This window comes from Elaeis guineensis, chromosome 1, assembly GCF_000442705.2.
Source record: "Elaeis guineensis isolate ETL-2024a chromosome 1, EG11, whole genome shotgun sequence".
NCBI classification, from domain to species: Eukaryota; Viridiplantae; Streptophyta; class Magnoliopsida; order Arecales; family Arecaceae; genus Elaeis; species Elaeis guineensis.
In genome coordinates, this window is record NC_025993.2 from 66536495 (window position 1) to 66608583 (window position 72089).

The following is a 72089-nucleotide window of genomic DNA, read 5'->3' on the forward strand; positions in this document are numbered from 1 at the left end:
CTTAAGAATTTAAATCCACTAAACCGTATTCAATTTGAATACAATATCGCAACCTCCGACTCTAGCTATTCTAAGCTAGAACACTTATTTTTCGGATACAAGCCAACCCAATACAATCTGATTCAAGATTCAGATTAATCTTTCCATATTTTGGAACCCTTCCAAAATAAACTATCAACTCAAAATAGAGTAGTAGTTAATTACATGAAAAAATAGATGTAGCTCCTTTAATGAGCAAATAAAGCTTTAAATACACTTTACACAAAGAGAAGCAAGCTTTTCTGATTTCCCTCAAGGTGGTTGAAGACTTAAATGAGCTCTTGAGGGGTTGGTGAACTTGAAATAAAAGCTTCTTTAACTTCACAAGGGCTCTTGCTTAGGGTTGAAGTGAATGCTTGAAGAACTTTTTCAAAACCTTATTGATTCCCTCCTTTAAGTGCCTTTTATGACTTCAAATGATGGTGGAGAGTAATCTGGGCTGAAATAGAGCTGTTTGAGCACATTAAATGGGCATTAAATACAACCAAAACAAGCTAAAAACTAGCCGTTGTGGAGTTTTTCCGTCATAGGGGTCGACTCATGCATAGGGGTCGATTCATGGGGTCGACTCATGCACAGGAGTTGACTTATGGGGTCAGCTCATATGGCACAGAACAGAAATTGACAGTTCTGTATCTTTGGCTTGAACAGCAATAGAGGTCGACTAATGGGGTCGACTCATGCTCAGAGGTCGACTCATGGGATCGACTCAATTGGGTGTGCCAACTAAAAATAACACACCGTTCAGCCCCTTTTGCCATGAGTCGACTCATGGGGTCGACTCAAATATATAAACATGATTTTCTTTCAAAATACATATCCAAAAATATTAAAATTGTCTCCAATAGATTACAAATCTTCTGCTCTTGCTCTTGAGGCTTCTGAATCAGAATTTGGTAAAATTATGATTTTTCTCCTAAAATACAATAAATCTTTTTTCTAGCCAAAATCATTAGTAACTCTCTCAAATGCTTTGTAATCATCAAAATCAATTCAAGGAGCAATAAGCTCTCTCTTTTTGATGATGATAAAATACTTGAGCAAAAGCACATATAGAGCATTGAACATGAATTTTAAATTTATGAAGACGCATCACTTCAATATCATAGCCAAGTACTTGAATGAAATACATCATAAGTAGTTTGAAGATCAATTTGAAATTTACTTATAAGTTCATTTGCTTTGAAAATTAGATAAAAAAGGAGCTGACAATTTTGATTCTTTGATACATTTGCTTAATAATTTTGCTTATTACTAATTTCTTTATTACTTATTGCTTATTGCTCATTTCTTTATTGCTTATTGTTTTATTGCTTATTGCTCAAATTCGATTTTGATTCTCTACTCTCCCTTTTTGATAGCATCAATTAAGATTCTCTACTCCTCCTTTTTGATAGCATCAATTAAGATCTTAAGGGATTTTAAGGATAGAGAAAAGAAAAGAAAGATGACAAAAAGGATATATTTTCTTTACTCTTCCTTTTTGATACCATATTTTTCTTCTTTAACCCCCTTCTTTGATTGCTTATTTCTCTACTCCCCCTCAACATAGCAAACATCAAGGCTATATCAATTTTTGCATCTAGAAGATATTGCAATTCATAGTATTTCATAGCACTAATATGAGTTATTTTTTATATCTCATAATTAAAACAATTCAATTTGATCACATTCATAGACATTCATTGAAAGTCAAAGCACACACACACACACACACACACACATATATATATATATATATATATATATATTCAAAAGTGACTGAATACAAAAGGTATCCCAATACACGTGAGTCAACTCAAAATACAAAAGTCATGGATAGAAACTATCCAAGAGTTAATTAGCCAACAAATACAAGGCCCATAAAATAGATCCTAGACAAAAAAAAAACTAACTAATCTAGATCTAATAGAGGTCATGGCTAGAGGGATCAGAATCTAAAGAATCAGAGATAGGGTGAGGAGATGTAGGATCAAGTCCACGAGCACAACCTCGACCACGTCTGTCTCGGCCATGGGTAGAGGTACCAGCACGAGTAAAAGGGTGAGAGGATCCTGGAGCCTGAGAAGCTACGGACTGTGCAATAAGAAAAAGTCTGATGGTGTCCAAAAGATCCAAAGCTCTTGAAACAGATTGCATCAGGGTACTGAACTGAGTAGAAGCATTCTCACTGGAGTCCCTGATCTCTCTCCTCAATAAGTCAAAATCACTCTCTAAAACTCTTCGAAGTCTGACCGCCTCTACAGTTAGGTCTGAGACCTCTGTGATATCCTCATGCGGCTGGGAATGAGCCAAAGCTAATACTTGCCCCTGCAAGTCTAATACTCTGCCTGTCAATCTCAAAATACATCCCTCAAGCTGCTCAATACATATCGACTGATCAGTAAGCATTTAGAAAATAGTAGAAATGTGAGGGATTAGAGTCTGGTCTGAGTCACCCTGGGAAGTCGATCTCTGAGCAAGGACTGAAGTGGCAAACTACTGAGATAGAATGGAGGCAATACGCTGGGACATCATCTCAATCTGATCATCTACTAGTCTAAACTCTGAAGGATGTGCCCTGCTCTCTGACTGTGGAACTGAAGCATGCCTCCTCACAGACTCTGAAGGACCAGCCTCGTGATCAGATATGAACAAATATCTGGGGATGCTCTGTGATCATGAAGAGGTGAAGATGGTCCCCCCTCCTCTACTCTATCCTCCGCTCTCTCCTCAACATCCTTTGTCGAACCACCATCAGTCTTAGAAAAACCCATGTGATGTAGTGTGTGGCGATTGATGGTGTCAGAATGGGATAGTCTAGCAACTTCCTCCTCCTCAAAACTGACTCCGAACCTCTTAAAAATTAAGGTGAGTGCCATACTAAAAGGCAAGTAAGCCTTGGATCTGTTCAAGGTCTTTCTCATGGCCTCAAACATCAATGCTAGAAGGTTCAGGGGGGTTTGGGTGATCACATGGAACATAATGCAAATATCCCTACCAGATAGAAGGTCGTGTCTACCACTCCTAGGGACAAACAGTTTGGTTACCAAGTGATGTAACAACCTCATCTCAATAGAAAGAATTTTTGCTTCCAATTTATTTAGACTTCTAGTATAAGTTCTTCCTAAGATAATATTAATTCCTTCTTCTTTAATAGGGAGCTCCATATTGGTATAGCCTTCACAAGGCAAATGCAGTATCTATCCCAAATATACTGGATCAAGAATAACATCAACACCTTTTACTATAGATTTCACTGTTCCGTTGCTATAGCTCAAATTTTAGTAAAATTCTCTGACTAGATCGACATAAGTATTTTCCTTTAAAGAGCAGTAAAATTTCCATCCTTGAGACTTAATCTTCAATCCAATAGTGAATCCTTCTTTTTCAAAAAACTTGAAATTAATATTTATCCTGGGTTCCACTTTTCGGTCAGAGAGAGGTACCTTGCTTGGGCTGATTGGAGATTGAGTGGAACCTGAAGCAGGACCTGGAGCAGGGATTGGAGCAGGAGAGGGCTCAACTGCTAATCTCTTTCTGCGCACACTCTCTTCCAACCTGCGAACAGATTTTTTCCTCTGTGGAAGCTTCATTTTGGGAGCCATTTGCGCAAGAATGACTTGCACGGAGCTTTGGAGACTAAAAGTGAGGAAGAGAGGAAAATATTTTAGTGGAAAGGCAAAGATTTTAGAGAGGTGATATGTCGATTTGGAGAAGACGGGTAGAGTCTAGGGCAAGCTCGAACCGTCCCAAATGAAGAAGGAAAAGGAGAGGAACTTGGTTCCTAAACGGGTGATTTGAAGAGTGAAAAATAGTGGGAGGAGATATTTGAGAGAAATCTTTGATTTGAGGGAGAAGAGATGGAGACCTTTTGGTTCGACGGGAGGAAGAAGACGAAGGGCTGAGTCGGCTCAAGGAGATATTCTCAATAAGAAGAGAGCGTCCGAAGGATTTTGACAAAATTACAAGTTTACCTTAGGGTCAACCCTGGCGGTCGACTCATGGCACAAAGAAATTCTAAAGAATGATGGAACAATTTTGAAAAAAAATAAAATTTTGAGAGAAGGATGTTTACCCAAATATTGATCATGTGAATGATAGTTCTGAGCTTTTGAGCTCTTAAGAAAAATAAGAATTGAGCTCAATAGATTTGATTCAATAAATTTTTTGGCATTAAGAATTTGGAATCAGAGAGATACTTAAGCTGATGGATCAAGGATTCTCAGTTCTCTCCTAATTTTAAAAAATCTATCTTCACTTAAGGCCTTGGTAAAGATGTCAGCCAATTATTTTTCAGTACAAATATAATCAAAAATTATATCTTTATTTTGGATATGTTCTCTTATGAAATGATGCCTAATTTTAATATATTTTGATCTAGAATGCTGAATTAAATTTTTAATTAGATTTATAGCACTAATGTTATCACATCTTATGGGAGTTTCATTGAGTTTAATGCCAAAGTCTTCAAGTTGTTGCTTAATCCACAAGATTTGAGCACAACAACTTCCGGCTGCAATGTATTCTACCTTGGCCGTGACAGTACTATCGAGTTTTGCTTTTTGCTAAACCAAGAGATTAAGTTTACTCTAAGAAATTGGCAAGTTCCACTAGTAGTTTTTCTATCTAATCTACATCCAGCAAAATCGGCATCTGAATATCCTATCAAGTCAATTGATGAGTCCTTAGAGTACCATAATCCTAGAGTTTGTGTACCATTTAGATATCTAAAGATTCTTTTAACTGCGTTCAACTGAGATTCTTTCGGATTTGATTGAAAGCGAGCACGAAGATAAACACTAAACATAATATCTGATCTACTAGCAGTTAAATACAATAGAGAACTAATCATGCCTCTATAAAATTTTAAGTCTACATTTTTACCTCCTTCATCCTTGGCAAGCTTACATGATGGGCTCATGGGCGTACCAATTGCTTTGGAGTTCTCTATTTCAAATCTTTTGAGTAGTTCTCTTGTGTACTTGCTTTGGGTGATGGAGATTTCTTCCTTTATTTGTTTGATTTGAAGTCCAAAGAAGAATGTAAGTTCTCCCATCATGCTCATCTCGAACTCTCCTTGCATGAGCTTAGGAAAATCTTGACAAAGAGTTTCATTAGTAGATCCAAAAATAATATCATCAACATATATTTGTATAACTAATATATCATTTTGATTTTTTTTAATGAAAAGGGTTGTTTCTACATTTTCTCTTGAAAAACTATTATTAAGCAGAAATTTGTTTAGCCTTTCATACCAAGCCCTAGGTGCTTATTTCAAATCATATAATACTTTATTTAATTTAAAAATATGATTAGAAAAAGCATGATTTTCAAAACCTAGAGGTTGTTCTACATAAACTTCTTTAGCAATATATCTGTTGGTGCAAAAATCTGCTTGCGCCGGAGAAGCTGGAGTCGGAAAAGTCGCGGTCGCCGTCGGGACCTGCAAAGGAAGTCTAAACCGGAGGTGGGGTTGCTCCGGCAAGACCCTCCGACGCTCAAGTCAATTCTCTGCCTCAACAAGAATGGAGCGCTCGAACGGAGAATTTAGCAGAGTTTTGAGATAAGAAATGAGCTTAGAGAATAACGTATCTGGGTCCCCCTTTTTATAGGCGGAGGAGGTAACAGATTGATGGCGACGTTTGTAACCGTCTGGTAGTGGGCCGCCCATAGTCAGGGGAAATTTATTGCGAAGGGTAGTGGAGCGGAATCATGGCTATCACCGTAGCTCGCCACGTGGAATCAGTTGCGAGGAGTGGAGCAACGTTCGTTGTCATGACTTGCCAGCGGATGGGAGAATCGCCCGGTATCCGTTGCAGGAGGTGGAGCAGGATCATGGCCGTTATTGTGGCCTGCCAGGGGGTAGTGGAGCTGCACGGAATCCGCCACAGGAAGTGGAGCAGAGCTGCGACGGTTACTGCGGCCTGTCAGGAAGTGATGGAGCTGCACGGAATCCGCCACAGGAAGTGGAGCAAGATTGTGGCCGTTAAAACAACCTGTCAGGGAGTGCAGATCCATCGGCTGAAGCTCGGAAGTGGTCGGAGCTGATGACGGAGTTCGGCTCCCGTAGGAGTCCGGGCGGAGTCCTCTGCAACTAAAGTCAGATGGAAAGTCCGACTCCTGTGGGAGTCCGGACGGATCTTACCGGCAATCGGAGTCAGCGACGGAGCCCAGCTCTTGTGGGAGTCCGGGCGGAGTCCCCCTTGCGGTTGAAGTTGTCGTCGGAGTCCGGCTCCCGTAGGAGTCTGGACGGAGTCTGTCTGCAGCCGTTGGAGTCGAGGATGAAGCCCGGCTCCCATAGGAGTCCGGGCGGAGTCTTCCTGCAATCAAAGTTAAAGGCGAAGTCTGGCTCCCGTAGGAGTTCAGACGGAGCTTACCAGCAGTTGATGTTGAGGACTGAGCCCGGCTCCCGTAGGAGTCCGGACGGAGTCAACTTGAGGTCGGAGTTGTCGGCGGAGTCCGGCTCCCGTAGGAGTCCAGACGAAGTCTGTCTGCAGCCGTTGGAGTCGAGGGCGAAGCCCGGCTCCCGTAGGAGTCCGGGCGGAGTCTTCCTGTAATCAAAGTTAAAGGCGAAGTCCGGCTCCCGTAGGAGTCCGGACGGGGCTTACCAGCAGTTGATGTTGAAGACTGAGCCCAGCTCCCGTAGGAGTCCGGGCGGAGTCAACTTGAGGTCGGAGTTATCGGCGGAGTCTGGCTCCCGTAGGAGTCCGGACGAAGTCTATCTGCAGCCGTTGGAGTCGAAGGCGAAGCCCGGCTCCCGTAGGAGTCCGGGCGGAGTCTTCCTGCAACTAAAGTTAAAGGCAAAGTCCGGCTCCTGTAGAAGTCCGGACGGGGCTTACCAGTAGTCGTTGTTGAGGACGGAGCCCGGCTCCCGTAGGAGTCCGGGCGGAGTCTACTTGCGGTTGAAGTTGTCGGAGGAGTCCGGCTCCCGTAGGAGTCCGGACGCAGTCTGTCTTGTAGCCATTGGAGTCGAGGATGAAGCCCGGCTCCCGTAGGAGTCCGGGCGGAGTCTCCCTGCAATTAAAGTCAAAGGAGAGGTCCGACTCCCGTAGGAGTCTGGACAGGGGCTTACCAGTGGTTGGAGTTGAGGATGGAGCCCGGCTCCCGTAGGAGTCCGGGCGGAGTCTACTTGCGGTTGAAGTTGTCAGAGGAGTCCAGCTCCCGTAGGAGTCCGGACGAAGTCTGTCTTGCAGCCGTTGGAGTTGAGGATGAAGCCCGGCTCCCGTAGGAGTCCGCGCGGAGTCTTCCTGCAATCAAAGTTAAAGGCGAAGTCCGGCTCCCGTAGGAGTCCGGACGGGGCTTACCAGCAGTTGATGTTGAGGACTGAGCCCGGCTCCCGTAGAAGTAGGGCGGAGTCAACTTGAGGTCGGAGTTGTCGGCGGAGTCCGGCTCTCGTAGGAGCCCGGACGAAGTCTGTCTGCAGCCGTTGGAGTCGAGGGGGAAGCCCGGCTCCCGTAGGAGTCCGGGCGGAGTCTTCCTGCAATCAAAGTTAAAGGCGAAGTCCGGCTCCCGTAGGAGTCCGGACGGGACTTACCAGCAGTTGATGTTGAGGACTGAGCCTGGCTCCCGTAGGAGTCCGGGCGGAGTCAACTTGAGGTCGGAGTTGTCGGCGGAGTCCGGCTCCCGTAGGAGTCCGACGAAGTCTGTCTGCAGCCGTTGGAGTCGAGGGTGAAGCCCGGCTCCCGTAGGAGTCCGGGCGGAGTCTTCCTGCAACTAAAGTTAAAGGCGAAGTCCGGCTCCCGTAGAAGTCCGGATGGGGCTTACCAGCAGTCGTTGTTGAGGACGGAGCCCGGCTCCCGTAGGAGTCCGGGCGGAGTCTACTTGCGGTTGAAGTTGTCGTCGGAGTCCGACTCCCGTAGGAGTCCGGACGAAGTCTATCTGCAGCCGTTGGTATCGAGGATGAAGCCCGACTCTCGTAGGAGTCTGGGCGGAGTTGTCATGTAGTCGATTCCGCTGAGGACTTCGGCTGTGGGTATTTTATACCCAACAATATCCATTTAGAAAAGTACTTTTGACATCCATTTGGAATAACTTAAAATTCATAAAGCAAACATATGCAAGTAGAAGTCTAATTGCTTCTAATCTAGCAACAGGTGCAAAGGTCTCATCAAAATCAATTCCTTCTTCTTGATTATAATCTTTTACAACTAATCTCACTTTATTTCTTATCACATTTCCATATTCATCCAATTTATTCCTATATACCCATTTTGTGCCAATTATTGAATAATTTTTAGATCTTGAAACTAAAGTCTATACATTATTTCTTTCAAATTGATTAAGTTCTTCTTGCATTGCATTTATCCAATTATAATCTTTTTTAGCTTCATCTATAGTTTTAGATTCAAGATGAGAGACAAAAGCAAAATGATTGAATGCATCTCTAAGTGAAGAGCGAGTTCTTACACCATATGTAGGATCACCAATGATTAGTTTCTTGGGGTGATTGTGATCATACCTCCATTCTTTAGGTAGATCATTTGTACCTAGAGGTTGTTCTTATTGTTCTTCACCTTCCTCATCCTGTTTGTCTTCATGTTCTTCATCATCTTGAATGGTTGAGTCTTTTAGAGTGATCTCCTTCATCCCTTCTATAAGAAGATCTGGATCATCAATACCTTCATTCTTCCTTGAAGGAAGATCGTAGTTTCATCAAAAATAACATGTATTGACTCCTCTACTATTAAAGTTCTTTTGTTGAAAACTCTAAAAGCTTTGCTAGAAGAGGAGTAACCAAGAAAAATCACTTCATCAAATTTTGCATCAAATTTTCTTAGTCTTTCTTTACCATTGTTCAAAACAAAACATCGACAACCAAAAATATGAAAATATGCAATGTTTGGTTTTCTTTCTTTCCAAAGCTCATAAGGAGTTTTCTTTAAAATTGGTCTAATTAAAGCATGATTTAATATGTAACATGCCGTGTTAATTGCTTCCATCCAAAAATATCTTGGAAGGTTGCTTTCACATAGCATGGTACGGGCCAATTCTTCAAGAGTTCTATTTTTTCTTTCTACTACCCTATTTTGTTGGGATGTCCTAGGTGCTAAAAAGTTGTGGTCAATTCTTTTTTCATCATAAAATTTTTTAAAATCTTGATTTTCAAATTCAGTTCCATGATCACTTCGAATATTTTGAATTGAAAAGCCTTTTTCATTTGTGACTTTTCGATAAAATTTTGAGAAAACATGAAAAGTTTCATCCTTATGTGCCAAAAAGAAGATCCATGTAAAATGAGAGAAATCATCAATAATTACAAAACCATATCATTTTTTATCTAGATTAGTAGTTCTAGTGGGTCCAAATAAATCCATGTGCAATAGTTCTAATGGCCTAGAAGTTGAAACAATATTTTTAGATTTAAATGAGACTCGTGTTTGTTTATCCATTTGGCATGCATTGCAAATTCTATCTTTTTCAAAATTCAATTTGGGTAAGCCAATAACCAATTCTTTTTTAATAAGTTTTGAGAGTGAATGCATGCTAATATGTGCAAGCCTACGATGCCAAAGCCAACTAGTCTCATTAATCTTGGCATTCAAGGCTACTAGATATTGTATGTTTATTTTGGAAAGATCATTCAAATCTATCATATAAACATTACCATATCTATACCCAACAAATTTAATGCCTTCATTAATAGGACTAGTTACAATACAAACTGAAGATTCAAAAATAACTTTGTATCCTTTATCACAAAATTGACTAATGCTTAATAAGTTATGCTTTAAACCATCTACTAATAAAATATTTTTAATATACTTGGAGGGAGTGATACCAATATTACCTATATCGATGATCTTTCCTTTGCCATTGTCTCCAAAGGTGACCATCCCTCCATTTTTAACATCAAGTATGATGAATTGAGATTCATCACCAGGTATGTGTCTTGAGCACCCGCTATCAAGATACCATCTCCGATTTGCTCCTTGGGATGCAAGACACACCTATACAGAAGAATCAAGTATTGACTTTAGGTACCCAAGTTTTCTTGGGTCCTTTTAGGTTAGTCATGATGGTTCTTTTTGGAACCCATATTTTCTTTACATTGAAATTTTTAGATTTATTGAAAAAATAAGAATAGGATTTGTGTCATACTTTATCACATTTAAAGCAAGTTATATTTAAAAACTTGTTATACGATGAGTTTACAAAGATATTTTTCAGAAATTTTTATTTCTTTAAAGGATTATATCCAAGATCGGCTTTATCATAAATGGTCTTTTGATTGTCAAGTATCATATGAAGTTTATTTGAACTTAAAGTGAACTTTTCAACCATTGATTTTAATTTGGCAATCTCATTTTTTAAGTTCAGATTTTTTTGAGATAACATTGATTTTTCATTTGAAATACTCTCATTTTCTTTTAGTAAACATTGATTCTTTGATTTTAATTCTTTATTCTTTACCTCTAGCTTCTTTAGTTCATCAATTAGATCATAAAATGCTTCATACAGTTTTTCAAAGGTAAAGTCAATAGGAGTTTCAGTATTTATCTCATTTTCATGTACCATAAGGCACAAGTTAGCTCGTTCATTTGAGTCTTCTTCTTTGGAGCTTGACCCATCACTTTCACTCCATGTAGCCATCATGGCCTTCTTTTTGTACTTCTTGGGATCCTTCTTCAGTTGTGGGCATTCAGACTTGAAGTGTCCTGATTTCCTACATTCATAACAAATAAGGAGTTGCTCCTTATCCTTTTCTTTGCTATATTCTTCTTTTGTAGGTGGCCTCTTCCTCATTCCTTATCTTCTTTTCTTCAAGAACTTCTTAAACCTTCTAGTAATGAGGGCCATTTCTTCATCCTGCTCTTCATTTTCTGTATCCTTGGATTCTTCATCAGGTTGAGCAGTGGATTTGAGGGCGATTATCCTCTTCTTTTTGACATCTTCTTCTTGGTGTTGTTTCATGCTTAGCTCGTGAGTCATCAGTGATCCTAGAAGCTCCTGCAAGGGTGGGATATTCAGATCTTTGGCTTCTTGGATTGCGATCATTTTGGCCTCCCAAGTCTTTGGTAAAGACCTAAGAATCTTTCTTACAAGATCACTATTAGAATAAGACTTACTAAGACTTTTTAGACCATTAATAATATCAGTAAAATGAGTAAACATTTCAGTTATTGATTCATCATGCTCCATTTTAAAAAGTTCATATTTATGCACAAGCATGTTAATTTTTTATTCCTTTACTTGACTAGTTCCTTCATGAGTTACTTCTAATCTATCCCATATTTTCTTAGCTGACATGCATGTTGAAATATGATTGAATTCATTAGCATCTATAGCATAATACAAAACATTCATGGCTTTAGCATTTAGTTGAGCCATTTTCTTATCAACCTCATCCCATTCTTTTTTGGGTTTGGTTGATTCCACACCATCAATTATTCTAGTAGATGTGTGTGGTCCATTTACTATGATACTCCACATATCATAGTCAAGTGCTTGAATAAAGATTTTCATCCGAGCTTTTCAATAGGTATAGTTTGACCCATTGAAAAGTGGAGGTCAGTTGGTGGACTGCCCCTCGACTAGTGAAGCACCAACTTGAGTTGCCATAGATCTTTAGCTCTTTGATGGTTAAATCAAAGTAGGGCTAGAGCACCAAGCTCTGATACCACTTGTTGCCCAGCTATGCAACCCAAGAGGGGGGGTTGAATTAGATTTTTAAGAATTTAAAAATTAACTTACAACTATGAAGATTATTTAACAATGAGTAGGATAAATGTGGAGTGTGATATTTATGCAAGGTATAGAAGTTGGATGTAAGTATGCATGAAGATAAAGAAATTTAAAAGGAGAGCAAGTAATCACAATACAAATAAAAAAATTTATAATGGTTCGGTGCCAACCTTGCACCTACATCCACTCCCCAAGCTCCTACTTGAGAATTTAAATCTACTAAACCGTATTCAACCCGAATACAACATTGGAACCTCCGACTCTAGCTATTCCAAGCTAAAATACTTGTTTCTCAGATATAAGCCAACCCAATACAATCTGATTCAAGGTTCGGATTAACCTTTCCATGTTTTGGAATCCTTTCAAAATAAACTATCAACTCAAAATAGAGTAGCAGTTAATTACACAGAAAAATAGATGTAGCTCTTTTAATGAGCAAATAAAGTTTTAAATACACTTTACACAAAGAGAAGCAAGCTTTTTTGATTTTTCTCAAGGTGGTTGAAGACTTGAGTGAGCTTTTGAGGGGTTGGTGAACTTGAAATAAAAGCTTCTTTAACTTCATGAGGGCTCTTACTTAGGATTGAAGTGAATGCTTGAAGAATCTTTTCAAAACCTTATTGATTCCCTCCTTTAAGTGCCTTTTATAACTTCAAATGATGGTGGAGAGTAATCTGGGCTGAAATAGAGCCGTTAGAGCGCATTATATGGGCATTAAATGCAGCCAAAATGAGCTAAAAATTAGCCGTTGCAGAGTTTTTTTATCGCAGGGGTTGACTCATAAGGTCGACTCATGCACAGGGGTCGACTCATGGGGTCGACTCATGCACAGAGGTTGACTCATGGGGTCAGCCCATATGACACAGAACAGAAATTGATAGTTTTGTATCTTTGGCTTGCATAGCAACAAAGGTCGACTCATAGGGTCGACTCATGCTCAGGGGTCGACTTATGGGATCGACTCAATTGGGTGTGCCAGCTAAAAGTAACGTATCGTTCAGCCCCTTTTACCATGAGTCGACTCATGGGGTCGACTCAAATATATAAACATAATTTTCTTTCAAAATATACATCCAAAAATATTGAAATTGCCTCCAATGGATTACAAATCTTCTGCTCTTGCTCTTGAGGCTTCCGAATCAGAACTTGATAAAATTATAATTTTGTTCCTGAAATACAATAAATCTTTTTCCAAGGTAAAATTATTAGTAACCCCCTCAAATACTTTGTAATCATCAAAATCAATTTAAGGAGCAACAGAGGGGTTTCCAATTTCTCTCCTATTGCTCTCCTTTCTTTCTTACAACCTATCTTAGTTTTAAGACAAGACTTTAGGATTTAAGATAAAGCCTTATCTGGTCCTAACAAGAGTTGTAAGGATCTTAAAGAAGGAGAATCAAAAGTCCAGAGGAGGTTCTAAGAGGGTGAGGTCAGGTTCTTGAAGAAACTTGATCGGTACGAGGCTAGTCGAGTTCTAGGGGCTAGAACTCTTGAAGCAAGGTGAAGGAGTACTATCTTTGGTTCAATTTTTATGTGGATCACCATTGGAGGGTGGACACTTGGATGCCTTATAAAAATTGGGATTAGTACTACAGGTATTCTTCTTATCTTAATTTATATTTATTATACTTTGATTATTATAGTCAAGAGTTTCTGGGCATTAGGACTTCCGGTGCATTGGGTGTTTTGAATGAAAATTTTAAACACCTAACCTTTCCGCTGTGCCACCGAAACCCAACAGTGGTATCAGAGCCTATCTTAATTTATGTAATCAAATATTAAATTATTATCTTGATTATGATCAAGCATGAGTTTTTGATTTGATTCAAGTCGGGTCAAGAGTTGAACCCGATTGAACATCCAAACCCTATCATGTCTTAGAGATATGTTTTAAATATAAAATACATGATGTATGTGTAGAATTTTCTTAGTAGCTTAGTATTCTAATTGAAGTTCATCACCAGACCATCCAGTTATAAGAGCAAGTAGGATTTAAAAATCTTCTCTTCTCATTCAATAGGGTACTCTTATGGCGTGTAGGGGTGCCACTGTGATGTTCCAAAAAGAAGAACTGTGAAAAGAGTATTTTATATTCATGCATGTTATTAGAACTTCATGCATATATGATATGCTTGAGATGTTTAGTTATAATCATATTGTATGATTCTACTTTCATATCTTAGAGATATGATAAGATGCCATAATTAGTTGTTATGATTATTAAGATACAACTATTATAGTACATTCTTGTGATAGATTGAATTAGGATGTGTTTGAGATCATTAAAGCCCTCATAAAAATCATATTAAGTCATAGTGTTATGAATCGAAGCTGTCCTATTTTCTTGAATCGATTAATTAATTGGTGTCTAAAGAGTGTTTCAAGTGCGGTGGTTATTAATTGGTTCCGTTGCTGATCTGGCCAATTTTATTGGTGTCTAAGAAAAGCAATGGGGAGACCCCTACCAATCTTAACACTTTCTTGGCTAATTAGATTAGTTCGAATCTTGAATGGAGGTAGCTTAGTGTTTTAAACACTACTAAGGGCCTTCCTTCATACTAGGTTAATGTTACATCATGAACTATGGCTAGTTTGTTGTGTTACCATAAGGCTTGTCATAAGGATTGATATAATATAATCCTGGTGCATAAAAGATGCTTACGGTAATTTTGGATATATTACTTTGTTGTGCTAACACAAGGGCAATTATATTCGATTTTGATTGTATTGAAATGAAGGGTCTTAACTAAAATATTATAGCTTGTTATGTTAATACAAGGCTAATAATATTTTAGAGGTCAAGATAAAATATTGAGAATTGCATGAGATGTAATTGAAAAGAGTTTCCTACCTATGAACTCATAAGGATTTGTTGTGTTAATATAAGATCGTTATGAGAAATTAGGATCTCAATTCCACTAAGATAAATATAAAATATATCTCGTTTACCATAGGAGAGGGCTATGGTATCTGATAAAATAGTGGGAGACATAACTAGTTTTAAAAGTCTGCATCTAGTTATTCATGTCAAACATGAGTGGTCTGCTTATACTATTATTTTATGTAGATTTAAGTCTACATTATGGCTTCTTTATTTTCACCCTGTGATATAATAAATAAAACTATATTGATTGAAACAACTATGTGGATTGGTTGAGGAACTTACAAATTAAGTTTTTATCAGAAAAGAACTCTGATATTCTGGATATTTCTGACCCTAGATTGGTCAGTAATAATGAGAAGGTAATGATGTCCGTATGGATATTATTTGTGGCAAATTTAAAAATTGAGAGTATAATTACAAGAATAATCTTATAAGATTGAAGTAGGGTGCAAGTGTAACACCAAAAGATGTGTATATGATATAGACTTATTTTTTAATTGAGTGATTCAGACTCTGATATTTGGGTATTGGATATCACCTGTGGATCATACTCTTGTAGTTTATTACTATAACTATAGAATATCAAAGATCTAAAAAGAGATAACCTCAAGCTTTATGATGTAAGTGGAGAGTCCATTAGCGCAGAGGCTGTGGGAACCTGTATGCTTGATTTACCTTTGGATAAAATTTTAAAATTAAAAGACTGTTATTCATGTCAAAGATCATTAGAAATATTATTTCTATACCTTTGTTATTAAAATAAGGTTATGAAATAAAGCTAATGGAAAATGGATACTCCATTTTTTTTTTCTAATGAATTTTATGGCAGTGGTTATATTGATAACAATCTTTTAATTCTTGTACTCAATAAAATATTTTTCATATTGAAAGAAATATGAAAAGAAAGAGAGAAAATATGAATATCACATATCTCTGGCATTATCGCCTTGGTCATATTAATGAGTCAAGGATAAACAAGTTATACAAAGAAGAATTCTTTGACCCAAATGATTATGAATCATTGGGAACTTATAAATCTTGTCTCATGGGTAAGATGATCAAGACTTCATTTTCTAGATATGGAGAGAGGACAAGTGAGTTGTTAGCTCTAGTACATATAGATGTATATGGATCGATAACAACTCAGGCCAGAAGAAGATACTCCGATCTTTATAAATGATTTATTAAGGTTCGGATATGTGTATCTTATGAAACACAAATTTGAAGCTTTTGATAAGTTCAAGGGTACCAAGGTATGGTCGAGAAATAAATTGAAAAAAAAAGTATCAAGCTTCTTCGATCTGATCGAGGAGGAGAATACTTATCCATTGAATTTTTTGATCATCTTAAAAGTAAAGGTATTCTTTCTGAATGGATCCCTCCTAATACGCCTCAGTTAAATGGTGTAGCAGAAAGGAGAAATCGTACTGTGATGGATATGATACGGTCTATAATATGCTTCATTGATCTCCCAATATCTTTCTAGAGATAATGCTCTAGAGACTACCGCATATATATTAAACAGAATGCCTTCAAAGTCTGTTGCAAGCACTCCATATGAGATATGGAATGGAAGAAAGTCTAATCTTAAACATCTTAAGACTTTGGGCTGTCTCACTTATGTCAAAAATATTTTTGGACATAAGCTTAATGCTAGATCAGACAAGTGTAGGTTTGTAGAGTATCTTAATGAAATTAGTAGATATTATTTCAACCACCCTACTGAACAAAAGGTGTTTATTAGTAGGCATGCCACTTTCTTGAAACATGAATTTATCCAAGAAGGAGGCAGTGGGAGGAATATTGAATTTATGAAAGTTCATGATCTACAACCGATCCAGAAATACCAGTGGTTGGACCACAAGAAGATCCTCAATCAAAAGTATCCAAGGATGAGGTACATCCACTATACACACCTCCTCTTCAAAGGTTAGATAGAGTGCGTCAAGCATCTCTGAGATATAATTTTATCATTGAGAATAACAATTCTATCAACATCATTTAGAATGTTGATCCACTGACCTATTCGAAAGCTGTCATGAATAGAGACTCAAACAGATAACTGAAAGCTATGAAATCTGGATTTTGCTTGCTATAGCAGCATACTACGATTATGAAATCTGGTAGATGGATGTCAAGATCGATTTTCAATAGTAATCTAGATGAAGAGGTCTATATGACTCAGCCAGAGAGATTTATCTCAAGTGGGAGAGCAAATCAAGTATGCAGGCTAATGAGATCCATCTATGGATCGAAGTAGATTTTGAGGAGCTGGAACATCCGATTTGATATGACAGTCAAAGAGTTTGGCTTTATCAAAAATATGGATGAACCATATGTATATAAGAAGACAAGTGGGAGTGTTATTATCTTTTTGATTCTGTATGTCGGTGACATACTGCTCATTGGGAATGATATCCCAATGATGCAATCAGTCAAAACTTGGCTATCAAATAAGTTTTTCATAAATGACTAGGGTGAAGCATCCTATATACTGGGTATAAAGATCTATAGAGATAGATCTAAAAGGATGTTAGGCTTATCCCAGTCACGGTACATAGACCTCATATTAAAGAGATTTAATATGGAGGCAAGTAAGAAAGGTTACTTGTCTGTAAGTTATGGTATACATCATTCTAAGAAAATATGTCTTAAAGACACCAGAAGAGAGGAAAAGAATGAATGAAATCTCTTATGCTTCGGCTGTGGGATCAATTATGTATGCCATGCTATGTACCAAGCCTGATGTAGCTTATGCTTTAGGCATAGCTAGTAGATTTCAGGCTGATCTAAGGAAGGATCATTGGAATGTAGATGATAGCAAGTCAATATCAGGATATGTATCCTAATTAATGGGGCAGTGAGTTGGAAGAGTTCCAAACAGCAGATAGTAGCTGACTCAACTACTGAGCCAGAGTATGTTGCTGCTAGTGAAGCCATCAAGGAAGCTATCTGGATGAGAAACTCATCATAGATTTAAGAGTCATTCCTAAGATTGAAGGATCGGTGTCACTCTATTTTCATAGCACTGGGACCGTTATTCAAAATAAGGAACCTAGGTCTCATTATAGATCCAAGCACATCCTCAGACATTTCCATCTCGTTAAAGATAAAATATTGTCTTTAAATGATTAGATAGAAAGAACAATATAGCAGATCTATTCATTAAGGCCATACCACAGTAGCTATATGATCACCATCTTAATTGTATGAGATACAAAGGTGATTGGCTTTAGTGCAAGTGGGAGATTGAAAGAAGAGTGCCCTATAAGCCAATCGTAAGTGTGTTGTGATGGGACTTTCTTTAAAATTTTCTAACTCATGAAACGACATTTATTATTTAAGGCATTGATTCATCATATTAGCTGCATCTTAATATATCTAAGATTATGATAAACCCCAAAGATTAGGATAATGATTTTAAGAGACATGAATGGGTCATGCTAGTGAGACCTAAAATCCTAAAATCTTAATCTTAAATATTCCTGATCGTAGGAGCATTGAGTCGGAGATCAATGTTCCAGATAGACTGGCACATCCTATGTATGCTCAATGGAAAGGGTGGCAGATCTCGCTAGCCACTTGTGTGAAACACTAATACAAGGATGTGGGTATTCACTTGAGAAATGAGTCTACTGAATTGACTCGATGAAAGAGAACATCTAATGGAAGCCTTATTTGCATGTCAAAGATGGTTCTCTAAGTGGGAGTTGTGCAAGTGATCCTTAGATCTGAAACCACCATGAAATCTTATGCACATGAACCCATATTTTGGTTCATATCCAGACATGGCATTAAGACATGTACGGGGTGTTCTGGATATGGTGAAGTGTGTATAAAGGTTGTGAGTAGGTCAATATGGAATCAATCACTCCTAGTAAGAGGAGATCGCATCCTGTGTATTCTCAATCCTAGATGACTCAGAAAAATCTTTTGGCCAAAAGTAGGAAGAAGATTAGAAAGAGTTTTCTAATACTTCTTCATTGAAGTTATTATTGGTTAATTAAAAATTGATATGAATATATATTTGAGTTTGACATGATTCCATACTCATGAACATATTCAGGGTGCAAGGATGATCGAAAGATTGAATTGCATGGTAATTTATCACTGAAGGATAGATTTGGTATTTCTATCAAATTTTACATCTTCTGGATAGTCATGATACGTTGCTAGATGTCAATCTTGACTTATAAATTTTTAACCGAATTAAAGAGTTTAATTCGATTGCCAATTAGAAATGATTCTAATTATTGAACTCGGATTAGCTCGATTGGACCAAAATCGATTAGATTGAAATCTAATCAAATTTGATCAACTTATACTTGGACCTACTATCAGCTAGATGTAGAATCCAATGGGTCACACACATATGAAAATTAGCCAAGGACCCTTTTGAAAAAGGTTGATTGAAATTTTGGATTCAATCAGGGTTCTGGTAAGCATGCTAGCACATGTGGAAACCCTTGCTCCTTTGGAGACCAATTTGGTCCCATTCCTTGCTAATTAGCTAGCCCAATTTGGTAGACATTTGGGTCAGGTCATATTACCTAGAAATAGTCCAAATTGGGGCACCACATCCCATGTTAACACCAATTATGAAGAGTCCAAGTTGTGGTGGACTCTTGGTGCAAAACAGGTTTTGCGTACAAGTGTTGGCTTGGGCAGAAGAAAAAATATTATTTTTCATATGATTAAAATTATGTGTGGTAGCTTACATTACCCTCCATCCTCTGGTAGATATCTCAAAGTATGAGATATATTTTTTCTAAAATTTTTGAGGATGAGAAAAAATTAGAAAAAGAAGGATGTCTCGCATGTGCGCAGAAGCGTCGCGTCTCTCCATGATTTGGAAAGTCTTTATCCCTATCAAATGCTTTCAGATTGGAATGATTTTTTATAATAACATTTTATATTTGATAAGATACTTTTGATAATTTTTTTAGAACTTTTTTAGACTTATCTAGATGCCAAACGGATGCCATAAGTCAGTCCTAATGCCTGCACATATGGTGATTAGCACTCGTGTGAAGAGGTGCAAGGATAGCATCCTTTCGTGAGAATTTTATCACCATTTTTGATTTTTTGGAATATAGATTGAATCTTCAATCCACATGAGTTTTTAATAATTTTTTATGATTTGAGAAGGAATGTGAAAACATCCCTTCTTTGGTTGCACGCGTGCAGACCAAGGTGCTGATCGACGTATCATGGATAAGAGTCATTCTGCTTGAAGGAACTCTTATCTCTGATAATCAGATCAGGTATGCCTTTTGGATAAGGTATGTTTCTCTCTTTTGGCATCTCTCTGGTGGCTATAAATAGGTCGAAGTGCTGGGTATCCGATGAATCGAAGAGGGGTTTCCAATTTCTCTCCTGTTGCTCTCCTTTCTTTCTTACACCCTATCTTAGTTTTAGGACAAGGCTTTGGGATTTAAGACAAAGTCTTATCTGGTCCTAAAAATGGTTGTAAGGATCCTAAAGAAGGAGAATCAAAAGTTCAGAGGAGGTTCTAAGAGGGTGAGGTCAGGTTCTTGAAGAAATTTGATCGATACAAGGCTAGTCGAGTTCTAGGGGCTAGAACTCTTGAAGCAAGGTGAAGAAAGAGTACTGTCTTTGGTTCAATTTCCAAGTGAATCACCATTAGAGGGAGGACACTTGGATGCCTTATGGAAATTGAGATTAGCGCTATAGGTATTCTTCTTATCCTAATTTATATTTATTATGATTTGATTATTATAGTCAAGAGTTTCTGGGCATTAGGGCTTCACGTGCATTGGGTATTTTGAATGAAAATTTTAAACACCTAACCCTTCCGCTGTGCCACCGGAACCCAACAATTAAAACTTGAGTTTGATTAATTTTTAATTTGATTAAGATTTAATCGAGGTAATTTGTTACCTAATTAGATTAGGTCCAATGGTCAGATTGGGTCTAACCTAACTTAGTTTGGTTGAGAATCTAATTGGATTAATTTCAAGTTTAAATGGATTTAAACCTAAGCCCTTGTGCCACCTTATCTCTGCACCCTTCTCTTCCTCAAGCAAGAAATATTTTTGTGTGAAGGTTTCTCATGCTCAGAAGAGATTTGTCACCCACTCTCTAGTCCTCTTTGGATTAGGATAAGTTTGGTTCATGTTCGAATTCAAATGGTTTGAATTTGACTTAAAACTACCTAGTTCTTATCCTTATCCTATCCTTGTCACCAACTCCATGAGAGGGCTGATCATTTGTGTGACAAATGAGAAAGAAATTCTATGAGAAATGTCTCATGCCTCAGCCCTTCTGATGCTAAGGATCAAGTGGTTTGAGTTTGAATTCAAAGGAAGTTTGAATTCAAACTAAATCAAACCACCTTATCTTATCCTATCTCATCTCCAGGTCAAGCTAAAAACTCTCATTTCTGTGTGACAAATGATGAGACTTTTATCATGAAAAATTATTTTTGAGAGAGAGGGGGCATGAAACATAGAGGGGGTGGGTCACTTTATATGACAAAAGGAGGAAATTTGTTTCCTCCTTGGGTGTGAGTTCTGGGGTGGGGTTCTAGGATTTCTACTATTGATTTTATGAGAAGAAAAATAAGAGTATCTTGTTCTATTCTTCCTATGCCACTACATCCTCCTATTGTTTCATCTTCAGATCCAGAAGAGTCTGAGTGATCCAAAGGAAGGAGCACAAATCAGCCATCCAGTACCTTTCATGCAAGCTAGCACTTTCAGGGAAGGATGGTTGGATCAGTGCTTCATGATTGATGGTTTTTAATTGACAGTCTGCTTACATGGTCATTTTGATGGTGTCTAAGGTAAGCCGAGGTAGACCCTCCCACCAATCTCACTTATCTAGCCAATTTGATAGATTATGTTTTGATTAGGTTACTAATTGATTCGAGCTGACCTATGCCATTAAGGTAAATCAGTGTGACTGATTTAGGTGTCTCTGATTAGGCTTATCTCTAGTCTTTTTCAGGACTTGGTAAAATTAGTGAGAGGATTTATGACTTACTGGTTAATCTCTTCTCTTATTCTCTAATCATTAAATCAGTTCGACTGAGTTAGGTGCCTTGAACCTACTTATCTATAGTCCTCTTCATGACTTGGTGAAGTCAGTGGGAGGATTTAAGACTCAGTGATCAATTGGTTCTCAAACCATTGAAATTAAATTTTTTAAATTATTAGGTCCTTAAAATGAGCTAGTTATGCAGATAACTAGATTATAGCCTCCTGTTAAGGTGGATGATAATGAATCCAATACTCCAGGTAAGCATTGCAGATCTATAGGTCTGGTGTTTATTTGGATATTGGAATTATCATTCATTATATGATGGCTCATTTATGTCTCTCTGATGGATGGTTAAGTTGACCGACCATAGTCGGGCTTGATCATTTATTGCTTAGATGGGCTGAGTATGGTCATGACAATAATTGGACCTAACCAGGACTTTTAGTGAAGGCCCTAGCCTACTGAAAAGAAATTTAGAGCAAAATTAATTACCAAAAGTTGTTTAGAGAAATAATTGATTAATAACCTATCCATAGATGCACATGGATTAGTCGACCATAGTTGAGCTTATGTGTAGTCTGTGTGAATTCTAATACCTGCTAAGAAATTTAAGTAGTTCCTTGAATTGGAGGTAGAGGCTATCAATTTGTATAAAAATAGTGGGAGGATCTTTAGACTAAAGTCTAAGTTTTTAGGATTAAATAATTCATATACTAATAGATCTTTATTTTTCTTTCAGGATGACTAGTTATTTATCTCTCCGCTCACTGTTGGACAGTGACAAGCTTATAGGATTAAATTTTGATAATTGGTATCGAAAGTTGAAAAAGTTCTCGAGCATGAGAGGATTCTATATGTGATTACGGATCTAGCACCTGAAGTACCTGAAGCATGAGAATTCTTTTTGTATATGAATTATTCATTAATAAATAAAAATTATTTTGATATTTTTTATTATAAAGTTACATCTTTCTTATAGAACTCTTGTGATGAAGTTCTTAGAACTATATTAGTAATCGATAAAGAAAGATTTATCATATAGTTCTTAAATATATTCATGACCAAATGACACGTTATTACAGGACGATGACGTTTATCGAGTGGAGATCATTGTGTGCCACATAGGTTGGTTATCCTCTTAATCAAGGAGTGTGGTGACACTGTTATGGTATACAAGTGAGATGTAGGAGTACGTCATCACTGAACAAGTGACTCACCTGCTGAGAGCTCTGCTGTCAAAAGCTGCTAGTGAAGTGATGGGTATAAGTGTCTCTTAGATCTGAGATCACCATTGTGACTTGCAAGCAACTCATTGTGCTTTGATACTGGACTATCTATATTTCTAATATAATGACGGAAGGCTACTGGGTATAGTCAAGTATTTACAAAGTCTGTGCGTAGATCAAGATGAGATTGACCCCTCTAAATTATAGGAGTTAATATATCACTGTATTTCAATTTAGTAAAATCTTGACCAAGATAATCCATTAGATAGATTTGAAAGATTGAAATACAATGTGGATGAAACACTCAGGGTTGACAGTTAACCCTAGATCATCCTTGAGCATTCAGAGTCAAAGGGATGAATTATGCAGTAATCATATTCATAAGTTTTGAAATATTTTTTTAGGATTATTTGACCTATTTGGATGTCAGAAATCATTGCTAGATGGTATCTTTGATTAGTACAAGAAATGATTTTTTTGCTACCGACTTAATATTCGAACCTATGGAGTCACATGCAAAAGTCAGACGACATAGAAAAGTATTAGCCTATGTTTATATGTTTAATTTGGAAGTACTTAACTTGATTAAGAATTAATAGACTAACTTGATTGAGAATTAAGTTATGGGTTAAATAGAATCGAAGAGTTGACTATGTCTAGCTAGCACTACAGATGAGGTTCAGATTCAATCTCAGAGATGAACATTTTATGATCTATGATACAAGGAGCCTATGAGAGATTAGATTTAAGTACTAATTAATTTTAGATTAGATCTAATATTAATTATAATTAATTGGGTTTAAATTTTAAAGTTAGACTTGATCCTAAATTCTAAGCAGTTTAGGATTGACAGCCTTTTCGAAATTATTTTAAATTAGCTTCGAATTAGATTTGAATTGACCTATTATTGGATGAGATCCTTAGAGTCCACTTTCACTGAGACTCTCTCACCTCCATGGCCGACCAATATCTAGTATGGTGTTGGTTGTGGGCCACTCCACATGGGTGTGGGCGTGAGTGCATGTAGGCGCCAAGTAAGAAGCCAATCCTTTCTGAACCAGGAGTCTTTTTTTGATAAGTTATGGATTAATTCAAAGCTTATTTGAATTAGAAATCCTAATCTTATGGGTCATGAAGAATCATCTATAAATAGGATCTCTAGCTATGAGATAGTGAATAATCAATATCAATTAGATTGTGTGAAAGAGAGAAAAGAGAAAAAGAGGCATGAGCGAGCTTGTGGGCATCACCCACCTTTGGTGTGTCCCCATCTTGCCGCCCCTCCTTCTACTTACCGTGGGCCCCCTCTTGGCCATCCTCCTTGCTGGTGTGAGGTGTCTCACCAGTACCTCTCTTACCTCTCTTTCCTCTCTTAGTGGCCTTGCGAAGGTGCTTTAATCCGAGGCTTCATCTTGCTTCTCTGCGATACTTGATATGTGCGTGAAGTAGAGGGCCTGCAGATCCAGGCCTATGTGAGGGTTTGAATTTAGATTTTGGAGATTTGATTCCTATTCTATTATAATCCAGGTAAAAATTTGATCTTTATTTAGTTGAACATATAGAAAATTTTAGATGCACCCTAATAATCCGTCAGAAATAGGTTTTCTTTTCGTTCAACTGGTATCATAGCCAAGCTTTGATACATAGATACATAACTAATTTTTTTTAGATTATTTATATATTGTATGTAATTAAAATTTTATGTTAAATATTAAATTTGATTTAGATCTATTTAAATAAAATTTATGATATGATTTTGATTGGATTCTATGAACCTAATCAATGGTTGATCAAAGTTTGTTATAAGTTTGTTATAACAGAATTTTATTATTGTCGAAGTTTGTTAGAATAATAATCTGATTTAAAATCTATTTTAAATTATTTTTAATAGAATTTTAATATTATTATTTTAGTTTTGAAGTTAGACCTATTTCAGATCTAAATTGAATCTATTTTGATAGATTTTCAGATCTGATTTCTAACAAAATTCTGCACTATATCAAAATAGATTTAACCAGAAAATTAATCCTTATGCATTCATATTTGCATCTAATTAATTTTTTATATGATATCAAATCTAAAATTGATATTTTATAATCAGTATAAGATATGTTTCAGATCTGATATGATGTATATGATGCATCAAATCTAATTAGATTAGATGTAGAACATGATTGATGAGATCAAAGGTATGTTCATGACATAAATTATTTTGTCAAAATTACATGTTGATGTGATTATATATAAAATTAGATTTTAGATCTTAATAGTCTAGTACTCAGATTGATGAGATCAGTAGATCGTCTGGTCATAAGAGATTAAAGAGATTAATCTTCCTTTCTTACCCATTCGATGGGTTCTCTTATGACGTGTAGGGATGTCATTATGATCTGATTTTATGAAGAAGAAAAATGAACAGATCTTATATATTATTTTAATCATAAATATATTTAGATTAGATTTAAAATAATTTATGATTCATTACAATAAGATAAATTCAGATATAAAATTATTTTATAATCTAAAAAAATATGTTATATTAAATGTAATCGATATTAATTTAAAAATTATCATGATACATGTGATGTATGTATGAAGTTTAGATCCTACCTATGCATATTTAATTGTTAAACATATTTTAAAAATTTATTTTTATGATTTGAAATATATGGTATGCTTCACATGAAATCTTGATAGAATAGTTCTACAAACTGAAACACACATTTTGTATACTTAATTTTGAATTAAGTTTAAATGATCTAGATTTAAGAATTGAAGATCATTAAGATATTACATAAATCGATGGGCAATGGGTTAGCATGAATCAAATCCTTCTATTGGGTTAAACCTAGGGTTAGAAACCAATATGTGTTGGGCCTTATGTGGTGCTCTCAAGGCTCAAAAGATCAAGGCTAAGGCCAAAGTCCAAAGTCTATGAGGTGGTCATGGGGTTTCTAGGGCTAGTTTGGGCTCTAGGATGAAAGGCTGTCAGCCTTTCGGGTCTTGAGGTCCAAAGATTTTAGACCTTGAGGGGCTAACTTATATTTGGACTAGAATTGAGTCTAAGATTATAAGATTAGATCAAGTCATGGGTATACATGGGCTGTCCTATGCGATTCATAAGACTGAGTTTAAAAAATCTTTGGCTAGAGTAGTGTGAATACTAGAAAAGAGTTTCCACGAGATTCACAAATGAACTCGAGTTGAGCCAATCTAGCATATGACTGATGATGGGGTTTGATGAGTTCTCCATGACCTCTGTCAAGTCGGGACTCTCGATAGAGAGATTACATCACACGATAACTGCACCTAGAAATTTATTTTTTTGTTCTGCATAGTTGTCACTATATATTGCTAGACGTCACTGGTGGATCATGAGAACTTACTAAGATCATTTTCAGATCAACGATCTTTATTGAGGTAAGTTGGTGTTGCTCCTAGATTGATTTTGATGACTACAAAACAGTTTGAAGGGATACAAATATTTTTTATTTGAAAAAGACCTTATGCTCTACAGGGGCAAAATCATAATTTCATCAAAACTCTGATTTGATAGCATCATCGTGTAGAACAAATGATATGTAATCTATTGGTGAAAGTTTCATGGTTTTTGGACTTATATTTTTGGAGTTATGAAGGTTTGAAGTTCATGAGTCGACTCATGAGTCAACTCATGAAACTATGAGCTGATTGGCACGCAAAGATTAGCCATGGCACGCTGGTTTTCTGGCTTGGCACGACTTGTGAGTCGACTCATGAGTCGACCCACAAGGCATGAGTCGACTCATGAGTCGACTTCTGCTGTTTTGGACCAAGAAAATCCAGAAACCAAATCTCTGGACTTTGCAACAGAGGTCGACTCATGAGTCGACCCCTGAGGCATGAGTCGACTCATGAGTCGACTCATATGACGGGATTTGCCTATAACGGCTAGTTTTTGGCCAGATTTGGTTGCTTTTTAATGCTGCTTTTTGTGCTCTAACGGCTCTTTTTCTGCCTAGTTTGTTTTTCTTTGTCTCTTAAGGCTATAAAAGGTTTCAAAAGGTGGAAAACAAAATGGAGAGAGATCAAAATATCCAAGAGGCATTCAAGTGATTTGAAAAGAGAAAATCAAGAGCATTCAAGAGGGCATTCAAGTGCATTCAAGAGAAGGTTTTTCAAGCCAACTACTCAACATCATACAAGAGCTCATTTAAAAGCCTTCAAGAAGCCATCAATCAAGCTCACCAACTCCTCAAGCATTTACTTCATCTCTCATCCACTTTGAGGAAATCCAAGAGGGGCTTCTTCATTTGAGTAAAGCATATTTATTGTTATATTCGCTCACTTAAGGAGCTATTCTTGTACTTATTTGTGCTCTAAACTGATTTTATCTTGTGAGTAATTGTTTTTATTTTGGAGGGTTTCCAAAATAAGGAAAGGTTGATCCGAACCTGAAATCGGAGTGTATTGGGTCGGCTTGTACCCGGGAAACAAGTGGACTAGCTTGGGATAGCTAGTGTCGAAGTTTCCGACGGTTGTATTCGGGTTGAATACAAAGTATAGTGGATTGGAATTCCCAAGTAGGAGCTTGGGGAGTGGATGTAGGTGCAAGGTTGGCACCGAACCACTATAAATCATTGTGTTTGTGGCATGCTTTATTGTTTCTCTTTAATTCTCCATTATATCCTTGCATTCTTGTTTTAAGTAATTAATCTCAAACTAAAGTCTCTCTCCTCATTCATCAAGCTTTTGATATATAATTTTTACAAGTAATTAGTTAAGCCTAAAATTTTTAAAACCCAATTCACCCCCCCTCTTGGGTTGCATAGCTGGGCAACAAGTGGTATCAGAGCCCGGTGCTCTAGCCCTTCTTTGATCTAACAATCAAAGAGCCAAAGATCTATGGCAACCCACGTCGGTACTTCTCTAGCCGAGGGGCAATCTACCAACCGACCTCCACTTTTCAATGGGTCTAATTACACCTATTGGAAAGCTCGGATGAAGATTTTCATACAAGCACTAGACTATGATATGTGGAGTATCATAGTGAACGGTCCACACACACCCACCAAGATAATAGATGGTGAGGAGTCAACCAAACCCGAAAGAGAATGGGATGAGGTTGATAAGAAATTGGCACAGTTAAATGCTAAAGCTATGAATGTTCTTTATTGTTCACTTGATGCAAATGAATTTAATCGCATTTCTACCTGTGCATCTGCTAAAGAAATATGGGATAGGTTAGAAGTAACCCATGAGGGAACAAATCAAGTAAAGGAGTCTAAAATAAACATGCTTGTACATAAATATGAGTTATTTAAAATGGAGCATGATGAGTCCATAACTGTTATGTTTACTCGCTTTACTGACATAATTAATGGTTTGAAGAGTCTTGGCAAATCTTATACTAACAGTGAGCTTGTAAGGAAGATTCTCAGGTCATTGCCAAGAACCTGGGAAGCCAAGGTGACTGCTATCCAAGAAGCAAAGGACTTGAACACTCTACCTCTAGAAGAGCTTCTTGGATCCTTGATGACTCACGAGCTTAGCATGAAGCAACATCAAGAGGATGAAGTCAAAAAGAAGAGAACCATTGCCCTCAAATCCACAGCCTCTCCTGATGAAGAAACTGACGACACAGAAGATGAAGAACAGGATGAAGAAATGGCACTCATCACCCGAAGATTCAAGAAGTTCCTAAGAAAGAGGAAACAGGGGATGAGAAAGAGACCTTTCACAAAAGGGGAACAAAGCAAAGAGAAAGAAAAAGATCAACCCCTTATATGCTATGAGTGCAAGAAGCCGAGGCATTTCAAATCCGAATGTCCACAATTGAAGAAAGGTCCCAAAAAGTTCAAAAAGAAGGCAATGATGGCCACATGGAGTGCGAGCGACGACTCAAGCTCCGATGAGGAGACCTCAACAGAACAAGCCAACCTGTGCCTTATGGCACACGATAATGAGGTAATTTTTGAAACCCCTAGTGAATTTACTTTTGAAGAATTGCATGAAGCCTTCAATGATTTAATTGATGAATTGAAGAAACTAGGAATGAAAAATAAAGAACTAAAATTAAAAAATCAGTCTTTAGTAAAACAAGCAGAAAATCTTTCAATTGAAAAATCTACTTTGCTTCAAGAGAACCAAAGCCTAAAGAATGATATTAATAAGCTGAAACCTATAGTAGATAAATTCACCTTAAGTTCAAACAAACTAAATATGATTCTTAAAATCAAAAGACCGTATATGATAAGGCCGGACTTGGCTATAACCCCTTAAAGAAATAAAAATTTCTGAAAAATATTTATGTAAATTATTCAAGTAACAAGCCTACCAATACTACTTGTTTTAAATATGGTAGAATAGGACATAAATCTTACACTTGTGCAAACATAACTGTAAAGAAAATATGGGTTCCAAAAGGAACCATCTTGACTAACCAAAAAGGACCCAAGAAAGCTTGGGTACCTAAAACAAAAACTTGATATTTGTTTGCAGGTGTGTCTAGCATCCCATGGAGAAAACAGGAAATGGTATCTGGACAGTGGATGCTCGAGACACATGACTGGTGATGAATCACAATTCATCACGCTTGATGCTAAGGATGGAGGGATGGTCACCTTTGGAGATAATGGCAAAGGAAAGATCATCGGGATAGGTAACATTGGTATCACTCCCTCCAAATATATTGAAAATGTTTTGTTAGTTAAAGGTTTAAAGCATAACTTACTTAGCATTAGTCAATTTTGTGATAAAGGGTATAAAGTAGTTTTTGAATCATCTGTTTGTATTGTGACTAGTCCTATTAATGATGGCATCAAATTTATAGGACATAGACATGGCAATGTTTATATGGTAGATCTAAATGATTTAGCCAAATTAGACATGCAATGCCTAGTATCCTTAAATGCTAAAGTTAATGAGACTAGTTGGCTTTGGCATCGTAGACTTGCTCACATTAGCATGCATTCTCTTTCAAAATTAATTAAGAAAGAATTAGTTCATGGCTTGCCTAAACTGAATTTTGAAAAAGATAGGATTTGTGATGCATGTCAACTAGGTAAGCAAACTAGAGTTTCATTTAAATCCAAAAATATTGTTTCAACTTCTAGACCATTAGAGCTTTTGCATATGGATTTATTTGGACCAACTAGAACCACAAGTCTAGGAGGAAAATGATATGGTTTTGTAATAATAGATGATTATTCACGTTTTACTTGGGTTTTCTTTTTGGCACACAAAAATGAAACTTTTCATATTTTCACTAAATTTCATCGAAAAGTCACTAATGAAAAAGGATTTTCAATTCAAAATATTAGAAGTGACCATGGAACTGAATTTGAAAATCAAGACTTTGAAAAATTTTGTGATGAGAATGGAATCGGCCATAACTTCTCTGCTCCTAGAACACCCCAACAAAATGGGGTAGTTGAAAGGAAAAACAGAACCTTAGAAGAAATGGCCCGTACCATGCTTTGTGAAAGCAACCTTCCAAGATATTTTTGGGCGGAAGCTATTAACACAGCATGTTACATTTTAAATCGTGCTTTGATCAGACAATTTTTAAAGAAAACCCCCTATGAACTTTGGAAAGGAAGAAAACCAAATATTGCATATTTTCATGTTTTTGGCTGCCAATGTTTTGTATTAAATAATAGCAAGGAAAGACTTGGTAAATTTGATGCAAAATCAGATGAAGCAATCTTTCTGGGTTACTCCTCTACTAGTAAAGCTTTTAGAGTTTTTAATAAAAGAACTTTAGTAGTTGAGGAGTCCATTCATGTTGTCTTTGATGAATCTAACGATCTTCCTTCAAGGAAGAATGAGGGTGTTGATGATGCAGATCCATTAATAGAAGGTATGAAGGAGATCACTCTGAAAGATTCAGCCACTCCAGAGGACAAGGAACAAGAAGACAAACAAGATGAGATAGGTGAGAAAATTCAAGAACAACCTCAAGGTACAAATGACCTACCCAAGGAATGGAGGTATGTTCACAACCACCCTAAGGAGTTAATTATTGGTGATCCTATGCATGGTGTAAAAACTCGCTCTTCACTTAGAGATGTGTTTAATCATTGTGCTTTTGTATCTCATTTTGAACCTAAAACTATTGAAGAAGCTGAAAAAGATCATAATTGGATTAATGCAATGCAAGAGGAACTTAATCAATTTGAAAGAAATAATGTTTGGAGTTTGGTTTCAAGACCTAAAAACTGTTCAATAATTGGCACAAAATGGGTCTTTAGAAACAAATTAGATGAGCATGGTAATGTAATTAGAAATAAAGCAAGATTGGTTGCTAAAGGATATAATCAAGAAGAAGGGATTGATTTTGATGAAACCTTTGCACCAGTAGCTAGATTAGAAGCCATTAGACTTCTACTTGCATATGCTTGCTTTATGAAATTCAAATTGTTTCAAATGGATATTAAAAGTGCATTTTTAAATGGATTTATTGCTGAAGAAGTTTATGTAGAACAACCCCCTGGATTTGAAAATCATGCCTTTCCTAATCATGTTTTTAAATTAAATAAGGCTTTATATGGATTAAAACAAGCACCTAGAGCATGGTATGATAGACTAAGCAAATTTTTACTAAATAATGGTTTTTCAAGAGGTAATGTAGATACAACCCTCTTTATCAAAAGAAATCAAAATGATATGTTAGTTATACAAATTTATGTTGATGATATAATTTTTGGGTCTACTAATGAATCCCTTTATCAAGACTTTGCTAAGCTTATGCAGGGGGAGTTCGAGATGAGCATGATGGGAGAACTCACCTTCTTCCTCGGACTCCAGATCAAACAATCAAAAGAGGGAATCTCCATCACCCAAAGCAAGTACACCAAGGAACTACTCAAAAGATTTGGAATGGAGAACTCCAAACCCATTGGCACACCAATGAGTCCCTCATGTAAGCTTGACAAGGACGATGAAGGTAAATGTGTAGACTTAAAATACTATAGAGGTATGATTGGATCATTATTATATTTAACTGCAAGTAGGCCTGATATCATGTTTAGTGTTTGTTTATGTGCTAGATATCAATCTAATCCTAAAGAATCTCATTTGAATGCTGTTAAAAGAATCCTTAGATACTTAAATGGTACTCAAACTTTAGGGTTATGGTACTCTAAGGACTCACAAATAGATTTATTAGGATATTCTGATGCTGACTTTGCTGGATGTAAACTAGATAGAAAAAGCACAAGTGGAACTTGTCAATTTCTTGGAGTTAACCTAATCTCATGGTTTAGCAAGAAACAAAATTCGGTAGCACTGTCTACGGCTGAGGCCGAATACATTGCAGCCGGAAGTTGTTGTGCTCAAATCTTGTGGATTAAGCAACAACTCGAAGACTTTGGAATTAAACTTAATAAAACACCAATAAGATGTGACAACACAAGTGCCATAAATCTATCTAAAAATCCTATTCAACACTCAAGATCCAAACATATTGAAATAAGACATCACTTCATAAGAGAACATGTTCAAAACAAAAAAATAATTCTTGAATATGTTTGCACCGAAAATCAATTAGCTGATATCTTTACAAAGGCCCTTAGTGAGGATAGATTCTGTGGAATTAGGAGAAATCTAGGAATTCTTGATCCATTTGCCTGAATTAATTTTCAAATTCCAATGATTTATGGTCAAAATTTCCTAAGAGCTCAATTTCCAACACCTTTCTTGGTCCCAAAAGCTCAAGTTTTTCATTCTAAAAACTCATCTTAGAGCTAAACTCCTTCTCCCCAAATTTCAAATTTTTCTAGAATTTATTCATATTTTTCTGATTTTCTGAACTTCATGAGTCGACCCCCATGAGTCGACTCAATGGCAAACTTGTAATTCCCAGCAACTTCCAACGGGCTGAAGGGTTTATATTTTGAATTACTGTTCGTGAGCCGACCCTCACGCTCGTCTTCCTCCTTCCGAAATCCATTCTCCCTTCTCCCATTTGCTCCATTTCCAAGGCTTAAGCTTGTGGAACTCCTCCCGCCTCCTCTCCACCGCAAATCGCCACTCGGGGAAAGGTTCTTTTGTGACCTCTTCCCTTGTTCTTCACGGTTGGAGCGTGCCCTAGCACTCCACCGTCCCTCTCAAATCCACTCATTCTCTCCTCCAAAACCTCAAATCACTCTCTTGTGATCCTTCCTCCACTCTCTCACTTGCTCCTCAAGTCTCCTCGCCTGGTATTGAAGAGGTTATGGCACCAAAAATGAAGCTTCCCCAAAGGAGAAAGTCTGTCCGAGAACTTGAAGAAAATGTCAGAAAGAAAAGGCAAGCGGCACAGTCCTCCTCTGCTCCCGCTCCAGCTTCAGTTCAAGGTCCTTCACAGTCTTCTCAAACCCCCAGTAAGAACCCTCTCTCAGATAGAAAAGTAGAAATCGGGAAAAATATTGACTTTCGATTCTTTGAAAGTGAGGGATTTTCTTTAGCAAGTAAGATCAAAAATCAGGGATGGAGCTTTTACTGTTCACTCAAAGAAGTCACCTTTGTTGACCTTGTTAGGGAGTTTTATCAGAATCTTATTTATGGAAATGGGTCAGTAACTTCAACTGTGAAAGGGATTGATATCTGTCTGGATCCTGTCATTTTAGGGGAGATTTTACACTTACCTAGTGAAGGTTATGCATACATGGAACTCCCCGTGAAAGAAGAAGGTATAAGTGTTATACTTGGAGGAACCTACCAAGGGAATTTGAATAAACTAGAGGCCAAGATTTTACCTATAGAAATGAGAATCTTACATCAAATGGTCACAAAACTTTTCTTCCCTAGGAGTGGTAGGCACGATCTTCTGTCAAGCAGGGACATATGCATTATGTTTCACATTATCACAGAAACCCCCCTAAACCTCCCAGCACTTATGATAGAGGCCATGAGAGAGACTCTGAACAGATCTAAGGCACATTTGCCTTATGGTATGGCCCTGACTAGAGTTTTCAGGAGGTTTGGAGTTAGTTGTGAGGGGGAGGCTCCCACCAAACTATCTCATGTTGATACCTTCAACCTACACACCTTGCATCGAATGGGGTTCACAAAATGTGGTGGTGGTTGGATCAGGGGAGCTGAGGAAAGAACAGAAGAAAGAGCAGAAGAGAGAGCAGAAGAAAGAGCTGAGGATACAGCAGGAGTCAGAGCTGAAGAAGAAGAAGGTCCATCATCTCCTGTTCATGACTTCAGGGCAGCTTCACCAGATATACAGTTCTTTCTGGATCCAGAGGCTGGCCCTTCTGAGTTTACCAGGATACCCACACCTGTGCATTAGCCAGAGAGCAGAGCACCTCCGCCAGAGTTCACACTGTCCGATTATCAGATTGAGCGGATTGCACAGCGTATGGTCTCTTTGATGTCGAGTCAGATGAGCAGTACTTCATTTGTACCAGGGGCTACTTCTACTGATCAGACTTTGACTCCCCACATCTCCACAGTATATCAGATGATGGCAGATCAGTCCATGAGGATTCAGCAGCTTGAGGACACTGTACTGAGACTGACTGGCAGAGTTCTCGAGTTACAGGGGCAGGTCTTCGATTTGGCACACCCTCAGCCTCAGGAGTCTATGATTGAGGTCACTGATCTCACTGCAGAGGCCGGCAGACTCAGAGGAGCTCTTGAGGGCGGTTATGAGTTACTGAGGAAGGAGATCAGAGGATCAAGTGAGCAAGCTACTACTCAGTTCACTGCACTTCTCCAGGCTGTCTCCAGGACACTGACTGTACTTGACTCCATCAGACTTACCCTTTCAGTTCAGTCCCTAGCTTCTCAGCGTTCTCAGCCACCCAGTTCCTCCCGTTCGCCTGCTCGTGCCAGTTCTTCCTCTCGTGCCAGAGGCAGACGGGGTCGAGGATGCATCTCAGATCCAGATCCATCTGCTCCTTATCACATTTCTGATGATTCTGATCTTTGATCATTTCTAGATCCTAGGTCTTAGTGTTTAGTCCTCTCTAGGATCTGTATTTTTGGGGCCATGTATTGACATGAGCTAGTTGACTTTGTATGATACTTTTTATGTTACAATCTATGTACTGAAACAATTATGGCTTTACCTTTGGAATGATGATTATCTTACTTTGGTTATATATTCTCTTTTGTGAAATATTGTCTTCTCTTTATGGTATTATCATTTTATGATTGCTGTTAATAGTTGCTTCATTAAGGGGGAGCAAACCCTACAAGAGGAGAAATTAAAGAATGCTTCAGAAAAAGGACTTAACCTTGTTTGATGATGTCAAAAAGGGGGAGAAATTAAACACAAAGAAATCCATCAAAAGCAAACACTACAAATTATGAGAAATTAATACATTGACAATTTTAAGTACAAATGCTAAATATACTGCAAATAAGTACCTTTTAAAATTACTCATACTCTGATTTGCTGTAAACCATTGAATATGCTTTGATAGGCTTTCAAATTCTAAACCAACTCTGATATATTGAATACATTGCTCTAATACTTTGACAATTTTTTTTACTACTCCGATACATTACTCAATTTTACTCTGATACATTGAAAAACTGTTTTTATTACTCTGATACTTTGCAAAATTTTTCTCTGATACTTTGTAAAATTGTTTTCCCTACACTGATACATTGCAGGATTTTCATTTCTCTTGCTCTGATACATCTTAAACTTAAATGATCTAATACTCTTTCCAAATCAACTATTAAATATGCTTTGGCACACATGACTAGTTTTGAGAATTGAGAAAATTTTTTTCTTGCTCTGATAATAAAATCAAATTTTTTGCTCTAACACCAAAACAATAATCCAATGAGCATATCTTCCAATCTTTAAGCAAATGGACAAACCATTTATGCATACAACCATTTGTATCACATGCCAAAAGAATCATACTCTTTTCAAGCATATGCACCTAACATACAATCTGTTGAAATTCATGATTCAGAAAAATACTTTTGTTTAAATATTTTGTCATCATCAAAAAGGGGGAGATTGTTGCTCCTAGATTGATTTTGATGACTACAAAATAGTTTGAAGGGATACAAATATTTTTTATTTGAAAAAGACCTTATGCTCTACAGGGGCAAAATCGTAATTTCATCAAAACTCTGATTTGATAGCATCATCGTGTAGAACAAATGATATGTAATCTATTGGTGAAAGTTTCATGGTTTTTGGACTTATATTTTTGGAGTTATGAAGGTTTGAAGTTCATGAGTCGACTCATGAGTCAACTCATGAAACTATGAGCTGATTGGCACGCAAAGATTAGCCATGGCACGCTGGTTTTCTGGCTTGGCACGACCTGTGAGTCGACTCATGAGTCGACCCACAAGGCATGAGTCGACTCATGAGTCGACTTCTGCTGTTTTGGGTCAAGAAAATCCAGAAACCAAATCTCTGGACTTTGCAACAGAGGTCGACTCATGAGTCGACCCCTGAGGCATGAGTCGACTCATGAGTCGACTCATATGACGGGATTTGCCTATAACGGCTAGTTTTTGGCCAGATTTTGTTGCTTTTTAATGCTGCTTTTTGTGCTCTAACGGCTCTTTTTCTGCCTAGTTTGTTTTTCTTTGTCTCTTAAGGCTATAAAGGGTTTCAAAAGGTGGAAAACAAAATGGAGAGAGATCAAAATATCCAAGAGGCATTCAAGTGATTTGAAAAGAGAAAATCAAGAGCATTCAAGAGGGCATTCAAGTGCATTCAAGAGAAGGTTTTTCAAGCCAACTACTCAACATCATACAAGAGCTCATTTAAAAGCCTTCAAGAAGCCATCAATCAAGCTCACCAACTCCTCAAGCATTTACTTCATCTCTCATCCACTTTGAGGAAATCCAAGAGGGGCTTCTTCATTTGAGTAAAGCGTATTTATTGTTATATTCGCTCACTTAAAGAGCTATTCTTGTACTTATTTGTGCTCTAAACTGATTTTATCTTGTGAGTAATTATTTTTATTTTGGAGGGTTTCCAAAACAAGGAAAGGTTGATCCGAACCTGAAATCGGAGTGTATTGGGTCGGTTTGTACCCGAGAAACAAGTGGACTAGCTTGGGATAGCTAGTGTCGGAGTTTCCGACGGTTGTATTCGGGTTGAATACAAAGTATAGTGGATTGGAATTCCCAAGTAGGAGCTTGGGGAGTGGATGTAGGTGCAAGGTTGGCACCGAACCACTATAAATCATTGTGTTTGTGGCATGCTTTATTGTTTCTCTTTAATTCTCCATTATATCCTTGCATTCTTGTTTTAAGTAATTAATCTCAAACTAAAGTCTCTCTCCTCATTCATCAAGCTTTTGATATATAATTTTTACAAGTAATTAGTTAAGCCTAAAATTTTTAAAACCCAATTCACCCCCCCTCTTGGGTTGCATAGCTGGGCAACAGTTGGAATCATTTCAGCCCATTGAAAAGAGTTTTGATGATACTGTGATGGAGATCACAGTATGTCTCACTATAAGATAGAATAAAATCTGAGGGATCACACACAAAAAGAGTATAATCTGATCAATGGTTTGAATTATGTTCAAATTATCAATTGGATTGATAGTTTAAATTTTAGAAACTGCTAATTTGTAATCGTTATAGTTTTGGCAGCTGCTAATTATTAGCATAGGGACTTAATTATAAATATTATAATTTTTGAAGCTGATTAAATTATGAATTAAGTTTTAATTAATTAAAATTTAATTTAATTTAATTAGATTTAATTTAATTTAATATTAATTAGATTCAATTATCCAAATCAGATTTGGATTTCAAGTCTGATTGGATCAGGCTTGATAGTCTTTTTGAATTCGGCTTGTTTCAAACTCGATTTGAATTTGATTAAGGCCCAACTTGAATCAAATGAACCATAACTTAGAGGACAAAAGTTTTCTAAGATTCTCTCTCCAAAAATTATACCAAAAAGAGAAATGAGGCATTAATTTTCTCAAGCTCCTTTTTTCTTACGCGCGTGAAAGAGAGGCGGCGCCAATAGTTGGCACCCCACCTTATCTAGAACTCTTTTTCATTCAAATTTTTTTTATTTAAATTTAATTCAAAATATAATAGAACTCTCTTTAATTGGGGCATGGAAGATTAATTTTGTGCAATAAAAATATTTGGAGAAGGTGGGACGTGCGCTTATTGTGAGGAGATTTCTTTCTTACAATACATCCTTATCTCAACGCCCTTCTACCCCTTTGATTTGGATTTAACACCTAGGATCAAATGGGATTTGATCTTTTAAGATGTTAAGAAGTGGTTTTGCATGTAAGAAAGAATATGGTGCGATAAAAAGAAGAGAGGGTGTGAGGCTTTTGACATGAGAGATGTGTGGGTCTTCTTTCTTACATCATCTCTTCTTCCCTATGCCTCTTCCTTCTCCACTTCATGTCCATGCCTAGATCTGATAGAGATCAAATCTAAGAAGAGAAAAGAGAGAGAAGAAGAGAAGAAGAAGGGTTCTTTTTATCTTCCTGATGATCTGGTTCAGATCCCATCAAATCTGCGTGAAAAAGTTCGCGTAGCGATCTCCTTCTTTAAGATCTAGAAGAAGAGATCTAGATCCAATGATGAAAAGTGAAATCTGTAAGGTGCTAGCACATTAGTGATCTTGATGCTCTGATCAGGCAGCTCTATATGGATACCAGCAGAGGTCGGGTGCATGTGCGGCTACGATCAGAACCCGAAACATTTATAGGATCCAAGGTATGGAGATCTGATCTCTGTTTGATTTTTCTAATGGTTTGTTTTTTTTTATTCAGATTTTAGATCATGAGTACTTATTCGTATCAAGATTCTTACTATCATTTTTAGATCTGATCTGATACATGAATAAATTAAAATTATATTAATTTATTTATTTTTGCTGCATAGATCTTTAGAAAAAATTTTTAAACTACACATACGAAATCGTAGTAGTTTTCTAACAGTGGTACTAGAGCCAAGTTCTGATACAAACATGAAAACTCCCTCAAATCTAAAATCTAATGTGTAGAAATTAGATCTAAAAGTTAGTAAGTTGATCCATGTCATTCTAAAATAAGGTTGCCCTGGTATAATCTTATTATGCTGAACGATTGTCCTAGAACGATGTAGAACATCGATTAAAGTTAGATCTGATTTTTGTGCATGCTATAATATGATTACAAGATTATTTTAGATCTGAAATTATCACAGATCTGAAATAAATCATGAGTTATTCAGATCTAAAATTGGTTTTAGATCTGAGAATTTTAATTAGAGTGTAATTTGGATCTAGTATGGTTGCTGAAATTTTTCTTACATGCATAGACTCATAGTTATTGTTCATATATTTGACATGTGAAAGATAATTAGATCTAATTTTTAATTGATTACATATATGATATGTTAGATTAAATTCTTAGTAGCTTAGTAATTGAATTGGGATAGTCACCATGGCCGTCTGATCATAAGATGATGAAGGGATTAAAGTCCCTCTCTAGCCTATTCGATGGGTTCTCCCTTATGACATGTAGGGGTGCCGACTATGATGTTTTCCATGAAGATGAACAGCAAATAGAAAATTATAATTGTTACATATTTTAGATTTAAATCAGATTATGTATATATTTTTATTTATTTTATACCACTAAAATATTATATTTGATATATTGTTTGACACCCGATCTAAAACTTAATTTCTGTAAAATCCTAGATCCAAAATTCTAAGCTTTGTTTGCATGAGATTATGAAACTGTGACTGGTATGCCTGTGGAGTTGACTCAATTCTCGATTAGATCGACTTGAGTGCTTGGTGTGTTGACTCATTTTTGTTGGAGTCGACTTAAGACCCTAGTAGGTCAGCTCATTTGCTGATGAGCCGACTCAATTATGCAGACTAGGTCTACATGTTTATGTTTGTCTCAGTATATGCTGACTCATTGTGACAAGTCAATTAATGTATTAGGGTGAATCGACTCGATTCTGCAAACAGCAATATTATATGAGATACAATATAAATTGTTTAGATTAGAAAATATTTTGAGATCTAAACTTAAACCCATTTACATAATGCACTTAATTAAGAATTAAGATTTGATATTATAAGATCTAAAATTATGAATTTAAGATCTAAATTTTAATGCATAAAATATGAGCTTTGGATATAGGTTGAATAAATTAGGTTTAGAAATCAAACTATAACTAGGATCATTGATTAGATCAGGTTAGAACCCTTTTCAATTTTGAGTAGTTGATCGAACCTAATCAAGAGGTTGGGATTAGGTCAAAGGGGCTCAAAATTGAATTTAGTTGTAGTTGGTCAAATTGATTCACATGTGATGTGAATTGATTAAGTCAAGATTGATTTTGGCTCAGTGATTCGAGTCCGAGTCTATAGGTTAACCTAATTAATTCTAATCAACCAATTTGGTGTTTAAGGCAAGTATTAGATGGTGGTTATTTAATTGGTTCCATTGTCTGACCTGGCCAATTCGTTAGTGTTTAAGGAAAGAAATGGGGGGACCCCCACTCATCTTTACTTACCTAACCATCTTGGGAGATTATGTTTTGTATTAAGTCACTTATTGATCCGAGTTCACCCATGCCAACTAGGGTGGACAAACATGCAATGTGCTAATCCAAACCATATTAGTCATTACATTAGATGTATGTAACTAATTAGAAGAGATCTAAACCCAAATCTCCTCACTAAATATTAAGTCTACTAGTCTTTTACCGTTGTAGAGATGCGGGTGCTTTTTCCGACGTTGATCATTCTCGACTAGTTACAGTGGTTCGATTGCATCGGAAAGGCACAACCACTCTATTGGCATCAGATTCTTCAGGGTAAAGATGGGGTTGGACCCAATAACTGTTAGGTGAGGAACCCAATAACAACTTTGCACTCGCTGGTGAATGGTGGGTCAGACTTAACTAAAAAATACGTCAATAACTATTAGGTGAGGTCACAGAACTTAGAGATCAAGTCACTGCAATATGCTTGGAGAAGTATCTGGATAAAGAGTTATCCATATATTGGTATACGTGTCATCAATAACTGTTAGATGAGGTACCGTATATCGATGAGACTGCAGCACCCACTAAAACCTATTATCATGTTGGAGTTTTTGTTTTCTCCATCCGAGGAGTGTGAGAGATTCGAAAAAATTAATGGGAGCTTTTTATTTATTTTTAAAGTTTCTAGAACAGACTATTACAAGTACAATCATCTAATTAAATCTTTACTCTCTGTGATCAAGTTTTCAGCTTCCAACACTCTAGCTTGAATCCTAGATATCTACCACTTAACCGAAATCGACTACATATTCTGGCTCAAAAATTTAAGAATAGTTCTTAGCTTTTCAAAATTAAACCATGTTCTTGACCAGGTTAATCCAATGTCATCAACTTGTTCAATCCATAATCAGTGAGCTATACTTGACAAATGGTTGGACATTAACAATTAAATTAGGTGTTATAAATTGGACTTCATAGTTTGATGAAATCCAATGTATGCATAAGGACATGTAGACTGCCAATGACATACTGATTCATCTATAATAGTTGTGAGATAATCAGAGTCACATAGTGCATGAGATGCGTGATGGACAGTTTGTCCATGATCGATGATCAAGGATATTGAAGAGCTTGAAAAGCTCTACATGACTATGCATAAGAAATTACTAATAAATTTGATCCTGTAATTTTTGATTCATACGGATAGTTTATAAAACTATTATATGAATAAATATTATAGCACCTTAACTGAATTGATCGATATGCTGATAATTAAGGAACCTTGAAAAGTTCAGAGGTACATACCTGGAGAACCTAAAGAAATATTTACATGCCTTTGGAAGGTATGTCAAATTGCTCAAAATTAATCTTATGATTTTTTCTTTTTCATTAGACTCTAGTGTATATTACGCACTTTAATATAAGGGTCTAAGGAAGGAAGAGGACTAAGGAAGATGAAGTGACTCTTTTGACTCGATAATGGTGCAAAAGTTGCACTGAGGCCGTAGGCACCTAATCTTAGTGATTATCATTTGGATTTAATTTTTATCATTTGCATGGTTATGTATTTGTAAAAAGTTATTTGAGCAAATAGTGAATGCCATTGGGACTGAGAGATTCAGATCCAAATAACCTGAATTATATAGATGGTTCTTTTGGCTAGGTCCTGTATGAGAAGAAATGATTTACTGACTGGAGAACATGGGCCTTTGGGTCATTGACTGTTAAGTCACATGTAGTCTATGAATCATCTCTTTAAGGATTAATGACCAAACTGTCCTTTGATGGTCAAAGGGATAGGACCAGTGAGATACTTATCCTAGTACACATACGATGTGCATGGCCCATTTGATGAGCCAGAATAGAAAGTTATCACTACTTCATCATTTTTACCGATAAGCAGTCATAGTATAGGTATACGTATGTAAGATACAAATCTGAAATACTTTGAAAGGTTCAAAAAATTCAGATGTGAAGTAGAAAAGATAAATCAAAAAATTCTTAAAGATACGTCGATCGAGGATACAATACTAAATAAAAAATTTATTGATTATCTAAAGAGAATAGCATAGTTTCATGATGGAATTCTCCTGGTACACCTTAGCTCAATGGTGCATCCGTGAGGAGCAATAGCACTATATGAGATATGGTCCAGTCCATCATGAATATCACTAGTTCAATTATTGTTTCTTTAGGAACAAGATTTAATTTTTGAAATTTAAATTAGGTTTCTTCTAAAGTTAGTTTTATCACACTGTATAAGATATGATATGGTGGACAAATTAGAGGATAGGTCTGTGAGAACTCGTTTATGGGGGTATCCCAAAAGGGTTTGAGATGTCACTTTTTTTTTAGTAGTTCAAAATGTGATTGTGAGCAATCATACTGTTTTCTTTGAAAATAGTGGGAGGATGAACTCAAAGAGAAATTACTAAAAAAAAAATGAGTCCAGGACCTGTATAACCTATTTAAGATGAGCTAGTATATGTGGCACTTTCTCCACTTCATAGATCTAGTAGGAACTCCTATCATTTAGAAAGATACTTGGTATTCTTACAAAGGATTCAGAGAAAGTATTTCTCAAGAGAGATTGATAACATAAGGATGATCCCAAATCTACAACGATGTGACATGAGGAATCATGTAGTTATATGAAGATCAGTGGGAGGGTCCCATGCTGACATCGATTATGATATGGTTACATATAGAATTTTTTTTCAAAGATCTAGGTTAAACATTCTGGAAATAAAAGGTCTATAGAGATAGATCCTAAAAAGATGTTTGTTTTTCATAGATAAGTGCATCGAAGAGGTGCTGAAAGAGTTCCACATTGAAACCTTCAAGAGAAATCTGTTATCCTCTTAGGCATAGGTGTATGCCATGCTATATACTCGACTTGGTATATCTTGCTGTGAAAGTCATGAGCAAATATTAGTCGAATCCAGCTGGGAGCATTGGATGGCTGTGAAAATATCTCTAAGTACTTGAGAAGCACTAAGGAATTATTCTTCATCTTTGAAGAAGGATTAAAGCTAAGAGTGGGAGGATACACTGATGCTGATAGTAGAATATCTACATCAGCATGTATTCATGAGTTATGTTGGTTTGATTTGTGGGAAGAGTTTCCAACAATCGATCAATAGAAGCTGAATATGCTGTAGATGTGCAGGATGTGTTCTTGTTCTTATAATAGTTGTGAAACTAGATGTCATACTATTAGATGCTATGACATTGTACTGTAAAGATAATCGTCTATAGCCTTTGCTAAGGAGCCAAGGTCTTACTAAAAGTCCATGCATATAGAGCAGAGATATACGCGATTACCTCAAATAGAAATACACGGAGGTATAGAGAGTAGACTCCACATAATAATTGTAGGCCCAAGTCACTTAGCCAGCTAAACACTGATGCCTATCTTCAGAAGATGGGGCTTAGGTATATAGCAGATTGGCTTTAGTGCAAGTGGGAGTTTGTTGGATGTATGTCCTAGAAGCCAATCTTGGCTGACACATACTTTTCTCTAGGGCATGTTTTGTACTTGTTGGGCAGTCTTTACAATCAATCATATCTTATGTGTCTATGATTTATTCTAAAAATTAACAAAGATAATTTTGTATATTCTTAAGGTGTTGAGAATTTTAGATATACATCATTAGTGGTTAATTTCTAAATGCTCCTGATCGAAGGATCGTCATGGAGGATAGTGATCAATTCATTCAAGATCGATGCATGGATCACCTCCCTTTAGGGTAGATGGAGTCTCAAGTCTGTAGTGTAGAGACATTGGGGTGAGAGTCCAGGTGGTTGTCGTTGTTTGGAGTAGGATGTATCTAGATGGAATCTATCGATCTTGATAGAAAAGAAGAAGTCTTATGCGATTCATAAGATTGAGTTCAGAAAATCTCTGGCCAGAGTCAGTGTGAATACTGAAAAAGAGTTTTCATGAGATTCACAAATGAACTCGTGTCGAGTCAATCTAGCATATGACTGATGATGGAGTTTGATGAGTTCTCCATGACCTCCATCAAGTCTGGACTCTCGATAGAGGGATTGTATCACACGATAACTGCACCTAGAAATTTATTTTTCTATTCTACTGGGTTGCCACTATATGTTACTAGACATCACTAGTGAATCGTGAAAACTCACTAAGATCATTTTTGGATCAATGATCTTTGTTGAGATGAGTTGGAATCATTTCAGCCCATCGAAAAGAGTTTCGATGATATTGTGATGGAGATCATGGTATGTCTCACTATCAGACAGAATAGAATCTGAGGAGTTACACACAAAAAGATCATGACCTAATCAATGGCTTAGATCATATTCGAATTATCAATCAGATTGATAGTTTGAATTTTACAAACTACTAATTTGTAATCGTTACAGTTTTGGCAGCTGCTAATTATTAGCATATGGACTTAATTATAAATATTATAATTTTTTGGGGCTAATTAAATTATGAATTAAGTTTTAATTAATTTAAATTTAATTTAATTTAATTATATTTAATTTAATTTAATATTAATTGAGTTCAATTATCCAAATCAGATTTGGATTTCAAGCTTGATTGGATTAGGCTTGACAGCCTTTTCGAATTCGATTTGTTTTGGACTAGATTTGAATCCGATTAAGGCCCAACTTGAACCAGATGAACCATGACTTAGAGAGCCCAAGTTCTTTGAGATTCTCTCTCTAAAAATTATACCAAAAAGAGAAGTGGGGTATTATTTTTCTTGAGCTCCTTTCTTCTTGCGTGCGTGAAGGAGAGGGGGCGCAATAGTTGGCGCCCCACCTTATTTGGAACTCTTTTTCATCCAAATTTTTTTTTATTTTAATTTAATTCAAAATAAAATAGAAAACTCTCCAATTGGAGTGGAAAGATTAATTTTGTGTGATAAAAAGATTTGAAGAAGGTGGGACGTGCGCTTATTGTGAGGAGATTTCTTTCTTACAATACATCCTTATCTCAACGCCCTTCTACCCCTTTGATTTGGATTTAACACCTAGGATCAAATGGGATTTGATCTTTTAAGATGTTAAGAAGTGGTTTTGTGTGTGAGAAAAAATATGGTGTGACAAAAAGAAGAGAGGGTGTGAGGCTTTTGACGTGAGAGATGTGTGGGTCTTCTTTCTTACATCATCTCTTCTTCCCTACACCTCTTCCTCCCTTCTCCACTTCATGTCCACACCCAGATCTGATAGAGATCAAATCTAAGAAGAGAAAAGAGAGAGAAGAAGAGAAGAAGAAGGGTTTTTCTTCTCTTCATAGTGATCTGGTTCAGATCTCGTCGGATCTGTGCGAAACATTTCGCGCAGCGATCTCCTTCTTCAAGACTAGAAGAAGAGATCTAGATCCAAGAATGAGAAAAAAGATCTGCAAGATGCTAGCACATCAGTGATCTCGATGCTTTGATCAAGCGGCTCTGTGTGGATACCAACATAGGTCGGGTGCGTGCACGGCTACGATCAGAACCCGAAACATCTGCAGGATCCGAGATATAGAGATCTGATCTCCGTTTGATTTTTCTAACAATTTATTTTTCTTTGTTCAAATTTTAGATCATGGGTGTTTATTCGTATCAAGATTCTTACTACAGTTTTTAGATCTGATCTGGTGCATGAATAAATTAAAATTATTTTAATTTATTTATTTTCACTGTATAGATCTTTAGAAAAAAATTTTAAACTACACGTACGAAATCGTTGCAATTTTCTAACAGGTCCACATACATCACTATGTATCAAACCTAAGACATCATTGGCTCTTTTATCTTTTTTCTTAAAAGATGATTTGATCATCTTACCAAGTAGACAAGATTCATAGGTAGGTAATGATTCACAATCATTAATTTTAAGGACACCCTCTTTGATTAACATGTCTATCCTATTCTTGTTCATATGACCCAGCCTACAATGCCAAAGATAGGAGTCACTGATATTATCTATTTTAAGATGTTTATTCGATGTGTACATTACACCAGCAGACTATGATAATATGTATATGTCATGTCTTAATTATTCTTGCATAATTGTAGTATCATTCACAATAATATCACAAAAATTATATTTTATTAAAAACTTAAAAACCAAGTTTGGCCAAAAAGCCTATAGAGATGACATTCATCAAAGAGGAAGGACAATAATGACAATCATCTAACATGACACTACTGAACTCAAAAACAAGTTGCAAAGGTCTTAAAGCTAGGATTGGAATAAGGCTTCCATCTCTAATGTTTAAGAACTGCTCACCTTCTCTAAACTTTTTACTTACCTACAGTCCCAGCAATGAATTACATATATTAATCGAACTTTCGGTATCTAATATCCAAGTAGTAGTATCACAAATAGAGAAATTACAAGGATTTATCATATAAGTATCTTGTGAAGCAACTGATTACTTGTTTCTCTTGTTCTTAGGTCTGTTTGGGTCAAAGGTAGCTATATAAGCAAGACAATTTCTTTCCTCTCTTACAGGATCAATGATCTACAGATGAATCTCCCACTATATGCACCGGCTTCTTTTGGAGCTGATGGTCCTTCTCGAATGTCTGCAGTAATCCTAGCAAATCATGATAATTCACTGCAGGCTTAGTCATTCTATAATGACTCAAGAAGGATAGGTAGAACTTCAGTAGCAAATTGAGGATGGCATCCTTACCTAACTATTTATGTAATAGAAAGCCAAGTTTGCTTAGGCACTCAATCTGTTCGATCATGTACAATGTATAATCAATGACTGACGTCCTCTCTTGCATATGCCCACATCCCCTCTCATATATGGACATTGAATACTATACAAGAGGTTTTGTGTCTCTCTACATCCTCTGGAGTGCCAAAAGACTCATTCAAAATTTGAATCATATCCTTTGGCTGTGCATCCTCGAATTTATGACTAAATTTATCGTTCATAGCTGTCCTCATAATACAACACATAATCATGCAGTCACTGAGCCACTTCAAGTAAGTGTCTCTCGCAGCATGAGGTGCGTTGGCAGTAAGTTCTTCGGGTGCCTAATTTGCAAGCGCATACAAGATCCTTTCATGCTCCAACACGATCTTTAACTTTTGATACCAGCTATCAAAGTTGGGTCTGGTAAGCTTGTCGCTGTCCAATAGCAAAAGGAGCGATAGTATGTTGGCCATAGCTGAAAGAAAAATCAAAATCTTTATTAGTATATGAATTACTTTTAATCCCAAAGACATGGACTATAGTTTAAAGATTCTCCTACTATCTTATATGAATTAGTAGCCTTTACTTCCAATTCGAAGAATTATATTAATTTTTTAGTGGGTACTAGAATCTACACAGACTACATTCAGGCCCGAGTGTGGCTCGGCCAATCCTAGTGCATCCATGGGTAGGTTCATAACCAATTATTTTTTCAAACAACTTTGAGTAATTAGGTTTTGTCTCAGATATTGGATTTCGATCACGCAGCAAAATATAAATTTTAAAAATTTTAACATGCTAATCAAAAGCTTTAATAATTAAAACTGTCGAATCAGAACACAAACCCTAGAATCACCTTGTAAATGTTGAACAAAATAAAAATTCAAGCATGCAAAGACTTAGAAACTTATACTTGCTAAAAAAGAAGTATGGTAACAAGGTGATCTCCACAAGACTCTAAAGTAGAAATTCTCTAACGGAGATCCATACGGAAGATGGTCAAGGTCCTTTCCAACTGGTGCACTGCCCAGCCTTTTCTTTATAAGAATACTATCAGATTCTTTCTCAAAGAATGATCACACCAATACACTATTAGGATCATGCCAAGAGAATTTTTTTCAGAAGTCTCACAACCTAAAATTTGATTTTATAGTCTAACACATAAAAAAATCAAATCCTAGGACAAGCACACCTCACTTGCTATTTTTCTCACCTCTCTTCTTACTATCTTTTTCACTCAATTTTTTCTTATCTTTTCTTTTAATTTTTTTTAAACTTTTTTTCTCTTTTATCACATGCCTAAGCCTCCGATTTATCACCAATTCTTAGCCCTTATCCCATAAGAGGTGCCCCATTTAAATAAGAAATGAAAAAATGGCAAGGAGACCCAAGGGGCACCAACTCTTGCCGCTCCACTTCCTCACATGGAAAAATAAATTCTCTGATGAATTAAGTGATGTAGAAGAGGCTGCACATAGAAGGACTCTTTCTCTTCTATGCTCCATAATTTTCATAATAAATTTTGGCATGTGACAGTAAAGAAAATTGGTGGAAACTGAAGAGATATCAAGAGTCTTAAGAAAGAAGGACTCTTCCTCTTCTTTAATGCTAAAAAGAGGGTGGGCGGCATTAATTTTAGCATGGGCACCAGGGTGGCATGGAGGAGTCCTTCCACACTTGAAACTCATCCAAGTTAGGTAAGAGTCCAATTAAAATAGACCTAATCCAATCAGGTCAAAGGCAACAGATTCGGTTTAGCTCAAATACTTTGAATTTAACCTAATTGAAAACTTGGATTAACACAATATGCTAGCATATCAAATTAACCCATAAAATTTATAATAAATTTTAATTAAATCAAATCAAGATTAAATCTTAAAGTATGTGATCCATTGGGTTTCAAATCTAGCCAGCAATGGACACAGACTTTTGACTTAATCCTAATCCGATCAGACTAGATTAGCTCAAGTGTCCCAATTAACTATGACTCTTTCTAATTAATTTTTGAATTAAATTCTTTTAATTTTAATGAGTCCACAAGTCAAGATTGACGTCTAGCAATGTGTCATGACTATACAGAAGAGATAAAATTTGATAAAAATTATCAAAATATCCTTCAATGGTAAGTTACCGTACAATTCAATCTTTTAGTCAAACAATATCTTAGATGAGCTATGGACATGAAATCATGTCAAGCCCAATTGCTTATCTAAATGTATCTCGATCAGAAGGTGATGATTCTATTAAAAAATATATCCCAAAGTCAATCATTAGATAATTATGCTCATCTTATAAATTATATATAAATTTTTATTAATAAAAATTATTTGGTATTTTTATTGTAAATTATCCATCTTTGAACTCCTATGTTGTAATGAAGTCTTTAAGACTATAATTAATCAACAAAGGAAGATTTATCATTAAGTCCTTAAAAATATTCGCAACCAAATGATATGCTATTAATAGGACGATAGCATTATCTAGTATAGATCGTTGCATGCCATATGAGTTGGTTGTCTTCTTAACCAAAAAGTGTAAAGATACTGTTATGACATACAGATAGAATGCAGGAGTACATTCGCATCGAACATGATTATGTGTCGAGCACTCTGCTGTCAAGAGTAGCTCATGAAGGGTATGGGTATAAGTGTTCCTCTGACCTAAGACCACCATGATGACTTGTAAGCAACTCACTGTACTTTAGTACTGGATTATTTGACTTTCTAACATAGTGACGAAAGGCTACTGGATGCAGTCAAGTACTTATCAGTCGGTGCGTGAGTCAAGATGAAATTGATCCCTCTGAATTAGTAGGAGAAATACATCGGAGTATTTTAATTCAGTAAAATTTTGGTCAGGATAATCCATAAGATGAATTTAAAATATTGAGATACAATATGGTCGACTAAATTAGGGTTGACAGTTAAATCTTAGGTCATCTTGAGTATTTGAGTGAAAGGGATGAATTATATGATAACTATACGTCAGTAGGTTCTAGAAGGTTGCTTTGTAATACTTCGATCTATCTGATCATCGGGTCATCATTACTAGATTGTTACATCGATTGGTATAAAAAATTATTCCTATGCTATCGACTTAGGTTCGAACCTATGGGGTCACACGCATTAGAAGATTTGGTCAGATCTGATGGTTGAAGAGTCCAATTAGATTGTGACTCTAGTGAAGAGTTCTACTCGGACTAAGACTTTGGAGGAGAATCCCATTGAGACTAGGACTCTATTATTTTTAAAGAATTAATTAGTAATTAAATTACTATTTGACTCAATTTGATTGAGCAAAGAGCTTTGGATCAATTCTAATTAAATTAGATTCAGTTTGACTTTGATTGGGTTTGATATGATCGAATCTGATTATAAAAAAAATTTGATCCTGATTTGATCAGGATTTTGACTCAACTAATTCCTAATTGGATTAAAATTTGATAAGATATTTAGATTTCTAATTGGATTATATTTATTTCTATAAAAAGGGGTCCTCTCTCTTGGATGTCCAATGATCATTCCCTTGGTGTTTTTTATTTCCAGAGCCTCTTCTTTTCCTCCTCTATTCCTCCTCTTGATCCTCTCTTGCTTTGGAGTATTTAAGGTATTTGAAGAAGGAGAAACATATTAGCTGTCAAAGTTACTTACAAGCTAGCACCTCCAAGTCCCTGATCTGCATCTGTCTTCGCGTGGATCTTCCTGTAGAGGCTAGATGACTCTGTGTGACTGTGAGTGATCTAAAAAATACCTTCTCCAATCATTGGATCAGAGGAGATCAAGATCTAGAATTTCAGCATTGATGAGATCGATGCAATTTTTTATTTTCAGATCTAAAGTGCATATTTTCATATCAAAGATCATGATGTGGTAGTCTAAGATAGGATCTTATACATGTGATTAGAATTAAATTATTTAATCTATTATTTCTATTGCATAAAATTTTAAAATTGCATGTACTGCACTATCGCATGTTTTCTTCAGATTCAATTGATAATACATAATAAACTTCTTTCTAATTATCATCCTGTTTTAGCCAAAGTCTTTCAGAACATCAATCTATGAGATCACATAGGATGTTCGCTTTCCTTATTAGGAGTGATTGATCTCTTATTGATCACTCACAACCTCAATGCACACTTCACCACATCCAGAATATCCCACACAAGGATCAAAGAACCAAGTTAGGAATTAGACCAAAATATCGATTCATATACATAAGGTACCATGGTGATCTCAGGTCAAATGATCACTTGCACAACTTTCACTAAAGAACAATTAGCTGATATGTAAATAAGACTCCATCAGATATTCTCTCATAGCTCAATTTAGTGAACTCATTCTCTAATGAGTATCCACATCCTTGTATTAGTGTCGTCACATAAGTGATTGTGAGATCAACCACCCTCATCACTGCGCACATATAAGATGTGCTAGTCTTACTGATATCACAGATCCCCGACTCAATGAACCAATGACTTAAAATATTTTAGGTTAGGGCTATCAAGAATTTAGGTCTCACTGGCATAATTTTATCACAGTCCTAAAATCATTATCCTGACCTATGGGGTTCATTATAATCTTAAAAACAATAATAAGATGCGGCATATAATGAATCAAAAAGTCTATTTTATTAAATAACAATGTCAAATACATAAGTTTGAAAGATAAAATATAGAAAAATACCCTATCGCATTCCATATGTGATTAGCTTGTAGGACATTATTCTTTCAATCTTCCACTTGCACTAAAGCCAATTGCCCCTATACTTGATGTGTTAGATGTGTGCCCTAGATGCCAGATCGGCTGACACATTCCTGTACAGAACTAAGGGCAAATTTGTAATTTTGACTATAAATGAATAAAAGGGTTATTCTTCTATCACATTATGTATATTGTGTCTGTGATACATCCTTTGAGTTAGTGAAAATATAAATTCATATTTTCAAGAGTTAAAAATTTAAAGCATGAATTTACATAACTAACTCATAAACTGCTCCTGACCATAGGATCATCACGAGGATGGTGATCGATCCGGAAGGCTGGTGTATGATCGCTTTCTTAGGATAGATGAGTCTTGAGTCTACGGTATGGAGATACTGAAGCGAGAGTACAGATATTCGTTGAGAATGAGAGTACTGAGCATGACCACCTCGAGCAGTCATAAGGAAGTCTACCTTCTCGTCGATGACTAGCTCGATGCTGCAGTTGTGTGTCTAGTTCTTTGACCTGAGGTGCATCGACGGTTCATCTTGAGTGTGTTATAGTTTGACTACACCATAACTCGATCTCCTAGCCATTCAGAACCCTGAGATGTATGTTGGCTATAGCATATCCATTGTAGGAACCAGATCGCACCAAGATGGGATCCATCAACCTCGGTAGATGAGAGGAGTAGTCCTATGATGATCGAAAGATCGAGTCCTTAAGCCTATGGCCATGACAGAGTGAAATAATGAAAAGGAGTATTCCATTGGGTTTCACATCGGACTCGAATCGATCGATTGATTCATATGACTGATGTTGGGTTTGACGAGTTCACCTTAACCCTAATTTAGTCGGGACTCATGATAGAGGAACTCAATCACACAGATAGCTGCACCAAGAGGTTCATCTTTAGTTCTGATGGATTGCCACCATATACTGCTAGGTGTCACTGATGGATTTTGGGAGCAATTAGAATGATTTTGATGATCGATCATTCTAATTGTCTGAATCAGAAGAGTTTTAGTCCATCGAAAGGAGTTTTGATGATGTCGATGATGAGATCACGACATGTCTTATTACCATACAGAATTGAACCTAATTAGATCATACAAACAAGGGTTAGGGTCTGGATGTCATCAATTGGGCTACCCCAATTGATTTGGATAAGATCCAATTAGGTTCAAGAAAATCGTGCTAGCACTCGATTGAGCCTAACTTTCTCCTCGTATAATCTTTTCTGTCTCTACTAAGCCAAATATGATTTGGCTCATCCAGAGAACCTTGAAAAGATTTCTCTCAGTCTAATTGAAGCTTGTCCAGCTCAGAAAAGGCTTGTCTTAATTCATGAGATGAATTTAAGACAACACCTACTAATTTCTAGCACCTGCCAATTTTATTTTAGGACATCTGTCAAAAGTTGACATATAGATCTTAAACTGAAGAGGATTCATTGGATGATTTTTGTGGAGTGTCCACATGTCCAAACCACTTCAAATTGCTCACCATAATCAGATTATGGTATGAGCTCAATTGGATTTAAGTGGGCGCCCCAAATGGATAAGAACCAAAGAGTCCTGATAAACTTGGACTCTTTGGCGCCACCTTATTTGTGCTTATCCAATGTTGGAACCAACATAAAAGAGAGCATGGGGATTTTTATCTGATGTGATCAGATGACATTACTCCACCAATCAAAATTTTTTCAAAATTTATTGGAATTTTTTGATTGTTCGAATGATGTGGCACTGTGCAGCATATAGGATCTTTATAAACCCTGCTGCACCTAGGGTTTTGAGATAGAACTTGTTTTATACAAAAAACTAATTAGCTGCCATCCCCTCCCCTCTTCTCTATATCCTCCCTGCTCTCCTTTCTCCCCTCTTCATGTCCAAAAAGTTGGACATTCATCTGGCAAAGGTACAAGGCGTGGTGATGCCTGGAACAGAAGGCTGCAGGACATCTTCGACAGGCTGCTGCTCCAACTTCAGAAGGAGTTCTGAAGTACTTCCAAATCAGATATTGATCTGATTTTTGGAGCATAGAATTGTGAGGAGAAGATGTTCTAGATCCTACCTGAGTAGATACTAGTAGAGGCCAGGCACTTGCATGGCTACATCAAAACCTCAGGTAGTGCTGCGATCATCTATAGGATAATTAGATTACCCTTGAGGTATGTCTATATTTCTCATACTTTTAGATTTAATTTTAGATTTTAAATATTAGATAATAAAATTATATCTAATAGACATTAGATTTGAAATAGTGTAGGATAAAAGTTTTTAATTTATTCTGTCCCAGATTTGATGAAATCTGGAAGATCCTACACAGAAAAAAGGCGATTTTTTCTTCAAGTGGTATCAAAGCCAGGTTGTTGGCTCTATTTCAGATCTATTTTAGATCTAATTTTAATTTTAATTTATATAATATTAAATGATTTCAGATGTCACATCAGATATGATAGGATCTAAAATTAAAATATTTAAAATTAAATCTAAGAAGATCTAACATACATGAGATGCATAACTAGACTAGGATTAATTGAATCCGTGAATAGTCTTAAGTTTTATATTTTAATGAGATTAAAATATGAATTAAATATAATTTATTATCTATTTTTTTTGATATTATAATTATTATAATTATATTAAAAAATAAAAAATAAAATTTTAATTATTTCATAAAATTGATCTGTTGCATGCCTAGACTAGTTGTAGAATTGTTCTAGTAACTTGTCTAGAATAGTTTTTATTTTGAATAGTTAAATTTAAATTTTATTTTTTAGATATTACATGTGATGTATCAGATTTGAAAGCATGTTAATTAGATTGATTTTTGATACATGAGATGTATGCAAAGCATGTATTAGTTAGATCCTAAATTGTATATGTGATATGTTAATTTAGATCTAACTAGTTTTGTAGTTAAATTTCTATTTCTGATTAAGGTGTTCCTCATGGCCGTCCGGTCATAAGAACAAAGTAAGGTTTTAAGACCCTCTCTTCCTATTCAATGGGATGTTCATATGATGTATAGGGGTGCCGCACGTTCATCCTTAATCAGATATCAAAACTTACTTTTCTGCAAAACCCTAGATCCTGAAATTCTATGATTTATTTTACATGCTTTATTTATGAACCCAAACTTAATTAATGTATTGAGCTTATGAAATTAAGTTAGGTCTAAAATTAAAAATTTCAGATCTAAGATATTTTCATAAGATTGGGTTCGGACTTGGGTAGCTCAATTAGGTCTAGCAGTTGATCAAATCGAATCAAGAGTTGGTTAGGTGGGATCATGAAAGCTAATAATTGACCATCCTAATAGGATTAAGTCTGGGTCAAGGTCGAATCATATTTAGATATGACTCGATCAAGTTAAGACCTAATTTGGCTTAGTGGTTAGAGCCTGGATTGTAGACTAACTCAATTAGTTCTGGTTCGATAATTTGGTGTCTAAGGTAAGTTGGGCAGATGCGACCAACTGATTTTTAATTGGGAGCTACTCGACTCGAATGCATTCTTGTCGAGTTAATGGCATATCCCTCCCATCGGTCTCACTTATCTAGCCATATGTGTCGACCCAGTTCTGATTTGAGGTGGCTAACAATTCGAGCTGATCCATGCCACTAGGTTAGTCATAATTGTTATGATTATGTCAAGTCAAGTTTAAAGAGACCTAAATCAAATCTTCCTAAGAAAATATTAAGTTTAGGTCTTCCATCATTGTGGATGTGCGGGCCCTTCCCAGGGTTGATTATTCTCGGCTGGTTACAGTGGCTCAGTTGCACCAGGAAGATGCAACCATGTCCATTAGGCATTGGATGCTATGGATTAGAGGATGGGTTGGGCTCAATATTTCAGATACGGTGAGGGACCCAATCAGGAATCTAGTTCGTGCAAATGATGGGTTTGGCTTAACTAAGGATTGGAGCAATATCTCAGATACGGTGAGCTTCATGAATTAGAGACCAAATTTTGGGTGCACCATGATTAGAGAATCATTGGACAAGAGTTGTCTACTCATCGGTTGACCCATCATCAATAACTGTTGGGTGAGGTGATGAGCCAGTCGGTGAGACTGTACCACCCACTAGAAATCACTAATCACGGAGATTTTCACTTCTTTACCAAGGGAGTGTAGGGATCTGAAAAAATAGTGGGAGCCTAATTTATTTAAAAATGAAAATCTTAAACAAATTGGTTGAGTCTGATTATAAAATCTAACTAGAAACTTTTGACTCTCTACAGGAAACATGTCTGCCTCAAACCCCCTGATCAAAATTCTAGACACTCATAGACTGACTGGATCAAATTTTAAGGACTGATTGAGAAACTATAGAATTATTCTGGGTTCTAAAAAATTGACTCATATCTTGGACCAGGACCCACCTGCCATGCCAGCACGTCCGATTGCTGAACAAAGAGCATCTCTGGAAAAGTGGATGGATGATGGTAACAAAGTCAGGTACTACATGTTGGGTGCAATGTCTGATGATTTGCAGCACCAACATAAAAATATTTTAACTACCCGCCAAATATTGGCTCACCTACAAGAGTTATTTGGTGAACAGAGTCACGCGGCCAAGTATCAAGTCTATCAAAGACTTTTTAAGGCCAAGATGTGTGATGGGCAGTCAGTCCAAGATCATTGTTTGACAATGATCAAGGATCTTGAGGAGCTTGAGAAGCTCGGTATCATCTTAGATAAGAATTTTTAGATTGATGTGATCCTTCAGTCCTTGTCCGATGCATATGGTCAATTCATCATGAACTTCCATATACATAAGATGCAATGTACCTTGGCCGAGTTAATGAATATATTGGTTACGGCTGAGCTTTCAATGAAAGGTTCAAAAGGCTCAGTTCTTACTGTGGAGCGGACTTCTTCCAAGAGAAAGTCTTTTAGAAAAAAAAAGAAGTCCGTGAAGAAGCAGAAGGTGGATGGTAAGAACAAGAAGACAGGATCGAAGAAGAAGGCTTCTGAAAAGAAAAAGTGTTTCCACTGTTAGTCAGAAGGCCATTGGAAGCAAAACTGTCCTCAGTACCTGGCCACCCTAAAGAACAAGAAGGATGGTCCTTCTGGAGGTATGCTCATTATCGAATCTAATCTTATGATTTCTTCTACATCCAGTTGGATGCTTGACTCTAGTTCTAGTGCTCATTTGTGCACTTCTATGCAGGGTCTTGAGGAGAGCAAGAGGCTGAGGGATGGGGAGATAATCCTACATGTCGGGAATGGAGCAAGAGTTGCTGTTGTGGCTGTAGGAACCTACCCTCTGCGATTACCATTAGGATTAGATTTAGTTTTAAGAGACTGTTATTATATGCCTGCAGCAAGTAGGAATTTGATTTCTGTTTCATGTTTAGCACAAGAAGGCTATGTGATTAGCTTTCATAAGGACCATTGTAATATATTTTATGAAAATAATAAAGTTGTAAATGATTTTGTTATTAATGGTCTCTATCAGTTACATGTTGATGTATCTATTTTTAATATTGAGCAAAATGTGAATGCCATAGGAATTAAAAGGCCTAGAGATAGTCTAAATGATAAGTATCTGTGGCACTTAAGGCTAGGTCATATAGCGGAAGACAGGATTAACAAATTAGAGAAATCCAGGCTACTGAGTCCATTGACTTTCGAGTCATATCTAGTTTGTGAATCATGCTTTCAAGGCAAAATGACCAAGATCCCTTTTGTGGGATATGGGGAAAGGACCACAGACCTACTTGCCTTAGTACATATGGATGTGTGCGGCTCATTTGATGTGCCGGTTAGAGGCAACTTTGTCTACTTCATTACCTTTACTGATGATATGTCTAGGTACGGGTATGTGTTTCTAATGAAACACAAGTCTGAAGCCTTTGAAAGGTTCAAAGAATTCAGACATGAGGTAGAAAAACAAACAGAAAAGCCCATTAAGATTCTTCGATCAGATCGAGGAGATGAATACCTTAGTCGGGAATTCCTAGACTATCTTAAGGACAATGGTATAGTCTCTTAATAGACTCCACCTGAAATACCTCAACTCAACGGGATTTCAGAATGGAGAAACCAGACCCTATTAGATATGGTCCGTTCCATGATGAGCTTCACAGACCTTCCAGAATTTCTTTGGGGATATTGTCTCATGACAGCAATTTATGTATTGAATAGGGTTCCCTCTAAAACTGTTTCTACCACACCGTATGAGATATGGCATGGTAAGAAGCCAAGTCTGAATCATCTCAAAATTTGGGGTTGTCGGCTCATGTCAAGAGACAGCAGATGGACAAGTTAGAGTTCAGATCTTTTAGAGCTCGGTTCATAGGATATCCTAAAGAGTCATTAGGATATTATTTTTATATTTTGGAAGACCACAATGTGATTGTGAGTCAAAATACTATTTTTCTTGAAAAATAGTTTATTCAAGATGGTGGCATCGGAAGAATAATTAAGCTCAAGGAGAATGTCTCCCAAGAGCAACGAGCTAAAGAACCTGAAGAACCTAATCAATCATAACCAGTCCTAACACAACCTCTTCCACCTCGTAGATCGACTAGGGTTTCCCGTCCTCCTGAAAGGTACTTAGGTACCATACAAGAGGATGTAGAGGAAATGTTCCTCATGGAAAATGGGATTCATGGTGATAATCCCAAGACCTATGATGAGGCAATATCAGATATCGACTCCGAGAAATGGTTAGAGGCAATGAGATCAGAAATTGACTCGATGCACTCAAACCAAGTCTGGACCTTAGTAGATCCACCTGAAGGTATTGTACCTATTGGGTATAAATGGATCTTCAAGAGAAAGATAGGTGCAGATAGGAATGTGGAGACATTCAAGGCTAGGCTCGTAGTGAAAGGTTATAGTCAGTGTGAAGGCATTGACTATTAGGATACCTTCTCACCCGTAGCCATGCTAAAATTCATCCACACATTGCTTGCTATTACAGCCTATTTCGATTATGAAATATGGCAGATGGACGTGAAAATGGCGTTCTTAAATGGGTATCTTGAGGAAGATATCTATATGGAACAGTCGCTTGGTTTCACATCCAGTGATGATGATCACAAGGTCTGCAAACTGCAAAGGTCCATTTATGGACTTAAGCAAGCATCTCGGAGTTGAAATACTCATTTCAATGATGTGATCAAAATATTTGGTTTCATCAAGAACGAGGAGAAACCATGTGTGTTCAAGAAGGTCAGTGGGAGTGCAGTTGTCTTCCTTATATTGTACATGGATGACATCCTCCTAATTGGGAATGACATTCTCATGTTGACCTCAGTCAAAGTATGGTTGTCTAAGGAGTTCTCTATGAAAGATCTAGGAGAGGCATCCTTTATACTGGGTATTAAGGTCTATAGAAATAGACCAAATAGGATGCTGGGACTTTCACAGAAGATGTACATAGAGGAGGTGCTAAAAAGGTTTAGCATGGATAACTCCAAAAGAGGTTTATTGCCTTTTAGACATGGCATTCATCTCTCCAAGAAGATATGCCCTAGCACACCTGAGGCATTCTGGTACAAGAAATTTGCCACAGAGCTTGGAGTAATGTCATCGGATGCCATCCCTCTTTACTACGACAATAATGGCGCCATAGCCCTAGCTAAGGAGCCAAGGTCTCACCAGAAGTCCAAGCACATCGAGCGGCGATTCCATCTGATCCATGATTATCTCGAAAAAGATTATGTCGAGGTCAAGAGAGTCGACTCCACAAATAATATGGCAGACCCGCTTACTAAGCCATTGGGCCAACAGAAGATCGAAGCCCACCTTGAGAAGATGGGACTTAGATATGTAGCCAATTGGCATTAGGTCAAGTGGGAGTTTGTTAGATGTGTGCCCTAGATGCCAGATCGGCTGACACATTCCTGTACAGAACTAAGGGCAAATTTATAATTTTAACTATAAATGAATAAAAAGATTATTCTTCTATCACATTGTGTACATTGTGTCTGTGATACATCCTTTGAGTTAGTGGGAATGTAAATTCATATTTTCAAGAGTTGAAAATTTAAGGCATGAATTTACATAACTAACTCATAAACTGCTCCTGACCATAGGATCATCACGAGGATGGTGATCGATCTGGAAGGTTGGTGTACGATCACTTTCTTAGGGTAGATGAGTCTTGAGTCTATGGTGTGGAGACACTGAAGTGAAGTACAGGTATTCATTGAGAACGAGAGTACTGAGTGTGACCACCTCGAGCAGTCATAAAGAAGTCTACCTTCTCATCGATGACTAGCTCGATGCTGCAGTTGTGTGTCTAGTTCTTTGACCTGAGGTGCATCGATGGTTCACCTTGAGTGTGTTATAGTTTGACTACACCATAACTCGGTCTTCTAGCCATTCAAAATCTTGAGGTGTATATTGGCTGTAGCATATCCATTATAGGAACCAGATCGCACCAAGATGGGATCTATCAACCTCGGTAGATGAGAAGAGTAGTCCTATGATGATCGAAAGATCGAGTCCTTAAGCCTATGGCCATGGCAGAGTGAAATAATGGAAAAGAGTTTTCCATTGGATTTCACATCAGACTCGGATCGATCGATTGATTCATATGACTGATGTTGGGTTTGACGAGTTCACCTTAACCCTAATTCAGTCGGGACTCAAGATAGAGGAACTCAATCACACAAGTAGTTGCACCAAGAGGTTCATCTTTAGTTCTGATGGGTTGCCACCATATACTGCTAGGTGTCACTGGTGGATTTTGAGAGCAATTAGAATGATTTTGATGATCGATCATTCTAATTGTCTGAATCAGAAGAGTTCTGGTCCATCGAAAGGAGTTTCGATGATGTCGATGATGAGATCATGATATGTCTCATTATCATACAAAATTGAACCTAACTGGGTCACACAAATAAGGGTTAGGATCTGGATGTCATCAATTGGGCTACCCCAATTGATTTGGATAAGATCCAATTAGGTTCAAGGAAATCGTGCTAGCACTCGATTGAGCCTAACTTTCTCCTCATGTAATCTTTTCTGTCTCTATTGAGCCAAATATGATCTGGCTCATCCAGAGAACCTTGAAAAGGTTTCTCTCAGTCTAACTGAAGCTTGTCTAGCTCAGAAAAGGCTTGTCTTAATTCATGAGATGAATTTAAGACAACACCTGCTAATTTCTAGCACCTGCCAATTTCATTTTAGGATATCTATCAAAAGTTGACATATGGATCTTAAACTGAAGAGGATTCATTAGAGAATTTTTGTGGAGTGTCCACATGTCTAAACCACTTCAAATTGAGTGCCATAATCAGATTATGGTATGAGCTCAATTGGATTTAAGTGGGCGCCCCAAATAGATAAGAACCAAAGAGTCCTGATAAACTTGGACTCTTTGATGCCACCTTATTTGTGCTTATCCAATGTTGGTGCCAACATTGGAAAGAGCATGGGGATTCTTATCTGATGTGATTAGATGATATCACTCCACCAATCAAATTTTTTCCAAAATTTATTGGAATTTTCTGATTGGTCGAATGATGTGGCACTACGCAGCATATAGGATCTTTATAAACCCTGCTGTACCTAGGGTTTCGAGATAGAACTTGTTTTATACAAAAAATCCATTAGCTACCACCCCCTCCCCTCTTCTCCACATCCTCCCTGCTTTCCTTTCTCCTCTCTTCATGTCCAAGAAGTTGGACATTCATCTGGCAAAGGTACAAGGTGTGGTGACGCCTGGAACAGAAGGCTGCAGGACATCTTCAATACGCTGCTGCTCCAACTTCAGAAGGAGTTCTGAAGTACTTCCAAATTAGATATTGATCTGATTTTTGGAGCATAGAATCATGAGGAGAAGATGTTCCAGATCCTACTTGAGTGGATACTAGTAGAGGCCAGGTGCTTGCATGGCTACATCAGAACCTCACGCAGTGCTGCGATCATCTACAGGGTAATTAGATTACCCTTGAGGTATGTCTATATTTCTCATACTTTTAGATTTAATTTTAGATTTTAAATATCAGATAATAAAATTAGATCTAATAGATATTAGATCTAAAATAGCATAGGATAAAAATTTTTAATTTATTTCGCCCAAGATTTGATGAAATCTGGAAGATCCTACACAGGAAAAAGATAATTTTTCCTTCATGATGCCCATGCAATCTAGGTGGCAGTCAAACTACTGCAATGACAAGGCCTTAGTGAATAGGTTTGCTATATTGTCTTGGTATCAGCTCGCTCCATGATCACATCGCATCTTTTCACTATCTCCCAAATGAGGTGGAACCATCTTAGGGTGTGCTTGGATTTATGATAAGACTTTAGTTCCTTGGCTTAAGCAACTGCCCCAGTATTGTCACAATAAAGGGCCACTAGTTGTTCAATTTTCAAAACCACACCCAATTCTGAGATGAACTTCATCCACACGGCCTCCTTAGCAGTGTCACTAGCAGCAATGTACTCAGTCTTAGTGACTAAGTCAGCAATAGTTTGTTGTTTCAAACTCTTCCAACTTACTGCCCCACCATACAGGTGAATACATACCCAGATATGGATTTGCTATCATCCAGATCAGATTAAAAACTAGAGTCAAAATAATCTTTGAGTTTCAAATCAGATCCTCCATATATAAAAAAACTTCTCTAGCCCTTCTCAAGTACTTGAATATATTTTTCATAGCTTTCCAATGATTCTCTCCGGGATCTGCCTAAAATCTGCTTACAATGTTCAAGGTATAAGCAACATCAGGTCTGGTACATAGCATAGCATATATTATCGATCCTATAGCCAAAGCAGAAGGAATGAAACTCATTCTATTTCTCTCTTCAGGTGTCTTAAGAGACATCTTTTTAGAGAGTTGTATGCCGTGACCTATGGGCAAGTAACCACTTTTACTTCCCTCCATGTTGAACCTTTTCAACACAAGGTCTATGTACCTAGACTAGGACAAGCCAAGCATCTTTTTTGATCTATCCCAATAGATCTTTATACTAAGTGTTGGTGCAAAAATCCATCTACGTCGGAGAAGCTGGAGTCGAGGGAGCTACGGTCACCGTCAGGACCTGCAAAAGAAGTCTAAACCGGAGGTGGGGTTGCTCCGGCAAGACCCTCTGACGCTCAAGTCAGTTCTCTGCCTCAACAAGAATGGAGTGCTCGAACGAAAATTTTAGCAGAGTTTTGGGATGAAAACTAGAGCTTAGAGAATAACGTATCTGGGGTCCCCCTTTTATAGGTGGAGGGGGCAACAGACTGATAGCGATGTTTGTAACCGTCTGGCAGTGGGCTGCCCAGGGTCAGGAGAAGTTTGTTACGAAGAGTAGTGGAGTGGAATCGTGGCTATCATCGGGACATGCCATATGGAGTCTGTTGCGGGGAGTGGAGCGGCATCCGTTGTCGCGACTTGCCAGAGGATCGGAGAATCGTGCAGTATCCGTCGCAGGAAGTGGAGCAGCATCGTGGCCATTATTATGGTCTGCCAGAGAGTGATGGAGCTGCATGGAATCCATCGCAGGGAGTGGAGCAAAGTCGTGGCCGTTACTGCGGCCCACCAGGGAGTGATGGAGCTACACGGAATCCGTCGCAGGAAATGGAGCAGAGTCATGGCCGTCGCTGTGGCCTGCCAGAGGGTCCAGGCTTGTCGGCCGAAGTTTGGTTGGAGTCCGATCTCCGTAGAAACCCAGACGGGGATCATTTGTCAAGGAGTCTCGACCAGGGCCGCTCGTGATAGGAACTTGAAGTAGATCATTTGTAGCGGTAACTCAGAGTAGGTCGCTTGCAACAGGAGCTCGGGGTCCGACTCCCATAGGAGTCCGGACAAAGTCTTCCAGCAGTCGAAGCCGGGGATGAAGTCTGGCTCCCGTAGGAGTCTGGGCGAAGTCTACCTGCAATTGGAGTTGGGGATGAAGTCCGGCTCCCATAAGAGTCCGGATGAAGTCTACCTGTAATTGAAGTCGTGGGCGGAGTCTGGCTCCCGTTGGAGTCTGGACGAAGTCTGCCTGCAACCAGAGTTATGGGTGGAGTTCGGTTCCCGTAGGAGTCCGGATGAAGTCTGCCTGCAGCCGGAGTCGGGGATGAGGTCCGGCTCCCGTAGGAGTCCGGGTGAAGTCTACCTGCAATTGAAGTTATGGGCAGAGTGCGGCTCCCGTAGGAGTCTGAACGAAGTCTGCCTGCAGCCAGAGTCGTGGGCGGAGTCTGGCTCCCGTAGGAGTCTGGATAAAGTCTGCCTGCAGCCGGAGTCGGGGACGAGGTCCGGCTCCCGTAGGAGTCCGAGCGAAGTCTACCTGCAATTGAAGTTGGGGGTGAAGTCCGGCTCCCGTAGGAGTCCGGGCGAAGTCTACCTGCAATTGAAGTCGTGGGTGGAGTCCGGACGAAGTCTGCCTGCAGCCGGAGTCGGGGACGAGGTCCGACTCCCGTAGGAGTCTGGGCGAAGTCTGCCTGCAGTCGGAGTCGGGGACGAGGTCCGACTCCCGTAGGAGTCTGGGCGAAGCCTTCCTGTAGCTGGAACTGAGGATGAAGTCTGGCTCCCGTAGGAGTCCGGACGTCGCGAAAAATCCGATCGACGCTAGCGGGGGCTTGTCCGTCGGCAAAACTTGGAAGCGTTGCGGAGGCTCGGCCGCCAGAGAGGCTCGGAGAGATGTCGTCAGAGGTCGGAAGTCGGTTGGATCTCCGAAGGGTCACTCCCGTCACGAACTTCGGCTGGGGGGTACTTTATACCCAACACTAAGTATATAGGATGCTTCATCCAAGTCTTTTATGAAAAACTTTTGTGATAGCCATATTTTGATCGATTGCAACATAAGGATATCATTCCCAATGAGCATTATGTCATCCACATACCAGATCAAGAAGACAACAGTACTTCTATTAGTCTTCTTATACACATAAGATTCATCTATATTTTTGATAAAGCCAAATGATTTGACAGTCTCATTAAAATAGATGTTCCATCTCTTTGATGCTTGCTTTAATCCATAAATAGATTTATTTAACTTGCATACTTGATTTGCTCTCTCACTAGAGATAAATTCCTCTGGCTGAGTCATATAAACTTTCTCCTCAAGATTTTCATTGAGAAAGGCAGTCTTGACACCATCTGCTAGATCTTATAGTCATGGTATGCAACAATAGCGAGCATAATCTGAATAGACTTGAGCATGACTATGGACGAAAAGGTTTTTCCATAATCAACACTTTGATTTTGTTTGAAATCTTTTGCCACCAACCTGGCCTTATAGGTCTCTACCTGGCAATCTACTCCAATCTTATTCTTGAAGACCTATTTGCAACCTATGGGATTACACCCCCAGACGCATCAACCAAAGTCCAAACTTGGTTGGTAAACATGGAGTCCATTTTGAATTTTATAGCGTCAAGCCATTTGTCAGAGTCACTACTCATAATAGCTTTCGAATAGATCATAGGATCATCATTCTCAATGATGTGGGATGTGTTGTCATTCTCAATGACAAATCCATATCTGAATAGTACATTACGCATTCTACTTAACCTTTGAATAGGAGGTGTGTGTAGTGGTTGTGCCTCAACAATGGGCACACCTGGTTAAGAGTTAGCATGCTGATTCTGGATAGATTATAGATCTTGAACTTTCTCAAGTTCAACTATCCTCCCACTGCCGCCTTCTTGGATGAACTCTTTCTCTAAGAAAATGGCATGCCTACCAACAAACACCTTTTATTGAATAGGGTGGTAGAAATAATATCCTATACTCTCATTGGGATAACCTATAAACCTATATTTTTCTGATCTAGCACTAAGTTTATATCCATCAATATTTTTCGCATAAGCAGGGCAACCCCATATCTTAAGATGTTTAAGATTGGGCTTCTTTTCTTTTCATATCTCATATGGAGTACTAGAGATAGATTTTGATGGTACTTTAATCAAAATATATGCTGCGACTTCAAGAGCAAATCTTCAAAATGAGATCGAAAGATCCATGAAACACATCATGGACCGCACCATATCTAATAGGGTGTGATTTCTCCTTTCCACAATACCATTTAATTATGGAGTGTAAGGAGGTGTCTGAAGGAACCAGATCTAGGGTTTCAGAGTTAGATCTTAAAACTTTTTCAAGATCAGATAGTGGAAGACTAAAATAAATCAAAAATTATCTTGTAAAACTAGAGAATTTCTAGATCTAAGTATTGGGAATAGTGTCCCAAAGCTAATTGTCAGCCTGTTGATGGTTGTGCTCCTTTTGTATTAGTATATAAATTATAAATAAATAAAAATTATTTTGGCATTTTCATCACAAATTATTTCATCTTCTAATGAACTTCTGTATTGTGGTGAAGTCCTTAGGACTATTTAGACTCGACAAAGGAGGATTTGTCGTTTAGTCCTTAAACCTGTTCGCGACCAAATGATACATTATTACCAAGGACAACAACGTTTATCAAGCATAGGTCGTTGTGTGTCATATAAGTTGGTTGTCCTCTTAACTAAGGAGTGTGGAGATATTGGTATAGCATACAGGTGAGATATAAGGGTACATCTGCACTGAACATGACCGACTCTGGAGCTATTTCTGCTGTCAAGATTTGCTCCGATGGGATATGGGTATAACTATCCCTCCGACCTGAGACCGCCATGGTGACTTGCAAGCAACTCACTGCACTTAGGCACTGGACTACCTGAATTTCTAATTCAGTAACGGAAGGATGCTGGGTGTAGTCAAGTACTTGACTTGTCGGTGCATGTGTCAAGATGGGATTGACCACTCCAGTTCAGGAGCTATGTACAGTCATATTTCAATTTGGCAAAATCTTGGCCAGGGTAGTCCTAGTGAGGAGTCACAGGACTGTTTGAGTTGAGCATGATTCGGATGATCTAATCAGGGTTGACAGTTTAACCCTGAGTCGTCCTAAACACAGGCGTCAAAAGGGATGAATTATACAGTAACCATATTCACGTAGGTTCTGAGTATTGCGATTGTGACTATTCGACCTATCTGGACGTCGGGTACCATTGCTAGATGGTCACTTCGATTAGTACAGAAATTGGTTCCTGTGCTACCGGCTTAGGTTCGAACCTGTAGGGTCATACACATTAGAGGTTCTTATTTGATCTGATGGCTGGTGAAGAGTCCTATGTGTCTGAAATTTTATGATCGAGAAGCAGGATTCTCTGATCACGAGTTCCACACATTTTGGGTATCGGGGTCAAGAGTCCCACTGGTTTGGGACTTTTCGATCAGGATTTCATATCGATGAATTCTGATGCCTGATTGCCCATCAGATTTGGATTCAATATTTATGAGAGGTTTAATTAGTGATTTGATCATTAATTAACTCAATTTGATTGAGTAATTATTTTTGGATCAAGTCCAATTGAATTGGATTCAGTTGAGTTTGACCTGATTAGGTTAAGTGTTGACCTAATCGTTGAAGTGGTTTGGTCTCTGATTTGATCAGGGGTTGGGCTTAATCAATTCCTAATTTGATTAAGATTTTATTAAGCTTAATTAAGCCTAATTAAGTTGGGTTTAATTTAGCCTAATTATGCTTAAGCTATTTTGATTAGGTTGGCTCAATTAGGTTCAAACCACCTTGATATTTCTCCCTGCGCCACTCACTTCTTCAGCACCCATTTGAATTCACGAGAAGCAACTTCTCATGTATTTTCTCTCATGCAGAAGGCATCTCACGCCCACTCTTGTGCACCAATTTTTGAATAAACTTGATTTGTTAGCCATTCAAATTCAAAGGGTGTTTGAATTTGAATGGATAACTTATCCCTTGGCCTTCATGCTTATCCATTTTGTGCGCCACTTATCGTACACGAGAAAGAGTTTTTCATGAATTTTCTCCATGCACAAATGAAGCCACACCCCTTATCTTCTCACACCCAAGTGGATAGGGATGAGTTGGTTTGCATTTGAATTCAAATTCGATTTGAATTCAAATGTGCAACCACTTATCTTTATTCTCTCACGCGGATAAGACACGTCTTGCATTGTTTTAAAAAGAGGAGAAAGGTGGGGCATGCAGATAATCTGATCTAAAAAAGAAAAGAGGGTGTGAGGAAGGTTTCTGCATGTTTTTGAAAAGTTCAAAACATTCCGAGAGGAAAGAAAGAAAGAGAGTGGGTGCAGGGTCTTCTATGAGCACCCTAGGGTTTCAACTTGGGGTTCGGGAAGTAAGAAAGTGAGCTACGAGTATCGTGAGCCCACCAAATTTAAGGGAGAGCATCATCAACCTCTCAAACATATTTACTGATAATCCAAAGTATTCAAAGAATCGACAGACATCGATCGAAGGAGTTCGATCAGCATCGACCATCGAAAGGGCTCTACAACAAGCTTGCACTCATGAGTAGCCGATCAAATCGGGAGCTTCGTGTGGATGATCCACAGAGGCCAGATACACTGTGTGGCTGCATTGCAATGATCAGATCCTTCCGACGATGATCAGATTGTGGCGATCGACTATCCGCACAAAGGGATTGTGTTCTGAACACATAATAGTAAATTATTTACTGTTCAAATTTGAATTTCAAATTTAAATGCATGCATGCTATATATCATATTTAGATCCTAGTGTAGGATAAACATATGTTAATTAATTAGATTAATTAATAATTTTCACTGTAAAATAGTAATTTTGAAAAAGTTTTAAAATTACCATTTTACCCCTGCAGTAAAATTTCACTTCAAATGGTATCAGAGTAGGTTCTAAGATATGATATATGTATTTGCATGCATAGATTAAGTTGTAATCTAAAAGTTTAAATTTAAAATTTAAAATTTAAAATTTAAAATTTAAAATTTGAATTTTGAAAGTTGTTCGAAATTCAAAATTCAAAAATTTAAAATTCAAAATTCAAAAATTTAAAGTTCAAAAATTTAAAATTTGAATTTTAAAATTTGAAATTCAAAATTCAAAATTTGAAATTTGAAATTTAAAATTTGGTTAAAATTTTAAATTTTAAATTCAAATTTTAAAATTCAAAATTTGAAATTCAAAATTTTGAAATTTAAAATTTATTTGAAATTTAAAATTCAAAATTTAAAATTTGAAATTTAAAATTTAAATTTTGAAATTGGTATATTTAGATATACTTGATCCAAGTAGCAAGTAATCTAATTGGGTTGGTTGCCATGGTTGTCCGGTCATAGGAGAAAAGTAGGATTTAAAGGCCCTCTCCTCCCATTCGATGGGATTCTCCTATGGCGGTAGGGTTGCCGCTGCAATTATATCCCATGCAGATGAAGCATCGAAAGAACTTAATTGTAAAGGTTCAATTATAAAATTTATCATGAATGTGTTAGATTAGATCTAAAGAAATATTCATGATTTATTTTGATTGAGTTATTTCCTGTTAAGTAATTAGCAATAGGATTGCTATTTATGAAATATGCTGATCTATTTGTGAAATGAGTCAATATATTTGGTGAACAAAAAATAAAACCTTTCAAATTTGAAAATTATTTTCGAAATGCCAAACCCTGACCCATCAGTCCAAATACTTAATTAAAAGAATTAAGTGTTGTCAAGTTGGTCTAGAATTGTGAATTAAGACCTAAGACAATTGCATAAACTTGTGGGTCAATGGGTTAGATGGATTAGGTCCATAATTGGGTTAGACCTAAGGTTAGCTTAAAGAAATAGACTAAATTAGAGTAATTGGTAAAATCTAATCAAAAATTGAATTAGATTAGGTCAAGGACACTCTAGACTCAACTCCAATGGTTGTAGTTGAATGGGTCCATGTCTTTAACTAGACCAAGATGGATTTAATTCATGGCTACATGGTGGAACCCTATTTATTAAGTTGATCAAATTAAAACTAATGAACTGGTTGGTGTCTAAGGTAAGTTCGACAGTTTGACCAGTGATTCTTAAGTGGGAGCTACTCGCATTGATTCGATCTCTGACGAGTTAATGGCATATCCCCACCACTATCTCACTTACCTGGCCAACCTGGTGAGTTGGTTTTGATTAGATCATTTGGTGATTAGGGCTCACCCATGTCATTAGGTAAATCAATGTGACTGATTTAGGTGCTCCTAATGTCGGCTTTAATTAAATCCTTTTTAATCTGACTTGATGAAGTCAGTGGAAGGATTGAAATTGGCTGGTTAATTTCTTCTCTTTCTTCACTTAATAAAATTCTCAAAAATTATTAGGTCCCTAAAATGATTAAGTTATAGCGATAACTAAGTCATTGCCTCCAATTAAGTGAGTGATAATGAGTCCATTAGTTTAATAATCACTGGAGGCCCAAAGGCCTGGTGCTTATTGACTAATGGAATTATCATTCATAGTATGATAATTTGGTTGAGTCTTTCTGATGGTGGTTAGGTTGGCCGACCAAAGTCGGGCCTAATCAATTATTGATCCGATTCACCAAATCAAGTCATGTTAATGGTTAGACCTAACCAGATCTTTTCAGTGGAGGCCAAAGCCTACTGATTAGATTCTGGGGCAAAATTAATTACTAGAAGTTGTTTAGAGAAACAACTGGTTATGAACCTACCCATAGATGCACATGGGTTGACCAACCAAAGTTGGGCTCATGTGTGGTCTGTGTGGATTCTAGTACCCACTAAAGAATTAAAGTAATTCTTCGAATTGGAGGTTGAGGCTACCAGTTCGTAAAAATATTGGGAGAAACTTTAGACTAAAGTCCAAGTCTTTAGTGTTAATAATTTATATACTAATAGAGGTCTGATTTTTTTTATGCAGCTATGGCCACTACCCTGTCGCTCTGGTCATTATTAGATAATGACAAGCTCATGGGACCTAATTTCGATAGCTGGTATCAAAAATTAAAAATTATCCTTGAGCATGAGCGGATCCTTTTTGTAGTAACGGATCTGGCACCAGAGGAGCCAGCCCCGAACGCTAAAGGGACGGTCCGAGACACTTACCAGAAGTGGCTCAATGACTGCACCACCGTTCGATGCATAATGCTGGCGGCAATGAATGATGAGTTCAGCTGCAGGTTTGAGAATGTCCAGCTACAGGAGATGCTTCAAATGTTGAGCAACTCCTTTGGCACGCCTGACGACGTTGAAAGGCACAAAACTAGTTGTGCCATTTTTAATGCTCGGATGAGGGATGGGGCCTCAGTCACCGATCATGTACTGTACATGATCGAAATAATTGAGCGCCTAAGTAAACTGGGCTTTCCCTTGCACGAGCAACTCGGTAAGGATGCGATCCTTAATTCTTTACCCAAGTCCTTCCTCTCCTTCCTTACTCATGTTCGAATGACAAAGCCTGCAGTGAACTACCATGGCTTGTTGGGGTTACTGCAGAACTTTGAGAAGGACCACCAGCTCCATAAGGAGTCGGTAAATGTTGTGGGAGGGTCTTCCTCTGGTCGTCGACCCTTTAAGAAAGGGAAGAAGAACAAGAAGAAGAAGAAGAAGAATAAGAAGGTGCAGTCGCATGCTGGGACGTCTGCACAGGGTCAGACCAAGAAGTGCAAGCCCAACCAGAGCCAGGCAGAGTGCTTCTTTTGTAAGAAGCAGGGGCACTGGAAGAAGAACTATCCTCTATACATTGCCTCCCTGGATCCGAACAGCCGAAGAAGAAGCAAGGTAATTATATGATAACACTTTGTAACTTTTTCATTTAAGATACTACTGCCTGGGTATTGGATACCGGAAGTCCTTATCATATTTGCAATTCGATGCAGGGTCTGCAGGTCAGTAGGAGGTTTGATAATGGCGAGAGCTTCCTGAACGTTGGAGATGGAAGCAAAGTTCCAGTTCTAGCTTTAGGAATCATGAATCTTGTAATCAATTCTCATAATGTAATTCTGAGTGAATGTCACTATTGTCTAAGCTTTTTATTAAATATTATTTCTATAGGCCTTTTGGCCATGTGCAGTTATGAATTTTTAATAAAAAAAAATATTTATAATATCATGTTGAATGGTGTTACAATGTTTGTTGGACAACTAAATAATGGAATATACTTACTATCACAGCCTGTTAATGTGGTTCAAACCTTTGGTAAATGCCTTAGAATAGATAATGTGTCAGAAGTCTACCTTTGGCACTGTAGGCTAGGTCATATCAATAAGAACAGGATAAACAGGTTGGCTCAAGAAGAAATTCTTGAAGTTGGTGATTGTGAATCACTTCCAACCTGTGAGTCCTGTCTTCGTGGAAAGATGACCAAATCACCTTTTACTGAAAAAGGTGAGAGAGCCAATAAACTCTTGGGTTTGGTACATTCTGATGTATGTGGACCCATGAGCTCAAGTGCAAGAGGTGGATATTTCTACTTCATAACCTTCACAGACGACCTATCGAGGTATGGGTATGTCTACTTAATGAAGCATAAGTCAGAGTCGTTTGAAATGTTCAAACTATTCCGAAATGAGGTAGAAAAACAAACTGGGAAGTGTATTAAAACTCTTCGATCTGATCGAGGAGGTGAATACCTTTTCAAAGATTTTCTAACATATCTTAGGGAAAATGAGATTCTCTCTCAATGGACTCCTCCTGGAACACCGTAGCATAATGGTGTGTTTGAAAGGTG